At 40.7% G+C, this 72,089-nt stretch overlaps 3 protein-coding genes across 3 annotated transcripts; 1 reads left to right on the top strand and 2 right to left on the bottom strand.

Moving 5' to 3' along the window:
- Nucleotides 1-365: 365 nt before the first annotated feature.
- On the bottom strand, nt 366-1,102 carry LOC133888924 (uncharacterized). The gene has a single exon (XM_062329320.1). The coding sequence runs from the start codon at nt 994-996 to the stop codon at nt 640-642; it is 357 nt and encodes a 118-aa protein (XP_062185304.1). The 5' UTR covers nt 997-1,102; the 3' UTR covers nt 366-639.
- Nucleotides 1,103-37,462: 36,360 nt separating this feature from the next.
- LOC133887759 (uncharacterized) lies at nt 37,463-38,161 on the bottom strand. The gene has a single exon (XM_062327734.1). The coding sequence runs from the start codon at nt 38,091-38,093 to the stop codon at nt 37,737-37,739; it is 357 nt and encodes a 118-aa protein (XP_062183718.1). The 5' UTR covers nt 38,094-38,161; the 3' UTR covers nt 37,463-37,736.
- A 30,966-nt stretch (nt 38,162-69,127) lies between these two features.
- On the top strand, nt 69,128-71,047 carry LOC133887758 (homeobox-leucine zipper protein ROC6-like). Its single transcript, XM_062327732.1, has 5 exons — nt 69,128-69,247; nt 69,780-69,957; nt 70,065-70,239; nt 70,329-70,734; nt 70,908-71,047. Exons 2-5 carry the CDS (start codon nt 69,931-69,933, stop codon nt 70,936-70,938), a joined length of 639 nt encoding a protein of 212 aa, XP_062183716.1. The 5' UTR covers nt 69,128-69,247; nt 69,780-69,930; the 3' UTR covers nt 70,939-71,047.
- Nucleotides 71,048-72,089: the final 1,042 nt, after the last annotated feature.

Here is a 72,089-nt window from a genome sequence, read left to right as displayed (position 1 = left end):
CCCTAACCCAACTAAAGAGGCTTTCATGCATTGGTTGGTTGTTGCTGATCACGACCTGCTACCTGAGGTTCGAAAGTTGTGTGGATGCCGGGCCGACAAGAAGAGCACCACAGGAGCATGTATTCAGAGTCTGGTCAGATGGCACTAAGTCGCACCCTGATTTTGCAGTGCGTTCATACATCGGTAGGACCCCGAGAAGGGTCTGCAATTTGAACAAAATTGAAGAACTTCTCATTATCTGGAGGATTAAACGAGCTTTTCTTTTTTGAGATCGAGGATTATATGAGTTAATTGTACCATGAACTAATTGAAGTATTAAGTGCTGTTAAACATACAAAGCACAACTCGAGATGATAACCTGTAACTCGTAACAACAATTCAGAAGTGAGACAACATCGATTTGCAAGGTCACAACATGCCATATATCTTTCTCAAGAACAATCATCAGTTTGCTGATACAGTCACGTGACAATTCTTTGTTGTTTGTACGTACCAGGAGAGCGACTACATTATTTCAAGCAACTGGGAGCAATAGTAAGTAGCGACGACAACCTTAGCGAGACGCAAAGAAAGACACATCAATCGATCATGAAGCGCGTGCGCATGCACGGACCGACGGACGACCGTCGGAGCGGTCGTTCAGTCGCCGCGGCACCGGTATTTCTTCTGGCAGCCCCGGTCGGTGTAGGGCTCCCCGGGCGCCGCGCACGACCCGAGGCATACCTGCCTGCTGCTCTCCAGCGCCCCGGTGCCGATGCTGTTGCCGGCGAGGACGCGGCGGTGCAGGTCCAGGTCCACCGTGAGCTCCGGCGCCACGCCGTCCTCCAGCCTCGTCGACATCAGCCGCCGCAGAGCGGCCGCGTCCCCGGACCAGGACCCCGGGCCGCTGGCTGCGAACGTGGCCTTAAACCCATAGCCGGCGACGGGGCCCGCGAGGGCGAGCACGACGCCGACGAGCGCAAGAAGATAGGCACAGGCATACACCTTTGTGCCCATGCTTACACTCTCGCTTGCAACTTTTGCAGCTGGTTTTGTTAGCGTTGCCTGTTGCGAATCCCACTATAGGCGCCGGCTTTTAAAATGGAGGTTTGCCATCGGGCGATTTGCGTGCATCGGCCCAGTTGGATACATTTGCCTTTCTTTTATTTGAACTTGTAGCTCCAATTTCCTTTAGTTTTCGCCTTTTCGGTCCGAAAGAATCGTCGTGCGCAGCACAAATGCGCCCACACCCACTACTGATTTGGCGCCAATCATGGAACCGACATGCAAAGTTTTTTCATCTCCCCCGGCTAATTAAGGCCGCAATGCACACTGACCAAGAGTTCACACAGATTATTCAGATTTTTTTTTTAGAACTGCAGAGAGTCATATCGATTAAAAAGGGAAAAAAAAGTGGACTACAATAGAGTCAAATGGTTAAGGCGTTGTTGATCTATTTATTGCTAAAAGGAGATGATCCTCCCACTACAGTGCGTAGAAAAAAAAGTCTAGAAATTCCAAAAAAGGAAAAATTGAAACATCTGGTCATTAATCCCCTCTTCATGTGATGTTATAGTAGCTCCAGTAGTACCGTAAAACCCTGTACTGCTTGTTTTACCCGCCGCTGGGAGCAGCATGGTTCTCTAAAGGATCCCGTTTTCAGTGTTACAGTGTTGCGGGCGTGATACTGTAGCAGTTGGAGAACGGCAAATTTGTAGACTATTTTGAGCATCTGCAACACTGTTTATAGTGTATGATTGTGGGTTCGAAGAGGGGAGGTGAGTAATAGAAGTCAGGAAATAAGGTAGCTGCTGTACATAAAAAAATAAGAGATATTGTAATAGTATTAAGGAACGATGTAATAGTATTATAGGGGATAAATTTTTAAGTATCGGTTGAAGATGACTTTAGAATGGCATCTATCCCTTAAACTCGGGTATCTCTCTCCTCACGTAATAGATACAGATCTCAATTCTCCATTTTTATACGGCTGTGTATATCCTTGATGTTTTAACGTCCGAGGTTGGAAAAAATTCTCCGTTTTTACGCAACCTCGTGAAACCAAGCCATAGAAATTCGTCCAAGCCCTGCCCTCCCAACGGGCATCAGCTGCAGAGGCTTATTGCGAGGAGCGGTGGTGCGGAAGAGCAGCGATGCAGCGAGAAATACGTGACCAGCGGGGAGCACTCGGCATTGCGTACCAAGCAAAGATCGAGCAGCGGTGGGGAAGAGCAGCGATCTGTAGTTGGGAATTCGTGACCAGCGGGGATCAATCGGCCCTGCGGACTCGGCCGGTGCCTACTCATCGAGAACACGAGGCTCAGGGTCGAGCAGCTACGCGCCGTCTCCATCCTCCGCATGGTCTCCCGCGAGGCGGCGCCGGGCGTTCGACGTCCGCTTCCACTTCCACAGACCTGTGCCGTTTCTCTACGGTGGCGGCTCCGCACTTGTCCAGCACGCGGAACGAGCGATGAAGGAGTTTGAGGCGCTTGCAACGATGGGCAAGCCATTGTGGCTGCCGACCATCGACGGCGAGGTGCTCAACTGCCGAGAGTACAGCCGTGGCACCTTCCTCCCGAGGCTGCTTGTTGGGCTCTGCCTGTAACATCACAAAATTTGGGTTGTTAATAAAAATGAATTAAAACAGATGAATAATTACCTCTAGGTTCTTCTCTGAATTTTGGAGGTTCAAACTGAATCTTTCGTGGAGAAAAAATAATAAAGCTATGTTTCATAATTTTCTGTAAAACCTGAAACAATTATTGTGGTGCTGAAACTTGAAAAATAGGGGCAAAATTGAACTAGTTATTCTGAGAAGTTTTCCATAATGTTTCTAACAAGGTTTGAACAGCAAGATAATTCAAATATTTGTGAAAAATTAAACAGAGATAAATTGGAAGTCAAACCTTTGTGCTTGAGCTGAAATCCGCATCATCAAAATCATTGGACTGAAAGTTAATGTGTGATAGAGTCCCTGATTGTTAATTTTGGTTGGGTTCTGAATTGTTTGATACTTATTTGGTTTTTCTTAATTTCAAACTTACATAGCATGTTTTCTGAAACTTGCATGAATTTCTGACAACACACCTGAAGTGATAATCTCACTAAATTTTAATAATATGTTCCTGAAATGTCCTAGTATATTTGGTAATTTTTTTAGAATTTTGGAACTACATTAGGACCTGCAAGAAAATTCGAAGTTAAAATCAGAAAAACGCACGCGCTTGCACATACAAAGAACAGCATACCGGCCAGTCCTCTTCTTCCACCTCGCAGCAGCGGGGATGGACACCGTGGCGCTCGGCAGAAGGGAGCTTTGACCGCGCCTGTTGCTCTTCCGCCTCCCTGCCTGTGGACCCACGACCCAGACAGAGCTCACCTCCCACACCCCTGGCCGCATGAGCCAGACGAGCCGTTGGACGGAGCCCGAGCTAATATCGAGAAGCCGCGACATCTCCTTGCAGCACGATTAAGGACCTGTTTTCAATTTCTGTTGATTTTTGCTAGAAGCAGAATTCTGAATCAAATAATCCTTTTTTAAAAATGATTTTTGATAAGAAAAAGTTAGTAAAACTTGTCATTATTTCTAGAAGCTAGAAACTGATCTAAAGGAGTTTTTCAGCTTCTAAGAAATAATATTTTGAGGAGTATGATATATATTATAAATTTTATCTGTATTAAAAGTCAATTTAAAAACAAATTTTCTATAAGTAGCTTTTCAACCTTAACTTTTAAAAACAGCTTTTGAAAAAATATCAGCCCAACCAAACAAATTCTAAGAGACCAAATCAAGGAACTAGATATGGAACTTGTATGTAGCTTCTGTGTATATGTGGTAGTAGTTCAACATCAATCAAGAAGATTAAAAGGATGCTTAGGGCTTAATCTATGATTAATTAGTGCTAATGTTTAAGGAAAAGTCAAATAGAAATGGTAATTGAGCTATTACCATCTTACCTTCATCAATTACAATTCCGAGAGAATTATCAGCAAAATAAAAATTTGAGACAAATACGAAATCCGAATCTAGTGAACCTTTTCACTTTAATTTGCCGGCAAACTTCACATGCATGTTTCTCCCTCATACTCCCTCATACAAACTCTGTTTGATGTGATTCATTTTGCATAATTCATCTAAACTCGTCTTCTTTCACATTCTGCCAAAAATATTTGTTGTTTATTACTTTTGGATTTATTGTATTCCTTTTATTTCCATATCTAGGTGTTTATCGACTAGATGATGCGTATGTGAGGGAAATCAATTTGGATCATCACCATGAAGCTCAAGACCACAAAGGGCAATGCAAGCACCCCTAGAACATATCAACCCTGTTGTTTCATTGTGTGCATTGTTTGCAAAAAATGTATTATGCATGCGTGAACATTTGATTAAAATGGCAATATTTTGGGAATTGGTGGTAGTTACCTCCCATTTGAACGCATTGATCCTCCTTGCAATACTGTTGTCACCCTTAGGAAATGGTTTAGACAGTATATGTAATGGCACTTCGGCTATTATTCGGTCTAATATATCACTAGAATGCTTAGCGATGGTTGTGTCACGATAAATTTAGATGTTTGGCTCTCTCACTTGGATATGGGACTTTATAAGACTTGGATTCACATTTGTTACACTTTCTAATTTGCTAAAACTGAAAAGATATGGTAGACGTGAGCAAGTTTATGATATGTGGAGCCTTGGTGGTGAGCTTCATCTCACAGGGGGGGATAGGTTTGGAGACTAGCTTGTGTTCTTTAAGGACTGGTACTTTGTGCTTTGAAATCTAAGTAAATAGTACAACCACAAGTGCTAAATGTTGGAATGTGGCTCATATAAAGCCTATTCATGAGAATGTAAAGCAAAAAGGTTTAGTCCCATATTGCAAAGGCAAGAGGATGTAGACTAACTTAAATAATAGAGTTCTCTCCCCTCTTTGAAATAGAGAAAAGGAGAAAGAGAGAGTATACTTTGCTATATTCACACGCGCGCCTATTCGCATATTTTTCGCATGAATATCCGCGTGACTTGTGACCGCGGCGTGGCAGCACAAAATAGCAAGTCTTTTTTGCAGCTCTCCCTTTTAATTCTGATCAATGTCATAATCAGCCCTTTTAATCACGATCAATGCCTTAATCCTGAGAGTAATTGGTCAGTTATGGAGGCAGCCAATTAGTGGGCAATTTATGAGTGGAAACGGTTCCAAGAGGGCAGCTAATTCCATATAAATCCTGGAGACGTCTAGGCTTTCAGGAAGACAACTCTCTGCTCCACATTTTCTTCTCCATCCATCCAGATCGCTGTTTTGTGTGCTATGCTGCCGGATCTCGCCGGCCCTTCTCCTTGGCATGCACAAGGGTGGAGGGCGAGCGGTATCTCTGAGCCTCTGTCGTCGTGAAGCCCGCATGAGCGATGGCAATAAGGTTTCTGGGCAGCGCACTTGCGCGACCGCTCTGCACTGCTTCATCTACGATCTGCACGACAGCGAATCGACACATCGTCAATTTCATCCCTTCATCAACCCGACTGTGGGTTCTTGATGAACCTGATGGATTTTTGGTACTATTGCTTGCTGCTAGGGTTAGAACTTTATTCATCTGTTATAGTTTGTGAAATATGCCATTGTATAGAATGTGGAATTAGAATTTTGCGCATATTACCAACACTAAAGGGGGTAAGGCCCTAGCTTATTAACCCAACTAGGACTAATCTTGCTACCTCGGCGAATGAAGTAATGTGCAGGTATCCATGTGTTCTGTTGTAAAATTTGATTTTGTAAGTGGATACTCAATGGAGCTCCCTTCACTATACGTGTTGGGGCCAAAGCTTGCCAACACAACGGTAAGTGCTTTGTAGTTATCTTTGACGATGCAGTGACAAGTTCATGCATAGCTATCAATTAATGGGGTGGACGTAAAACATTCGTTGGGAGGTGTAAGGTTAGGACGAGGTGGTGTATGTATCGGCTTTGTCATGACACCACATACACATACTACGTGTTGTACCGATGGGTGTCATAAAAGGAGCATTCATGTCTTTTGAGTAAAGTATACAATCTCTACAGAGTATAAATCTATTCGAATAGCTATGTTTTCGGTCATGAATGACTTAGAGATGATTAATTGTTTAGATTTTTGTTTTGGAGCGTTGGGCAAATGGTGCAAAATCACTTGTTAATAGGCTATCTTGATAGCTTGGAGATGAACATTGTTTATGGTCTATGGAGGCCGTATCTTGTACTATATGCATTTATTTACTTGCTGAAATTTAAATGTCAATGCCCTTTTAATTTTGTTGCATAGTTCTTACTTATTGTCATTGCAAACAAAATTTTCTTTATGCTGAAATAACATAATCTAAAGCCTTCCTTTCATTAGCCTTGCATATGTGTATATTTTAGTGATACACGAAAGTCATGTGGAGTACTAAAGTACTCACTCTTGCTTAGTATTTTGGTTTTCAGAGCATGGTAAAGGTATAAATTGCAGCGATTCTGGTGGGGACGACACCGGGGATTTCTTGGCCTAACTCTAGTTGGTTGCTTGTGGGCGGGTCAAGCACACCCGCTGGACATTATTGTTTATTTTGTTATGTTTCTGCAGCCATTTATGTGTTCCTTGTGATTTTATTTGGCCAGTCGGCTACCTTACTGTAAAGCTCATTCATGCATGTCTAAATTTTAAGGCAAATGCAAAATTTCAAACGTCTGTTTTTGAAAAATTTCAGACAACAGCTGTGAGCCGTCAGATGGGCATCCAATGACTCACAACTGTCTTCAACCTCTTGCCCCGCCCTGCCCCACCCCACCCTGCTTTGCCAAGCTCCCCTGCCCCACCCGCCTACGGCCACCTCCGGCGGCGAGGACACCACCTGAAATGACACTGATGTCGTCTAGAAGGGGGTGAATAGGAGATCCTACAAAATTAGAACTTCGTAGCAGATTATACGAACTTCGCAGCAGATTATACAGAATCCAGAACTTTCGGGTTTAATCTAAAACTTCTGGATTAATCTCCGAAACTAAACACGTTGATTTCAACTAGTTCTCTAACACCCTAAACGAAGTGTGATGGATTGAAATCCTAGGGTGATGGACATGCATAACAATTCTAAGCAAGATATTCAAGAGTGTTCAAGAATTGATATCACAAATATAGATACAAGCATGCAATTTAATTATATACAAGATATACAAAAGGAGATACAACGAATTGCAAGCAAGCATATAACAATTAAGCACAAAAGTAAATGAGACATGAAGACACTTGATTTGTTACCGAAGTTAATACAGCTCCATTTGAGGTTCCTACATCTACGTTGAGGGGCTCGATCATACTTGAGACGGGTCTCTTTCAACCCTTTTCCTCACTAAGATCGATCACACTTGAGTTTGGGCTATCATTCTTGATTTCTTCCCTTGCAGAGGCGAAACCAAGCATTCACAAAGTTCCTGTAGCACACCACAACCTTGGGTGCTCACCGATGATGCCTAGCTGCCTAGGAGCATTAAGATCCAAGAGTAACAAATTCCTGAACTCGCGCATGATCAATGCCAAGTACTCCAACATATGCAACTTATGCGGCAATCCATGGGCTACCAAAGCACCACACCCTCTCACACCTCTCTCTCTACTCACTAAGCCACCAAGGCTTGATTCTCACCAAATCTTGTTAAAAACACCAAGTTCAAAGTACCTCACACCACCAATACAAAGCCAGCTAAGTAACCTTCTCCACGCTAGGAGGACAAGAGGTATTTATACCCACTCTAAAAAACTAGCCGTTGGACAGATTCTACATAATTCGGAACTTTCGGGTATAACCCGGAACTTTCGAGTCCCACGAATTCCAACGGTCAGAAACTAGCCATTACAAGGCATTCTATCCTAACCCAGAACTTTTGTGTTACAATAATCTCAGCAATCGAGAACCCCAACCCGGACTCCATCCGGAGGTTTCGTTGCAGGACACCAGAATCCAGAGGTTCCGAATCAATCCGGAACTTCTGGGTAAAACTAAAAAGCCCAAACCGAGCACCCCTGCTCGCAGCTTATCTGGAGATTCCGGCTACCCGGAACTTCCAGATCCCACCTGGAACTTTCGAGTTCAGCTCAACTGACCCTCTGAAAAATGGTGATAACTTTTGATCCGGAAATCTGATTTCGGCGCTTTTAGACTCTATAGAAAGCTTATTCAAAGGGCTACCTGTTCCAGCATAAATAATGATCTCAAACACATAGGATCAAACTAGGAACACTCTGAAACCTAATTTGTATACTTCCACACTTTTGACACCAGACTCCTAAAGTGAACTCTCAATATAAACCCATCCCGCACTAAGCACATGGTTTGAACACTCAATACAACAATCGAGCAACACCTTCGACGGTCCCTCTCGATAGTGCGGCATACCTAAAACCTATTCTAGTTATACCTTTGCTTTGAGCAATCCCATCGGACTTGAAAAATACATCATTCAAGTCATGATGCTTTTCGTAGCTCTTCAAGACTTGTCATCAACTCTTCACTTAAGGATGATAATAATGTTCATCCTTCTTTCCCTTCTTGATCTTCATATGATTGACGTGAATTATCCATAGCATCCCATGACATCGCACGGTCTATTGGCGCAAAACCTTCAATCACTCTTCACCACCGTATTGGTCCTTCGATACCAAGCTATTTGCTTGCCTTTCATCACCGGATGGTCCATCGCACCTAAGTATTGCTTGCCCTTTACTGTGTTATAATAGAAAGCCACTTTGTATCCGGGATCTTCATGCTCTTCACTTTGTTCACCATCGAGGTATGAACCGCAAGCATTCAATTCAAGTATATAAGTTGTCCACTAAGCTTGTCTTAATCTTGCTCTTCTAACTTGGCATATTGAATATCTCAATTCAACTCATACCTTCTAGTGAAACCTAACCCAAACTCACTCTCAAGCACAAAGCATATGGATTAATCCGTAAAAACCAATTGAAAATTTCATAACCTAAGTTACTCTATCTTTACAAGCAACTTAGTCTTCACTTTTATTGTCAATCTTCATGAGATTCTCCTTCTTCTCATGAGCGTCACTAAGAGCTCAATGACAACGATGCATTTCTTTTGATCTCATGTGATTCTTCAATGAATCCAAGCTTTATTTCTTATGCATCTCTTATAGAATAACCTAATAATAATTCTTAACATAATTGTTAGTCCATATGAATTGCTACCACTTACCCGAGCATCACCTAGAACTTATTCATCTTGATGCATATCTCTTCTCCATGCATCACATATGGAACAACATACTAACAATTTTTAACAACAATATTAGTGCATAGGTTATTTCATTAATTACCAAAATCACATTGAAGGGCTAGATACACTTTTAATCTTCCCTATTTTGGTAATTGATGCCAATCTCACACAATTGACGTCAATCTGGTAAGAATTTTGGAGGACTTGCTAAAACGATACAAATTCTTCCCAAAAAAAATTCTTTTGATTTGTCAAAAGGAAATTCTCTCCAAAGCATATTAGCCCTATTCCAGAAAATGAATCATCAAAAGCTATGCATGATCATATATAATATGAGCTCCCCATGATTTGTGCATTTCTCATAATTGAGTGAACAAAAGTGCACTTATCTAAATATGAATTATGTGAGAAGATCATGCTATACAATGGGACAAAAGGGGTTTAAAGATATGCCAAATGAGATTTCAAAAGATACTGATTTAAAAAATATATATCAAACGAAATCGCAAATGTAACCAATTAAAATTCCAAAGGGTATCAATTGAATGAGATACCAATTGAAATAGATGTCAATTGAAACAAATTCAAATTGAAGGCAAGTCAAGCCAGAGTCCGAAATCAATATCCAAAACACAAGTGAAATAGATTAGGCTCAAAGTTGAATATAGCAAAATTGTTGACATTATAAGGAATATCTTATTTATCACAAAGTGTCAACATCTATAAGTTTACATGTTCAAAAGATCCATTTAGAGCGGACTAAAACCTCAAGCAAAAGATTTTCTAATTTTCATCAATATTGCATATAAGACCAACTCAAGCATTTGATATGAATTCTTTCGCATATTTGGGATTGGATGAATCATAGACATGATTATAAAGTTTCCACAAAAATATGCTACTTTAAAATGCTCATATTTGCAATAAAGACTTTTTTTTAAGGCACTTGCATGTAAAAAAATTACTTTTTTAAAGGCACATGCTATGATGCAAAGTTGAAACTTGTGTAGGTTGCATGAATTAAGAATAAGTTACCGAGAAGGCATTGGATTGATGTAGTAGATCAATGTTTATCCTTGCTTAGTTTTACTTTGATATGATCTTTATTTATGATTCCAATTGAAGTTGAAGGACATGATCTTCTTTATAAATATCAATTTAAAAGATAAAGACATTCTTCATAAATTCAATTGAAATGATCTACATTTTGGAGCGACCTTCATAATGATTAACCAAGCATCCAATGCATCTCCATTGTACCTAAAACTCATTTAAGTATAATTTAGTCTCCAAACTCATTGGGTCCAATGAGGTTAGTAAAACCCACCATACAAGCAAACTCTCCAATAAATGGTGTATATCAAATAGATACAATTGAAGAGATATACCAATTAAAGGATTGAAAGCATATATCCAAATTTAAAGTCAAATGAAAACTCTATGTACCTTTTAGCCAATAAAAGCTTTTGAGAGAGGCTTACTCCATATGTTACATCAAAGAAAGCAAATATATTATAGATCTTACCATTTAAGTCAAACAAGCATGCTCGTCACTTTCAAGATCTAAGGAAGATATAATTTTGACAAAATAGAATATAAACCATGAAGATACCAATAGGAAGACAAATATCAAAAATGTTGTCCAAGTTACATTTAAGAAAAAAAATCAACAAAATGATTACTCACAAAGTTCAACAAGTGAACTAAGCAATGATTTGAGCATATAAAGAATTGAGTATGTTACAAACATGCTCAAAAACTTATCTTAAGGAAGTATATTGAAAAAAGATACAAACATTGAGATAGCAAACTTCCATAAACTCTAAAAGGAAAGTTTACTTGAAGAAACCAATATTCCTAATATAGGAGTTAAATGAAGTCTTTCACAAAGAAAGAAATCACTTGAAAGCAAAACAATTAAACAAGATGATCAACAAATATTATCACTTGTATTACTACCAACTGTAAGGAAATAATGGTATATGGAGTTTTCACAAGTCGGTAATTGCAATAAGGTATAGATCAACTTTCTTTCAAAGAAGCATGTGAAGAAGGTTTAGAACTTAAGCACCATGCTTCAAATGCATTCTTCACAAAATCAACTACATAAGCAAGCACATAAAACACATAGTTGATTTGATCCGAATGAGAAAATGAATCAAATTAAAAATCTTGAGATTAAATAGTTCACTAAAGAAGCACCAAGAATCTTAAGTTTCAATACAAAACCAAATTGGGATCAATTAATGGATTCTTGCAAAATTAAGCTTTATATAAGCTTGACATACTACATAGATGCTAGATAAGCAATTATATCAATTTTAAGTGGTATTTCTCAAATATTCATAATTTATGAGTAAGTAGGATGCACCAAGTATAATACCTCCCCCCTAAATGTTATAATCCATTAATTTTTCCAAAGAGCTGAATAGAATTCAATAAGAAGATTAAAGCACCCAGATACTAGAATATTCAGTTTCAATCCGAAACATCTGGGTTGGTGTAGAAATCCAACTCGAGGACTTCCTTCTGAGTTCCATCCAGAATATCCGCGTAACTCAGAACTTCAGGGATCAGCCCAAAACTTTCGGGTTATCCAGAACAAACAAAAAGGATGGACATTAAAAAGATTTGGAGAACTGATTTTGATGAAATGTCTCTCCACTTGTGATCAGCGGACAATTAAGCATTATATAGCTATGATCACAAGTAGTTCAACATGATCATAAGATCAAATAAGGCTCTAAAATCACGCAATCAACAAATAAATGTGCAATGTATCTTACATATACTAGTTATATGACTTACACATACTAGTCAGCAAGAAAACTAGATGTGCTAGAAACAAATTCATAGCACACTTAACAAGCAATCACGACATGTTTGAAATAGGAAATAAGATCATGTCAAGAATGCAATAAAGTCTACACATGCTAGGATAAGAATAAACTCCAAAACAAGCATAGATACAAGACCTACACATGTAAAGAGCTAGGAACTTTAAGAATCCGGAACTTCCAAATTGAGTTCGGAACCTCCGGGTTCTGGAGGATGATAGAAATTGTGCAAATCAATAAATATAACACAATTATGAAGAATATGAATTTAAAATATTGTGATAGGAAATTACGTTTATAGAGTGACATTAGATAGATAATAATTATATTTCCACGTAACTTAGCTCTTTAATCAATTAAATAAATCTTCAAACAATTAGTCAAGTCTCCAATGCCATCCATTTCACCTATTGATCAATTTTGAGATTTTTGGTCCCCAACATAAGACATTAGTAACAATAGGCATGGTAACCCAAATGACCTTTTTCTTCTTCAAGCCACTTTAAGTACCAATCAATTTGGCAAACACATTGCTCATTTTATCATTTCTAAGCAAATAATTGTTATTGACAATTTTATGCTTAGAATTGATACCTTGGGGACATGATGAAGATAAATGTACATTATTGCGGCATATGTAGCATATTTTTTCGTCTAGCCTCTTCACTTGAGGCTTATCACCTTGATGACCATTTGTTCACTTGTATGATCTTGAAATGGTTTGGGGCCACTTCTTTTGATGTTGGTCATCATGATTAGAATTTCCTTAATCTCTTGATGATGAAGGAACTTCTTCCTTCATCGACCTCTTGTCTTGTTGTTTCTTGATTAAGGATCTCTTCTTCTTCTTCAAAGTGCAATACCGAACATGATGACTCTCTTTCTTACACTTGAAGCAACTCATGAGTCTGGTGGTTTTCTTTTGACCTTGTCAATTCTTCTTAGCATTGTTGGACTTATTCTTATTGGAATTGAATCCAAGTCCAATTTTATCTTTTGGATACCTACGGTCAACTAGCATCTCATCCAGAGTGGTCTTCCCTTTGAAGCACCAAGTCAAATCTTTCTTCAAAGAATTGACTTGATTCTTGAGCTCCTTAAATTCCTCTACCATTTTAGTTTCACAAGTAGAAATAGAGGTGACAATTTTGTTAGAGCAATAAGGAATAGATAGTTCATTATTGGATATAGAATTTTTATTAGATGAATTTCTAGAACTAGCACATGTTAAATCTACATTATGCAAAGAATGCGTGCTATTATCTACATGAGATTCATATGATTTTACCTTTGTGAGAATTACCTCATGAGCTATTTCTAACTTAGTATGAGAAGCTACAAGATTTTTACGAGTCCATAAAAGCTCATCATGGTTTTCTTATAGTTCCACATACTTGCTAGTTAACTCCGCAAGTTGAGCCCTTAGCTCAATATTTTCTTTCTCTATAGATACTACATAAGAAATAGAGTTAGAAGCACAAGCATCATCAATAAGAGAGATATTGGATTTTTTCTTAGATAAAGCATTACAATTAGTACATGACATTTTTAAATCCACTATAGGCATAGCATTTAATTTATCAATCAAAGAAATATGCTTAACTTTAAGATCACCATAAAGATTAGATAAAGAACTATGATATTTTTGAAGTTTTTCATATTTCACATTTAAGGCCTTTAAGTTCTTCAATTTTCTCTATAAGGTATTCCTCTTGCCTCTCGAGGTTTTCCTCTTGCCTTCTATTATGCGCATGGGTTTGATCATTTTAGGTATATCCTTTTTGCTCAAAAGATCAAACCTGAGCTCATTACTATCGCTATCATTATCAAAATTAACCTCACTTTCTGCTTTCTTTTTACCTTTTGCCATAAGGCACAATGGAGCATCGGAGCAAAGGGATGAGCATCTTGAGGAAGTGGATGCTTCACTTCCAAGTTGAGGATAATCCATGCTATAATGTCCATATAGATGACATATATAGCACATCCTCCTTGATCTTCTCTTAGGTGGATCTTTCTTCTTGATTTTTCTTGAGGCCTTCCACCTAAGCTTTGTCTTAAGCTTCTATTTCCTTCAAAATATTAGTCTCACAAATACTAATAGAAATAGATGTATTGCAATGAGGACAATTAAACATATCATAATGATAAATAGGCAATTTTGCACTAGATGATATGCAAGGGTCAATAACACAAGCAGATATGAAATTTTCATTACTAGTGTTGTAGCTGGAGTCCAAAGAGAGGATTGGACACTCACTTATCACACTCACCATTTCATTACTTTGCTCGTTGTTAAATGTTGGTGAAGTAGATGACAGAGTGACATCCTCTTGGACAAAGAAAAAAGTCATTTGATGCTCTTCATGATGTGATGATGAAGCAGAGCACTCTCCAAATAATGTCTCTAGAAGAAGAACATCCTTATTCCATTTGGGCTTGTCGTATCTTTCTTTAAACGTTGTCCAAATGAGATGAGCATCCTCAAGAGGCATGATTGTGTCAAATACATCTTCGCTCAAAGCATTAGTAGCTTGAATATTGAGATGTATATATTTCTCTTCCTCATCAAATGATATGAGTTTATCACTAGGAGGAGAAATGCTCACATCTACAACTTGCTCTATTTGAGAACCTATAGTCCTAAAATTGTAAAGCATGTGAGTACTCTACTCAAAATAATTAGACCCATCTAATAAGAGTGGTTCTATATGCACTAATCCACTACTCAACATCTTTACTCTCTAGGCGGTAAGGTCCTAAAAGAGAGACTTCGCTCTGATATCAATTGAAAGGACAATAATGTCGCATAGAGGGGAGGTGAATAGGCGTTCTTACAAAATTAGAACTTCACAATGGATTATACAGAATCCGGAACTTCCGAGTTCAGAGCTTTGCAGTGGATTATACAAAATTCCAAACTTTCAGGTTTGATTAGGAACTTCTAGGTTCAGCTCAAAACCTAAACACGGTGGGTTCAACTAGTTCTCTAACATCCTAAACAATGTGTGATGGATTGAAATCCTAGGGTGATAGACATGCATAACAATTCTAAGCAAGATATGCAAGAGGGTTCAAGAATTGATATCACAAAGATAGATACAAGCATGGAATTCAATTCTATACAAGATATACAAAAGGAGATAAAACGAATTGCAAGCAAGCATATTGCAATTAAGCACAAAAGTAAAGGAGACAAAGAGGCACTTGATTTGTTACCGAAGTTCGAACACCTACATTTCCAGTTCCTATGTTTCCGTTGAGGAGCTCGGTCACACTTGAGCCAGACCTCTTTCAACCCTTTTCCTCACCAAGCTCGATCACACTTGAGCTTCAGCTTTCACTCTTGATTTCTTCCCTTGCGGAGGCGAAATCCAAGCCTTCACAAACTTCCCACAACATACCATAACCTTGGGTGCTCGCCGACGATGTCTAGCTGCCTAGGACCTCTAAGCTCCATGAGTAACAAACTTTCAAACTTGCGCACGATCAACACCAATGCTCAAACACACTCAACCTATGCGGCATCATGTGGAATACCAAGGCACCACACCCTCTCACACCTCTCTCTCTACGCACAAAGCCACCAAGGCTTGATTCTCACCAAATCTTGTTAGAGAGGGAGAGGGAGCATTCAAAGGTGGAACGCAAAGTTCAAAACACCTCACACTGCCAGCACAAAGCTAGCAAAGTAACCTTCTCCACGCTAGGAGGACAAGGGGGCATTTATACTCATTCTCAAAAACCCCTTTGGCAGCATGGGTGGTGGCATGGGTGGCGGCATGGAGGGAGGGCATGACATGCAGACTGGTGACATGGGGTTTTCATCGTTGATATTCGGGGATGAAATATTCAGCTCGGCGTTCGGCGGTGACCCATCAAACCCAGGTTCGTCTCGTGTAGTGATTGTGGACTCGCACAAGGATATGGAGACGACGGTTGTCGGGCACCGCATGCACACTATCGGTCGGGCGGTGAAGGCTCCAACAATTAAGAGGAAGCTATTGTGCAACCTGGGGGAATTGTGAAGTGTCTCCTTGCCTTTGCTTCACATCTTGGTATTAGCATTGTCGATTTGTTGTTGTTGCATAAGAGAGGGGTATTTTGGTAAAAGGAAACTTGGCATCTCAGGAAGCTTCCAAGGCCTATAAATAGCGGGGGTAGAGCTGTTGGGAGAGGGTGAGCTAGCCATTTGTGTTTGAGTGCTAGAGTTTTAGAGGAGAGGGAGAGGGTAGCTTAGCCTATGTATTATGTGAGAGCTTTTGTGAGTAAAATACTTTGTAATCTGCTAAAAATAGGGTTAACCTATGCAAGTAATGAAGATTAAGTTTGCTCTCATGCTTGTGCTCATCTCTTCTACTCTCTTTCTACTGGCTCCGTTGCTTCGTTGCGAGTTTTTTATGTTTTCATTGCAATTTTCGTTTTTGCTTAAGGGCTGAAATTTTGTCGTTTGTTGAAGTTGTTCTTCTTGTTGCTAGAGATATAAAATTCAGATAAAAATGTATACAAGAGAGTCTTGAATTCTCTTGCCTGTAAATCATAAACTTGAAGAGTTTTTTCACCAGAAGTCTATCTATTTGGATCTAAGTGTTCGTTTTTCAAGTTGCAAGATTTTGTGTGCGATGACGCATGGATTGGATTTCAATGGAACCTAGTGTTCAATTCTAACCATGAGATCCATGCTTTCTTTGTAATTTCTATAGCAACTTGTTTCTCTCCAGTTTTGATTTCGCTTTAGTTTTGAGGTGCATTGGGTGACCATATTAGGAGAAGACCATCAATTTTGAAAGAAATTTGTAAGGCACCTTTTCACCCCCTTCTAGTCGTCATTCTCGGTCCTACAATTAGTATTTGAGCAGGTTTGATTACTAGTTGACCTTAACCAGCTTTATAATCCATAGGTAACAATTGAGAGACATGGGAAGATCCCTCTCTTTGAAGGTCGAGACTTTTTGTATTGGAAGGTGTGCATAGAGGCTTACCTCTTGAGCCAAGGAAGTGCAATATAGGAGATTGTGGACTCCAATTATGATATCCCTGCTGCTCGTACTTCTCAGGCCGAAATTGAATAATATGAAGCCAACAACAAACCTAGAAATATATCGTTCACTAGCCTAAGTTGTAATGAGTTTAACAGAGTCTAGCACCTCCATACTGCTAGAGATATTTGGATCACACTTAGTGTCTTTCATGAGGGCACTAACCAAATCAAGGCTCGACACTAGAGCACGTACAACCAAGAATATCAGATGTTAGTGTAGGGTCATAGAGAGTCTATGGATGTTATATTTGCTAGATTTCATGGAATTGTTAGCAACCATATATCTACTAGGATTTTGCCTTACTTTGACCATGAGAGGGCGATCAAGCTTCTCTATGCTATTGACCGTAGCATATAGGAGGTGAAGATCTCGAGCATTGAGGAGTCATCTGGTTATGACATATTGACTTGTGATGAACCCATCATCAAACTCAAATCCACCGAGATAGCCAAGGTGGCTAGGATAGGCCTAGGAAACTCCTTGTCTCAGAACATAGCGTTGGTTTCAGCACCTAGTGGTGATGGTTATGTTGGAGCTAGATTTTCTTGTGCTAACCCTTCACCTAGTGGATTTACTTTGTCTTCCTTGATTTCTATCACAAAGGAGAAGGTACACGCACTTGATAATGAGAACTTAGGCATTGATCGTAAAGAAGTTCACTCGCTTCTACAACAACTGACGAGATTAGAGGAGAGGGGCTCTCGCGCTTGTTATGAGTGTGGTGACACTACTCACTTCAAGGCAGAATGCCCCAAGCTCAAGAAGAGGGAAGACCGAAACCACGACCACGACAAGCACAAGAAGAACAAGAAGGCTTTCTTCAAGAACCGTGACAAGATGGCTAAGAAGGTAGCCAAGATGGCTTCATGAGCATTTATGGTGACGCTCAGTGACATCGACACGTCCTCTAGCGAGGATGAGAGCTCAGAGGAGGAGGAGCCACCCATGAAGAAGAAGAAGAAGAAGGACTTCACCAGCCTTTTCTTCATGGCGGACGACAACGACATTGACCCCGAGCTTGATTCTTCTGAGGTATCACCTTCGTATGACTAGCTTTCTATTCAGGTCGATACCTTGAATGATGCCCTAGTTAGCTAGGATAGATTGCTTAAGAAAGCGGTTTGTGAAATAAAAAAACTCAAGTCTACGCTAAAATATTCATCTTCTGAGCTTGAGTTTCTTAAATCTGGGGCCAAGGATGAGGAGTGTGATACTTGTCTTGTGGTCATGAGTGAGCTTGCTGAGCTTCAGACTTTGCATGTTCAAGTCGTCAGTTGCCTTGAAACTGCTGAGAAGAAGCTCCTTGAGGAGGAGTCTAGATTGTAACATCCTGAGTTTGAACATGTTTATTTAGTTGCAAGTTTAACTCCAAATTAAAACTTTTTAGGGTTTATTAATCTAACTAAGGTTAAGGAGATAAGTATGTGGATGTATATATATACCTTCATGTACATTAGATGTGCTAAGTTGAATAAGTGTTCCAAATAGCACTAGAGTTAATTCCAGAGTAATCCCTACATTAGGATGGTTCATATGCTTTGGTTGAGATTCTTATGGTTCTTTTTGTGGTGGTTTTGAAATGGAATGTCTCTCAATTTCAAAACCTACTCTTAGATTCTGTTCAGCTCAAATCCAATTCAAATTCAAATTCTTGGATTCAAATCATCTTCCAAAAAGTCTCGAGATCCAAAGATCAGATTTTCTAAATGAAGTTGATCTAAATTCAAAATCAATTTCAAATTCAAATACCCCAAATTGAATTTAAACTTTATTCTTATCCCAATTATTCTTTTTCCTCTTCTCGGGCCGAATTCCATTTCTTCTCACTTTCCCGGTCCACCGAGCTGGCCCATTCCTTCTCCCCTCTCTCGCTCTTCTCCCGCGCTGCCGGCCCAGCCGCACGCTTACACGCACGCCAGCGCTCGCCCATGCCCCACCCTCGCTGCGCCATCCACGTGTCACCCATCCGCCGCGCGCCTTCCTCCATCTCCTTCCCTCTCCCCTTCCAGCGTGACGATGCCTCCAGGAAATATCCCGCACACGCGCCCGATCAGCCTCCGCTTCCTCGCTCTCTCTCTTCTCTCTCCTACACGCTCTCTCTCCTCCCATGCCCTGCACGCACGACTTTCGCAACCCCACCCATGCTTAGCCGGCGCAGTCGGCCCGTGCCCTAGAGAAAAAGGTGGGTGCCGACCGCGACCTCGCCGCCGACATCCCCATGACGCCAGCTCGCGCGCGCCGCCTCTCTCCACCTCTCCCTTCCCTCTATAAATAGCATGCCCGGTCTCTCGCTCATCCCCTTTCCAGTTTCGCCATCCACACCACTGCCGCCATCGCCATTACCGCCACTGCGACCTCGTCGTCATCAATTCATCGACCACGTGTTGCCGCGGAGCTTCAAGACCTTGCTGTCATCCAATCGCAGGAACCACTACAGGAGCCCACCCAAGCTAGAAGCCGAGTGGCTCTGCCACCGCCCCTTCGACAAATCACCGGCCGTCGCCCCGCCTGTCGCCGTTCCTATGGTCGATGAGCCTCCCAGTTCCCTCCTGCGTCTGTGTAGGTAGCGTGTAGGTGTCCCTAGGGCTCTCTCGTAGCTTATTGCCATGCGCCATCATGTTTTGGATCTCTGCCACTGTCTCCATTATCGCCGCTGGCATGTTTCTTCTCCAAAAGTGCGTCTAGTCGTCACGCCGTGTTGCCTGGAGGCGCTCGGCCTCCTTCCCTTGCAGGTTGGCACCTCCAGTGAAGGGGAGGTGCTTCCCAATTATTCCACGCCTCTGCGCTCTTCTCTGGTCGTCGTTTGGCAGTACCTCCATCGCCGGCTGCTGTCGACTAGCTTCCCCCTGAGTCCGCCGTACCCCGTAGAATCTCGGTGTTCAGTCGTCGTCGCGAGTCTCTGGCCGGAACGCGCCGCCGGCGAGCACTCTGGTGCGGCTCCACCGCTAAATCCTCCCGGCCGGGGCGTTCTTCCCCCTTCGCTGGACGCGTGACCAGGCCTCTTCCCGTGCACTAGCGGCCCAGCCAAGCCGGCGTAGCTCGCCTGGTTGAATGGGCCATGATTCAACCCAACGGTTGGCTGGCCAGCCAGGCAAGCCTGGTTGCCAATGGCCGCTAGTCCGTGGGCTGTTCCAGCTCCCGTAGCGCACTAAAACACCCAGCCCAAACCCGAGCGATCCGACACTGTACAGTCCAAGCCTGGCCCGGCCCATCCATGCCTATTTAGGGCCGGATCTAGCCCATTCAACCCAAACCTGCACTATTCATGTGGGTCCCATCGGTCACTGTTCATGTGGGCTAGGTTATTATTCAGTGGGTCCCACCCGTGGGCCCCACCCATGAAGAGTGTCATTTCTTAATTTCTCGATTTAAATTCTGATTAAATCTTCCGGGAGCCATAACTTCTCCATTCTGGCCCTGATTTTGGAGATTCTTTCACCGAAATTCATATAAAATTGAGATCTACTAGCCTGTCATGTTTTGGTATCCATTAGGGCTCATTTGGCTTTCCATTTTATGTTAATTGGTTCTTCTTTAGTATCGCCGTTATTGATCGTAGTCGTGATTTCAAGGCAACCTGAGTTCTGTGAGTGCTGCACAGGAAGCATCAGGAGCGAGGAGGATCCCGATTACAATCAAGACTTCAAAGAAAGTTTCGGAGAAGGCAAGTCCTTTCTCCTTGATCATATTGAACCTATATTTTCAAATAATATACATGATCAACTAAAACCGAACTTATTATCGCATGTGCTATGTATTACGCTTTTACAAAACTACTTATATTAGTTAATACTATCAAACACATGCCATGTGTTGAATATTATCATCCAAAATACATATCACCCTAGGATTACCTGTCATTATCTATATTAACATGGACGACGCCATGATATCTAGCATGCTTAGGATTGAATACGTCTCCTCGAAGATGTCGCTTTTAAAACACCTCTCCTCAGAGACAAGATTTACTATTATCAATAACAACTCATATACCATGAATCATTGATGGTTGTGAAATCCTTGATGTCATGTGGGATATGGAGGGTGATGTGTAAAAATGGGTGAAAACTGTTTTGTCGCGGGCAGGTAGAGTGGTCCTCCAGGGAGGATGCTCTTGGGGGCTTAAGTTACATAATGGTATTCATTGCCCACGAAGATGCCTGGCCTGTCCATTTAAGGACCGAGTCATTTCGCAGCCATGCCTTAGCAACTCCGTGCAACCATGCGTCCTGTATGGGTAGGACTTGACTTTTCTTCATCGGATTGAGTTGGGCATCATACCATGAGGCTGAGAGTAACGAGCAGCCAAGGGTCCATCTGTCCCGTTGTTTGGAGGTTTCAGGGACTGGCTTAGGCTTAAAAAGGGATGCTGGCCTTCGAAGCATGAAGCTCTGGGACTTGGCGTGTCTCGTGGAAAAGCAAAGCAGGAAAGGTGTTGGGACAGTTTCGGTATGATTCGCTCCTCCGCTTGCAACGGTTGATGCAATTGATATCTGCATAAACTGCTTTATGCTTAAATCTAAACTGTAAAGCTTTATCCTTGAATAAACCCTAATATGCATCTACCAACACCTTCTGTACTCACTCTTGCTGTCATTCAGATGAAGAAGCCAATGCCGACTTCGCCGGAGGTGAAGCTGGGGATGAAGAGTAGTCTCTGAAGTCGCGTTCGCTCCCACGCTTCTTGTGTCTTGGGCTTTTGCTTCCGTTGTATGTTTTGATGGCCGCTAGGCCAGTCTTGTAATATTCGGTATGGATTGTAAGCCTTTTGTACCCAGAACCTTACTATTTGCATACGAAGTTTGACTGTGATACTACAACTTTTATACTGTGCGTATCAGCTATGTAATCCAGGGACTGATACAGGAGGCACATGAGATCCCGGTAGGGGAGGGGGTCTTACATAGACCTACTCTCTTAGGCGCTTGCAAGAATTGCACTTTGCTCTTAAAGGATGTTGATGTCAAAGATAGGCGCATAAAGGAGCTAGAGTCTAGATTGGAGAGTGTTGAGTGTTTTAAGGATGTGCAGTCAAACTGTTCCACCTGCATCGTTCATAAGGACAAGCTCAGCTGGGTTAGAGGGCAAGTTGAGAAGCTCATGGTTGATAATGAGTATTTCCTTTCTCTTGTGGAGAAGTGCTCAGAATGCAAGGGCAAAATGGATTTGATCTTGGCCAAGACCAAGATGTGTGTAGACAAAGCAGGGTTAGCTTGGGTTTAGGGTTCGAGAGAATTGCTTACACTAGTCCTGGTAAGACTGTTTTCACCTCACTCACTACCCTAGTCTGAGAAAGCCAAGATCAATGTTGCACAACCCACGCTAGAAAAGAACAAGCCCACACCACAAACCAAGAAGAGAGAGCTTCCGAAGACACAACCCAAGAAAGCTCCTTAACCTAAGATCAAAGCTCATATGACAGAACCAAGAGTGACCAATAGACCAATCCCTAAGAGGCACTTTGTGTGCATCTATTGCCAGAGGGAGGGTCATTTGGGAGAGTTTTGTTTTTACCATAGGAGAGATGAGTGGTGTGAGTGGGAGTGGAGCACTCGGTTATGTACCACCCCTCTTTTGGTGTATATACACCTTTTTCTCGCTCTCGCTCACAAGTTTCTGATGATCTTCAGTTCTCTTCTAGAGGTGTTGTTCGACATGGATCATACCATGGCTCATATGGTTTTGATCTATGTGATAGAGGCTTTGTGTCGTAGTGCTTTGGCAGACCATATTTCTCTCATCGTGGTACTCACCCTAGCGTACTAGAGTTATTTTACCTACACCTGTTTTCACTCCTCCTCGAGCTACTCGGTGCTAGATTCCCAAGAAGTTTTTGACTTACCCTAGCACTGAGTACTCGAGTTCTTCTTACTTTGTGTAGGTGGCAGGTGGAGGCCTGGAGAACAAGTGGCTCATTGACTCCGATTGGTCATGCCATATGATCGGGGAAATTCATTATGGTTCTCCATCCTCACCCCCAACAAAGTGGTACGGGTACATCACTTTCGGGATAATAAGAAAGAAAGAGTGAAACTCAAAGGTATGGTAAAGGTAAATGAAAGTTTCACTCTTAAAGATGTGGCTTTGGTAGAGCATATGTGATACAATTTATTGTTTGTATTTCAGTTGTTAGATGAGGACTCGAAAGTGCGCTTCAAGCATTATACTTCTCGAGTTCTTGATTCTTCAAGCGCTTTGATTTGTTAGATTTCTAGAGTTAGGACAGCTTTTGGAGCTGATTTTTCTAAGTCATTTTGTTCTTCTTGTTGTTTGATTGTTCAACCTTATTCTGAGCTTTGGATGTGGCATAGGAGACTAGGGCATATGAGTTTTGGTTTGCTCACTCGTTTAAGTGCCCTAGGCTTGATCCGAGGATTGCTCAAGCTTAAGTTTGAGATAAACCTTGTTTGTGCTCCTTATCAGCATAGCAAGATGGTTGCCGCCTCTCACCCACCAGTTAATCTGGTGATGATTGAACGACTGAGAGAACATTTCTATATGGATACTATTGGTTCTTCTCGGGTTCGTAAGATGGGTGGAAAGTGGCACGTACTTGTCATTGTTGATTACTACTCTGGCTACTCTTGGGTGTTCTTTCTTGTGAGCAAGGATGAAGTATTCTCACACTTTCAGAGCTTAGCTTTAAGATTATTCAAATAACTCCCTCGTGCATTGATAGGTCATTTTCCAGCCCAATACAAAAGGATCTGCAGGGAATTTAGTCATGTGATTGGGCCGGAGTTTGGCACATCCAAACGAGGCCTAATGAGACTTTCACCCGAAAGGAACATGGCTTGCCAACACAAGAGGCCTGGCAAGCAGGCTGCTCACTTATCATTTTTCCATCTTGCCAGGTGCGCTACAGTACATTAAGCCACTGTCCTCACTGTCATCCTGTGGGCTAAGTGTAGCAACCTTAAAATTCTTATGCTACTCTTCTCTTTAGTTGATTGAGTAGCTGTTCTTTAAGAAAATGAGCTTTTAAACGAACTGTCAAAATCTTTTCAACACATGTCAAATTATTTATAAAGGTGTTGGGGCTTTTTAGTTCTTATCCTCCCTTTTACTTTATTGACGACATGGAAAAAAGTAACCACTTAAAAAATTCAAAAGCTATTTTCTGTAAAAAGCACAACATTACATCAAGCTGAAATAACAGAGATGGGTCAAGGAATGTGATTATCCCACTTTCTAAGAAAGGAAAAAATGGAGATGCTAGTAGTCTAAACTTTTTATCTAAACACGTATACTGGAAAGATTACGACGTGACAAACAAATTATAGCTCAAAATTCTCAACATTTTGCTTCTGTGCATTTCTGCCTGTTACTATCTCTGTTCTTCCTCTGTTCCTGTACTCTGTTTCCAATAATGTGTTGTTCCCTAGATGTCAGATGCATCCAGCTCCTGCATCCTGCAAGCATGCATATATCTGTGTTCTTTCCTCGATCCTCTTGGCTCCAAATCGTTTCTTGAAAAAGTAGTATGCCACCCCTATCTTCAAATATATCTATCAATGATGAACCTAACTAAAGAGGCATTCATGCATTGGTTTGTTGTTGCTGATCACGACCTGCTACCTGCTCCGGTCTGCTCGTTGATCATGCTGATTGAGCTTCAAAAGTTGTGTGGATGCCGGGTCGACAAGAAGAGCACGACAAGAGCATGTATGCAGAGTCTGGTCAGATGGCACTAAGCCACACCCTGATTTTGCTGTAGGTACTGAAAACGGCGATTAGAAGAGGGTGAATAGATATCGTATAAATTTCTTACGAAATAGATAGTGTACTACTTGTTCATCCAACACCTCTTAAAAACATACAAACGGAAGCATAAACTTTAAAGAGATGAAGAAAGAAAAAAGTTTCAAAGCAACATGACTCCAGATGGAATATGAACCATAAGCTCTATTTAAAACCATTCCATATGGCTCTGTTCATAAAAACTTGAAACTTGAATAAATAACCGAGCAAAAAGACAGTCGCCGAAAAAAGCAACTCTTCAAGTTGATAATCTAGAGACAAGGAATTCAAGATCCTCTTAAATACATGAGTATGTGAACATTTATGCCTCTAGCAACAAGAAGAATGACTTTCTAAGGTAAAAAATCGCAGCTTAAAGGTAAAAACAAAAATCAACAAGAAAAATAAAACCAGAAAAGAAAAACTTACAAACTTGCAAGGTAACCAATAAAGAGAGACTAAATGGAGGGGAATTCAAGCATATGCAAAAATATAAAATTCACTACTCAAACAGATCAACCCTATTTTAAGCGGATTACGAGGATTTTTCTCTAAAAAACTCTCACCTATTACATAGACTAAGCACTAATCTTCCTCTACTCTAAACTCTAGTACTAGGCTCTCAAATAGGTGGCATAAAGGGCTCGAGTAGCTAGTTCAAGTCCTCTCATAGCCCTACCCCTCTATTTATAGACCTAGGAAATTTGAATACTAAGTTTTCTAGCTTTTTCCCAAAATACCCCTCTCTTGTAGTATACTCCTACCTACCATCGAGGGTATTTTAGTCCATTTCCTTCTCCATTCATCGGACGGCCATGACGCTTTCACGACTTAGTTTCACCTCAACGCAAGCTTCGTGATGGTGCCATATAATCCTCCAGTCCTGCTATGGTTTTGAGGCCAAACCGCGAAACCCTAGCACGCTTCTCAAAGCGTGACTAGTCGCCACTTGCTTCCACCTAAAGCAAGCACTCTGATGATGACATGTGCCATCTGTCTTGTGATCTTAACTGCTGGCAAGTCTCTCCCGCTCCCAATCCCTCCAGCCACATTGTCACTTGCACCGGCATCCCCTTCGCTAGACTTTGTCAACACGATATCTCCATCCTTTGTTTCATGCTTTGTTTAACCTCCATATATACAGATAGGATCACCCTTGACTCCGTCCAGCCTCCTTGATCGTTCGGCACCAATCCTCCCACTTGACTCTGATCATCCTGCCGTCGATCGCCAAGTTATATCCATCATCTGTACACCATGAGATAAGCAAACATGTTTCTCCAACTCCACACCAAGTTAGTTCAAAACTAAAATTACAAATCCTCAGTTCAAAATACATTATACTAAAAACGTGAACACCGGATGATATGACGTGTTTTGCCTTTGAACACCGGACCATCTGGTGAGAGTAGAATTTTCTATTCTAGAAAAATTTTGCTCTCTGTAAGAAAAGGTCCGGTGGAAGCTTTCGGTGATCTCATGCCCATCACCGGATAATCCAGCGTATGCAAATCCACTGAACTACCCTTCTGCAACCTCTCTGCAACAAAAGATCCGGCGATATCCTCTGATGCTCACACTGAAATGCCGAACTATCCGATGTTTGCTCCCATTTCTTCTTTAGCACTGAAAATACTCCAGTGCTCACTTCACCGTACCACCGGACTATCTGGTGTGGTCAAGAACCCACACACCGGATGTTCTGGTGAGGCATTTTTTCTGGACTCTGAAATAGTCTGCTCCAATTCAAACTTTGATTAGCCATAAACAAGAACATGCATAAATAATCTCATGCTAACCAAAATCATCTCAAATCCAACATTGCCAATGACATCATACGCAAATCAAGAAACATTTTAACATGGAATCTCAATCTCCCCCTTGATGAGTGCATTGACAACCCTCGAAACACAAAATTTTTTGTTTGAAGACGTGAAGCACATCCAAGTGACCAAAAACTCAAGAAAGAGCAAAACATATCATTTGGCATAAGAAGGATTGCAAAAGGTTGAAGAGAGGCAAAGACAAGCCAGAACCTCAAAAGAGCAAGAAAAGCTCAAAAAACACAAAAACAAAAGCTCCCCTTGATGAATGCATATTTTTCATTTTTCTTTGAGGTTGTTGCAAATTTTCTCATTTCTCCCCCCTTTGAAGCATATTTATCCATATTCTCATCTTTATGCATATGTTCTCCCCATTTGGCAATACAAATATCAAGGATAAAATATTATACAATGCATGAACATGTAAACTTAATGAGCTTTCACAAGTATACCACAAAGTATTTGCAAAATCTAGAAATATCAAAGGGCTATGGGAAGTAGAATGTGGAGCTCACAAGCGCACAAAGGCTCAAAAATATACAATATCACAAGAACATGAAGCTATAAAAGCTAAACTGAAGAATTATTGGTACATTAAATTTATATAGCCGAATCATGTTAAAAGTGACCATCACATAAGCATCTACTCGTACCGAGACAATACAAATATTAAGAACAAGCATACTTTAATCTCAAACTAGGCAAACAAGTATTCAGGATATAAGGCTTTGCAAACTCTCACATATGAAATCAAGACTTAGATTGATCAAATGGTTAAAAAGAATTAACATTTAGGCATATTTATGTCATTTTCATCTTATCCTCAAGTTGCCTCTTATCCAAGCAAAGTGTCGCGCGACTGGGTACGGCAAACATCTTAAGGCTTCAAGATAGCCGTATTGGATTTTATTTTGGTAATAAAGACTTGATTTTTTAAAAGAATTGAATTTACACAAGTTATCAAGTTTTTCACAAGATTAAGTTAAGTAGTGACTTTGTGGTACAAGGAACGTATGTTCCCTCAAGGTTTATGAGCCCATGGCTCCTTCAGATAGGATCAATACTACTAATATTCCTCAAATAATATAAGGTCCAATTATAAGAGCACGTGCATAACAATTAGACCGCTAGGTGAACTCGTTTCTCGCTGTTTATGCTTCCTTGGATGGATTACTACTAAATACTTGTGATGTTTTATTGCTTACGAATGTGGGAGAAGCATCACAACCATACCTGTGTTCTTGCTTGTGTTCTTGATTCACTTGCAGGAAAAGCCTTCTTGGCGAGGTCAACTGCATCTTGGCACGATTGATAACCACGGAGTAGTGGTGTAGTGGTTGCGAGAGTTCTCGATCTGTTCTGTTCAGATCCTTTGGATCATCAACGTCGAAGCTCCACCAATCGACTTATCATATTACCTTTCAGAAGATCGGGCAAACGCGCATCAAGATAAGACGGGAATCGAACTCAGGTCTATACCGTGGCAGGGTACTATTCTACCACTAGACATTTGACCGTATTTGAAGGAGCCATGGGCTCATCATCCTCCCCCTCTTGAATTGGAGTCATCCACAACTCAAGCTCTTCTTCTTCTCCCAAGTAGAGCATCAAATCTAAAATATTAAACGTGAGACTAACCCCAAAATCTACAGGTAGATCCAATTTATATGCATTGTCATTGATTTTCTCAATTATCTTAAATGGTCAATCAGCTCTAGACATCAATTTTGACTTTCTTAGTTCTGGAAACCTATTCTTCCTCAAATGCAACCAAACTAAATCACCCGGTTCAAATTTTATTTCCTTCCTACCTTTACTTCCAGCAATCTCATACTTTTCAGTCATGCTCTCTATATTCTTTTTAGTGGTTTCATGCAACTTAAGAATAAATTCAGCATGTTTCTTAGTATCTAAATTAAGTCTTTCAAAAGTAGGCAAATGTAGTAAATCAATAGGAGCATAGGGATTAAATCTATACACTACCTGGAACGGACTTACCTTGATGGTGGAATGTACCGAACTATTCTAAGCAAATTTAATATGCGGTAAACACTCTTCCCATATCCTCAAATTTTTATTTAGAACAACCCGTAACATGGTCATTAATGTACGGTTGACAACCTCTATTTGACCATCGGTTTAGGGATGACATATAGTAGAAAATAGCAGTTTCGTCCCCAATTTATTCCAAAGTGATCTCTAAAAGTGACTCAAAAACTTTGTGTCACGATCCGAGATGATAGTATTAGACACTCCATGTAGGCGAACGATTTCCCTGAAAAACAAATCAGCTATGTTTGTAGCATCATCGCTCTTGTGACAAGGTATAAAATGCGCCATTTTAGAAAATCTATCCACAACTACAAATATGCTATTGCCCCCCCCCCCCCTCATTGTCCTAGGCGGTCCTAAAACAAAATCCATAGAAATATCCTCTCACGGTGCACTAGGAACAGGAAGAGGCATATAAAGACCATGTGGATTTAAGCGAGACTTAGCTTTGTTGCAAGTGGTACAATGTAAAACGTAGCGCTCGATGTCACGTCTCATCTTTAGCCAAAAAAAGTGGGCGGCCAGCACATCTTTTGCCTTCTTTGCTCCAAATGTGCCATTATTCCTCCTCCATGCGCCTCCTGTAACAACAAAAGGCGAACGGAGCTAGCTGAATGCATAGTTTGTTAGCACGATAGAGCAATCCTTCATTCAACACATGTTTATTCCATGGCTTCCCTTCTTTACAATGTTCAAGTACTTCTTTAAAGTCTAAATTAACAGCATATAAGTCCTTAATGGTCTCTAAACCAAAAATCTTATGATCAAGTTGAGATACACATGGTATAACACCTAGAAAATGCATCAGCAATCACATTGTCGTTTCCTTTCTTATGTTTTATGACATATGGAAACAACTCAATAAATTCTACTCATTTAGCATATCGTTTATTCAGTTTAGCTTGATTTCTAATATGTTTTAGCGATTCATGATCAGAATGTATAACAAATTCTTTGAGCCATAAATAATGTTACCAAGTTTCAAGCACATGAACTAAAGCATACAATTCTTTATCATAAGTGGAAAAATTCAGATTTGACCCACTTAATTTGTCACTGAAATAAGCAACAGGTTTACCTTCTTAAATTAGCACACCTTCAATTCTAATCCCACCAGCATCACATTCTAGTTCAAAGGTCTTTCCAAAATCAGGGAGTCGGAGCAATGGAGCATGAGTAAGTTTCTCTTTTTATTACCATTATACTCTTGCTCTCCAGAAAAAGTTTGTGACCTACATACCTCATTGGTCTTAGAAAATGCAGCAGAAGAATTTTTAAGTTTGTGTAAGATTCGCAAAAAAAAAAAGAAAAAAAGGAAAAGAAAAGCTAGCAAGAAGCAAACAGTGCCAAAAAAGAAGAAGCAAAGAGTGCAAAAAAAAAAAAACAAAGAGTGCTAAAAAAAGGAGAGAGAATTAAAAAAAGAGGGAATCACTTTGCATTGCGAATTTTGTTCTATTGTGCTTGTGTCTGTTATAGTCTTCGCCTTGCTTGACCTAGTTCTAGAACATATTCGAGCCAGCAATTGTGACGAGTACCCTGGACTTTTATTCAGCTTCGCTAATCTGATTTTAATTATTGTCATTCCTTGCTACTAGATATTACCTATCCAAGCTACACATTCTCTTGATCAAAATGGTTTCTCCCCTTGCAACTACCTCACTCGCACCCGATAAGGTATCACGAACTAGCCACCGGTTGTACCAACTGCGGTGATTGGTAAGAACACTTACAAGAGCATGGTAAGATGCTTGAGAGTGTGTGACTCCACCTCACCACCTAGTAATCGATAGTGATAATTTATCTTTCGTTGTTTTCTATCTTCGACTATCCATGGCAGGAGAAGCATCGGATGCGAAAGAGTGTATTTTGAGGAAAGAACTCACAATGTTGTTGGATGATTATCGACAAACTATTAATGATGACATTGACAAGAAGCTTACGGGAACCAACACCGCATTGCAATGACTCAATGAAAGCATTGCAATGCTCAATACACACTTTGATCGATTGATTAATCCATTACCGAATAATAGTCAAGTGGATCCTCATGGTGCAGCCTATGAACAAGAGGAGTTCGTCGCGGATGATGAAATTTTGAGACAAGAACATGACGCATTTCATGAATGACAAAGAAACTGATTGAACTTCAACCGTCAAGGTATGTGAGAATAATTTTTAGCAACATAACCCACGTATTAATGATGATCTATTTGCTACGGTTAAGTTTACTATACCATCTTTTTAGGGTGCTTATGATGCTGAAAGGTATTTAGATTGGGAGATGACGATAGAACAGAAGTTTAATGCTCATTTAGTTCCTAAAATGCATAGAGTTAGGCAAGCCACTAGTGAATTTAAAAATTTTGCAATCATCTGGTGGAATAGGGTATGTATTGATGGATTAGCGCCTACAAATGGAATGCTTTAAAGGTTGTTATGTGTGACGTCATGGGGCTCAAAAGAAGCAACAAATGCAAAATTAATAAAATGAGCATGAGAAGTAGATTTGGACCTCGTTACCCTCTCATCGATATCTCCGATCATCATGTGTGGGGGATGTCACCGCTGAATGTGTTGAGGGGCCTCACGCCGTGAGAGAACCTCCCCCTCAAACACAGCTGGTGTAGGCTCGAGGGCAGGTGAAGTGGATATAGAGGATGCAGGACCCTCTGCTGGAGTAGAAGCAGGAGCTAGCTCTAGAGCAGGTGTGGTCGAGGGAAGTAGTGGATCATACTCGTCATCACCAAGAGCTGGAAGGTCACCATCTATAAAGATGTTCTCACTCATCTCCTGATCTCCTGCACACTCAAAGGCAGAACTAGCACATGGGGTTGTTTCATCAAAAATCACATAACATGATTCTATGATGGTGTTAGTGTCAAGATTATAAATCCTGTAAGATGACTATGAAGAGAATATCCTAAGAAAATGCCATCAGAAAAATGTGACTCGAACTTGTCGAGATTGCCACGCTTTATGATAAAACACCGACAATCAAAAACTCTTAAATGCGAAACATTTAGTTTCCTCCCAAAGCGCAAGTCATAAGAAGTCAAATTCAAGATCAAGCATAAGAAAATCTAATTAGAGGTATAGCATGTTGTACTTATGGCCTTTGCCCAAAACTTACTAGGAGTCCTATGCTCATCGAGCATCGTCTTAGCCATCTCTACCTAAGTTTGATTCTTTCTCTCAACCACATCATTCTATTGAGGAACTCGTGAGATAGAAAATTGATGCTTAATGCCATGTTTAAGGCAGAAAGCATTAAAAAGATGGTTCTTAAATTCAGTGCTATTATCACTATGAATTGCTTTCAATACACCTGGGAGTTCTTTGAACAATCTCAAAATTAAGTTCCGAAAGTGTGAGAATACTTCATCCTTGCTTACAAGAAAGAAGACTCAAAAGTAGCTAGAGTAATAATCAACAATAACAAGTACATCCCACTTTCTACCCACCGAACGAACCCGGGAAGGACCAACAATGTCTATATGGAGAAGTTCTTTCTGTTATTCAGTCATCACCAGATTGACTAGTGGGTGATGAGTGACAACCATCTTGCCATGCCAACAAGGAGCACAAATAAGGTTCTTCTCAAACTTGAGCTTGAGCAATCTTCATATCAAGCCTAGGGCACTTAAACGAGTGAGAAAATCAAGCCTAGGGCACTTAAACGAGTGATAGGGTGAAGGTAATGCAAACAGCTAGGGTGTATTTTTCTAATGGTTCATACCATGATTGTGTTGATTTCGATGTAATACCCATGCAAGCATGTTCACTTTTGTTAGGATGACCATGGGAGTTTGATACTGATGCAACACATCATGGTAGAAGTAATAAGTACACCCTTATGCATAAAGGAAAGAAAATAACTTTTCTATCTTTAACCCCTGTTAAAATTGTAAAATGTGAACAAGAGATAGGAAAATAAGAGAAAAGAGTTTGAGAATGAATCTGAAAATCAGCAAGTAGTGGAAAAAGTTTTTCCACCCAAAAAGGAGAAAGCAACAACAACTTCTAAGTCTGATGGAATTAAACTGAAAGGGTGTGTTATGTTTGCCACTAAATCTGACCTTGTTGAAATTTGCGATAATGAGCTTCTATGCTATGCTTTGATATGCAAAGATGCTTTAGTTTCACTTGAGGATATATCTAGCTCTTTGCCTCCTGCTGTTGCTAACCTTTTGCAGGAGTTTGTGGCTATATTTTCAGCTGAGATACCCCGGGATTACCACCTATTCGAGGGATTGAACATCAAATTGATTTGATTTCGGGAGCAACTTTGCCAAACTGTGCTGCATATAGGACCAACCCGGAAGAGACTAAGGAAATTCAGCGACAAGTCCAGAACCTTTTGGACCATGGGTATGTACGAGAAAGTCTTAACCTTTTCTGATGTTCCTGTTCTTTTAGTTCATAAGGAAAACGGTAGTTGGCATATGTGTATTGATTTGTAGAGCCATCAATAATATTACTATAAGATATCATCACCTATCCCTAGGTTAGATGATATGTTTGATGAGTTGAGTGGTTCTATAATTTTAACTAAAATTGACTTGCGAAGTGGATACCACCAAATTAGGATGAAACTTGGAGATGAATGGAAACTGCTTCTAAAACTAAGTTTGGCTTGTATGAGCAGTTAGTAATACCTTTTGAGTTAACTAATGCACCTAGTACTTTCATGCAATTGATGAATAAAGTTTTATGTGCTTTCATTGGTAGATTTATGGTGGTATACTTTGATAATATTTTGATTTATAGCAAGACACAAGAATAATACTTTGATCATTTACGTGCTGTTTTTAATACTTTGAGAGATACACGTTTGTTCGGTAACCTCGAAAAGTGAACCTTTTGCACGGATCGAGTTTCTTTTCTTGGATATGTTGTTACTCCATAGGGAATAGAAGTGGATGAAGCAACAATGAAGCCATAAAGAGCTGGCTAACCCTTGAGACTATTACTCAAGTGAGAAGCTTTCACGGTCTTGTGGGTTTCTACTGACGTTTTGTGCGGGATTTCAGCTTCATTGATGCCCTATGAATGAATTGACGAAAAAAGGAGTGGTTTTCAAATGGGGACCTGCATAAGAAAAAGCATTCATGTTGTTGAAAGAGAAACTTACTCATGCTCCATTGCTCCAACTCTCTGATTTTGGTAAGACCTTTGAACTAGAATATGATGTAAGTGGGATTGGAATTGGAGGTGTGCTAATTCAAGAATGTAAACCTGTTGCTTATTTCAGTGAGAAAATAAGTGGATCAAGTCTGAATTATTCCACTTATGATAAAGAATTGTATTCTTTAGTTCGTGTGCTTGAAACTAGGCAACATAATCTATGGCCCAAAGAATTTGTTATAGATTTTGATCATGGGTCATTGAAACATATTAGAAGTCAAGCCAAACTGGAAAAACAACATGCTAAATGGGTAAAATTTATTGAGTCGTTTCCATATGTTATAAAACATAAGAAAGGAAAGGACAATGTGATTGCTGATGCGCTTTCTAGGCATTATACCATGTTATCTCAACTTGATCATAAGATTTTTAGTTTAGAGACCATTAAGGACTTATATGCTGCTGATTTAGACTTTAAAAAAGTACTTGAAAATTGTAAAGAAGGGAAGATATGGAATAAATATGTGTTGAATGAAGAATTGCTCTATCGTGCTAACAAACTATGCATTCCAGCTAGCTCCGTTTGTCTTTTGTTGTTACAGGAGGCGCATGGAGGAGGATTAATGGCACATTTTGGAGCAAAAAAGATTGAAGATGTGCTGGCTGCCCACTTCTTTTGGCCAAATATGAGACGTGACGTCGAGCGCTACGTTTTACGTTGTACCACTTGTAACAAAGCTAAGTCTCACTTAAATCCACATAGTCTTTATATGCCTCTTCCTGTTCCTAGTGCACCATAGGAGGATATTGCTATGGATTTTGTTTTAGGACTGCCTACGGATAATGGGGGGGAGGGATATCATATTTATAGTTGTGAATAGATTTTCTAAAATGGCGTATTTTATACCTTGTCACAAGAGCGATGATGCTACAAACATAGCTTATTTATTTTTCACGAAAATCGTTCGCCTACATGGAGTGCCTAATACTATCGTCTCGGATCATAACACAAAGTTTTTGAGTCACTTTGGAATAAATTGGGGACAAACCTGCTGTTTTCTACTATGTGTCATCCCCAAACTGACGGTCAAACAGAGGTTGTCAGCCGTACATTATCGACCATGTTACGAGTTGTTCTAAAGAAAAATTTGAGGATTTAGAAAGAGTGTTTATCGTATATTGAATTTGCTTACAATAGGTCGGTACACTCCACAATGGGGGGTGGCTCTATAAGGATCCAAACTTGGGTTCTCTCAAAATATTCAAGCTCTTCATGCATGGAATTGACCCAATTTAAATCAGATAAAGTATGTCCGACGTCATGGGGCTCAAAAGAAGCAATAAATGCAGAATCAATAAAATGAGCATGAGAAGCAGATTTGGACCTCGTTACCCTCTCATCGATATCTCCGATCATCATGTGTGGGGGATGTCACCGCTGAATGTGTTGAGGGGCCTCACGCCGTGAGAGAACCTCCCCCTCAAACACAGCTGGTGTAGGCTCGAGGGCAGGTGAAGTGGATATAGAGGCTGCAGGACCCTCTGCTGGAGTAGAAGCAGGAGCTAGCTCTAGAGCAGGTGTGGTCGAGGGAAGTAGTGGATCATACTCGTCGTCACTAAGAGCTGCAAGGTCACCATCTATAAAGATGTTCTCACTCATCTCCTGATCTTTTGCACACTCAAAGGCAGAACTAGCACATGGGGTTGTTTCATCAAAAGTCACATAACATGATTCTATGATGGTGTTAGTGTCAAGATTATAAATCCTGTAAGATGACTATGAAGATAATATCCTAAGAAAATGCCATCAGAAAATATATGACTCAAACTTGTCGAGATTGCAACGCTTTATGATAAAACACCGACAATCAAAAACTCTTAAATGCGAAACATTTAGTTTCCTCCCAAAACGCAAGTCATAAGAAGTCAAATTCAAGATCGAGCGTAAGAAAATCTAATTAGAGGTATAGCACGTTGTACTTATGGCCTTTGCCCAAAACTTCCTAGGAGTCCTATGCTCATCGAGCATCGTCTTAGCCATCTCCACCAAAGTTTGATTCTTTCTCTCAACCACATCATTCTATTAAGGAACTCGTGAGATAGAAAATTGATGCTTAATGCCATGTTTAAGGCAGAAAGCATTAAAGAGATGGTTCTTAAATTCAGTGCCATTATCACTATGAATTGCTTTCAATACACCTGGGAGTTCTTTGAACAATCTCAAAATTAAGTTCTGAAAGTGTGAGAACACTTCATCCTTACTTACAAGAAAGAAGACTCAAAAGTAGCTAGAGTAATAATCAACAATAACAAGTACATACCACTTTCTACCCACCGAACGAACCCGGTAAGGCCAACAATGTCTATATGGAGAAGTTTTTTCTTTTATTCAGTCATCACCAGATTGACTAGTGGGTGAGGAGTGACAACCATCTTGCCATGCCAACAAGGAGCACAAACAAGGTTCTTCTCAAACTTGAGCTTGATCAATCCTCAGATCAAGCCTAGGGCACTTAAACGAGTGAGAAAATCAAAACTCATGTGCCCTAGTCTCATATACCACATTCAAAGCTCAAAAGAAGGTTGAGCAATCAACCAACGAGAAGAAGTTCTCTTGGTCATTCAATCATCAAGAGATTGACTGGTGGGTGAGAGGCGATAACCATCTTGCTATGCCGATAAGGAGCACAAACAAGTTTCTTCTGAAACTTGAGCTTGGGCAATCCTTGGCTCAAGCCTAGGACACTCAAACGAGTAAGCAAATCAAAGCTCATATGCCCTAATCTCCTATGCCACATCCAAAGTTTAGAAGGAGGTTAAGCAAGGAAACACCGAGAAGAACCAGAAACCTCAGAAAAATTGGCTCCAAAAACTCTCCCAACTCGAGAGATCATGCAAATCAATATACCAGAAAAATCAAGAACTTGAGAAGTATTGCGCTTGAAGCGTACTTTTAAGTTCTCATCTAGCAACTAAGATAGAGAAAGCAGGTTGTATCCTAGATGCTCAACTAAAGCCACATCTTTGAGAGTAAAACTCTCATTTACCTTTACCGTTCCTTTGGCCTTCACTCTACTTTTCTGATCATCCCCGAAAGTGATGTACTCGTGATGCTTAGTCTGGGTGAGGTTGGAGAACCATGATGAATCTTCGGTCACGTGGCGTGAACAACTAGAGTCAATAAGCTACTTGTTCTCTAGGTCTCCTCCTGCCACCTACATAAAAGAAGAATAGAAGGTGGATGTTCCGGTGATGTGTTTTTTTACTCTAAAACAGTCCGCTTTAATTCAAACTTTAGTTAGTCATAAATGAGAACATACACAAACAAACTCATACCAACCAAAATCATCTCAAATCCAATGTTCTTAATAACTCATCATATGTAAATCAAGATACATTTCAACTTAGTATCTCATTTAAAGTGCGTTCATACATCGGTAGGACCCATAAAGTATCTGCAATTTGACCGAAATTGAAGAACTTCTCATTCTCTGGAGGATTAAATGAGCTTTTGTTTTTTGAGATCGAGGATTATATGAGTTAATTGTACCATGAACTAATTGAAGTATTAAGTGCTGTTAAACATACAAAGCACAACTCGAGATGATAACCTGTAACTCGTAACAACAATTCAGAAGTAAGATAACATCGATTTGCAAGGTCACAACATACCATATATCTTTCTCAAGAACAATCATCAGTTTGCTGATACAGTCACGTGACAATTCTTTGTTGTTTGTACGTACCAGGAGAGCGACTACATTGTTTCAAGCAACTGGGAGCAATAGTAAGTAGCGACGACAACCTTAGCGAGACGCAAAGAAAGACACATCAATCGATCATGAAGCGCGTGCGCATGCACGGACCGACGGACGACCGTCGGAGCGGTCGTTCAGCGGCTGCGGCAGTGGTATATCTTCTGGCAGCCCGGGCCGATGTAGGGCTCCCCGCGCGCCGGGCACGACCCGATGCATGCCGGCTTGTTGCGGTCCAGCACCGGCGGGCGGATGCTGTCGCCGGCGAGGACGCGGCGGTGCAGGTCCAGGTCCACCGTGAGCTCCGGCGCCACGCTGTCCTCCAGCCTCGTCGACATCAGCCGCCGCAGAGCGGCCGCGTCCCCGGACCAGGACCCCGGGCCGCTGGCTGCGAACGTGGCCTTAAACCCATAGCCGGCGACGGGGCCCGCGTGGGCGAGCACGACGCCGACGAGCGCAAGAAGATAGGCACAGGCATACACCTTTGTGCCCATGCTTACACTCTCGCTTGCAACTTTTGCAGCTGGTTTTGTTAGCGTTGCCTGTTGCGAATCCCACTATAGGCGCCGGCTTTTAAAATGGAGGTTTGCCATCGGGCGATTTGCGTGCATGGGCCCAGTTGGATACATTTGCCTTTCTTTTATGAGATATTACTAAATATTGGCTGTGCATGCTATAAACGGATAGCATGCTATAAGCGGATAACATGCACATCCTTAATTAGAAAAATATTTAATTAATTATTTTTCCTAATCAGGGTAAATTGGCATCCGCATGCAGAGCGCGCCTACGATAACACCTGAGAAAAAGCGAATTTCTATGTCCATATGCAAAAATCCTATGCATTGAAAAAAGCATTTTATATACTATGGAAAAACATTTCATATACTGTGAAAAAGTATTTTATCTGACCATCTCTATTTTTAGTAATCCTAACAAAAACTAACAGGACAATGCAGCAAAGAAGAGAGGCGCACCCAAGCAGTCCAGAAAATCCAAAAAGCAAATTATTTCAATTTGCAAAACTCAAACCCGTGTAAACTCATAAAAAACATATTGGTTCCAAATTACAAGCAATTCATATGAACCTAGAAAAGCATATTATGTGAATTTGAAAAGCAAAATTAGCATAATTGGGTATAGATTTGAGAAACACATTTCGACGAATAAGCAATTTTTTAAAAGTCATGAGCAAGTTTTCAAAAAATTGTAAGCAAATTATAATACACACAGAAGCACATTTTTATATGAAGTTGATGTTAAAAAAAATATCATCAAAATATACTGAACTGGGGTCTAGTTTTGAAACTCTTATCGCACGAAACACAATGGTGCAATCGGATTTTAATTTAGATGCTCGGTTTGAAAAATATGGTTTTTTTAATGTTTTGAAATGGAGTTGCATGTGAATAACATCACAAATTTTATCATCTTTCTTTTCTTCATACATATAACAGCACACGAGCCAATAACGTTTGGAGCTCAATGAACGGTTGATGCGAACGTGCATACCACACGATGCATACCACACGATAAGAGCATGAACGTTCGAAATTTAATCTTTAAATTCTTTTATTTGAACTTGTAGCTCCAATTTCCTTTAGTTTTTGCCTTTTCGGTCCGAAAGAATCGTCGTGCGCAGCACAAATGCGCCCACACCCACTACTGATTTGGCGCCAATCATGGAACCGACATGCAAAGTTTTTTCATCTCCCCCGGCTAATTAAGGCCGCAATGCACACTGACCAAGAGTTCACACAGATTATTCAGATTTTTTTTTTTTTAGAACTGCAGAGAGTCATATCGATTAAAAAGGGAAAAAAAAGTGGACTACAATAGAGTCAAATGGTTAAGGCGTTGTTGATCTATTTATTGCTAAAAGGAGATGATCCTCCCACTACAGTGCGTAGAAAAAAAAAGTCTAGAAATTCCAAAAAAGGAAAAATTGAAACATCTGGTCATTAATCCCCTCTTCATGTGATGTTATAGTAGCTCCAGTAGTACCGTAAAACCCTGTACTGCTTGTTTTACCCGCCGCTGGGAGCAGCATGGTTCTCTAAAGGATCCCGTTTTCAGTGTTACAGTGTTGCGGGCGTGATACTGTAGCAGTTGGAGAACGGCAAATTTGTAGACTATTTTGAGCATCTGCAACACTGTTTATAGTGTATGATTGTGGGTTCGAAGAGGGGAGGTGAGTAATAGAAGTCAGGAAATAAGGTAGCTGCTGTACATAAAAAAATAAGAGATATTGTAATAGTATTAAGGAACGATGTAATAGTATTATAGGGGATAAATTTTTAAGTATCGGTTGAAGATGACTTTAGAATGGCATCTATCCCTTAAACTCGGGTATCTCTCTCCTCACGTAATAGATACAGATCTCAATTCTCCATTTTTATACGGCTGTGTATATCCTTGATGTTTTAACGTCCGAGGTTGGAAAAAATTCTCCGTTTTTACGCAACCTCGTGAAACCAAGCCATAGAAATTCGTCCAAGCCCTGCCCTCCCAACGGGCATCAGCTGCAGAGGCTTATTGCGAGGAGCGGTGGTGCGGAAGAGCAGCGATGCAGCGAGAAATACGTGACCAGCGGGGAGCACTCGGCATTGCGTACCAAGCAAAGATCGAGCAGCGGTGGGGAAGAGCAGCGATCTGTAGTTGGGAATTCGTGACCAGCGGGGATCAATCGGCCCTGCGGACTCGGCCGGTGCCTACTCATCGAGAACACGAGGCTCAGGGTCGAGCAGCTACGCGCCGTCTCCATCCTCCGCATGGTCTCCCGCGAGGCGGCGCCGGGCGTTCGACGTCCGCTTCCACTTCCACAGACCTGTGCCGTTTCTCTACGGTGGCGGCTCCGCACTTGTCCAGCACGCGGAACGAGCGATGAAGGAGTTTGAGGCGCTTGCAACGATTAAGGACCTGTTTTCAATTTCTGTTGATTTTTGCTAGAAGCAGAATTCTGAATCAAATCATCCGTTTCTAAAAATGATTTTTGATAAGAAAAAAGTTAGTAAAACTTGTCATTATTTCTAGAAGCTAGAAACTGATCTAAAGGAGTTTTTTAGCTTCTGAGAAATAATATTTTGAGAGTATGATATATATTATAAATTTTATCTGCATTAAAAGTCAATTTAAAAGCAAATTTTCTATAAGTAGATTTTCAACCTTAGCTTTTAAAAATAGCTTTTGAAAAAATATCAGCCCAACCAAACAAATTCTAAGAGACCAAATCAAGGAACTAGATATGGAACTTGTATGTAGCTTCTGTGTATATGTGGTAGTAGTTCAACATCAATCAAGAAGATTAAAAGGATGCTTAGGGCTTAATCTCTGATTAATTAGTGCTAATGTTTAAGGAAAAGTCAAATAGAAATGGTAATTGAGCTATTACCATCTTACCTTCATAAATTACAATTCCGAGAGAATTCTCAGCAAAATAAAAATTTGAGACAAATACGAAATCCGAATCTAGTGAACCTTTTCACTTTAATTTGCCGGCAAACTTCACATGCATGTTTCTCCCTCATACAAACTCCGTTTGATGTGATTCATTTTGCATAATTCATCTAAACTCGTCTTCTTTCACATTCTGCCAAAAATATTTGTTGTTTATTACTTTTGGATTTATTGTATTCCTTTTATTTCCATATCTAGGTGTTTATCGACTAGATGATGCGTATGTGAGGGAAATCAATTTGGATCATCACCATGAAGCTCAAGACCACAAAGGGCAATGCAAGCACCCCTAGAACATATCAGCCCTGTTGTTTCATTGTGTGCATTGTTTGCAAAAATGTATTATGCATGCGCGAACATTTGATTAAAATGGCTATATTTTGGGAATTGGTGGTAGTTACCTCCCATTTGAATGCATTGATCCTCCTTGCAATACTGTTGTCACCCTTAGGAAATGGTTTAGACAGTATATGTAATGGCACTTCGGCTATTATTCGGTCTAATATATCACTAGAATGCTTAGCGATGGTTGTGTCACGATAAATTTAGATGTTTGGCTCCCTCACTTGGATATGGGACTTTATAAGACTTGGATTCAGATTTGTTACACTTTCTAATTTGCTAAAACTGAAAAGATATGGTAGACGTGAGCAAGTTTATGATATGTGGAGCCTTGGTGGTGAGCTTCATCTCACATGGGGGATAGGTTTGGAGACTAGCTTGTGTTCTTGAAGGACTGGTACTTTATGCTTTGAAATCTAAGTAAATAGTACAACCACAAGTGCTAAATGTTGGAACGTGGCCTATATAAAGTCCATTCATGAGAATGCAAAGCAAGAAGGTTTAGTCCCATATTGCCAAGGCAAGGGGATGTAGATCAACTTAAATAATAGAGTTCTCTCCCCTCTTTGAAATAGAGAAAATGAGAAAGAGAGAGTATACTTGGCTATATTCACATGCGCGCGCGTATTCGTGTATTTTTCGCATGAATATCCGTGTGACTTGTGACTGTGGCGTGGCAGCACAAAATAGCAAGTCTTTTTTGCTGCTCTCCCTTTTAATTGTGATCAATGTTATAATCAGCCCTTTTAATCGCGATCAATGCCTTAATCCTGAGAGTAATTGGTCAGTTATGGAGGCAGCCAATTAGTTGGCAATTTATGAGTGAAAACGGCTCCAAGAGGGCAGCTAATTCCATATAAATCCTGGAGACGTCCAGGCTTTCAGGAAGACAACTCTCTGCTCCACATTTTCTTCTCCATCCATCCAGATCACTATTTGTGTGCTGTGCTGCCAGATCTCGCCGGCCCTTCTCCTTGGCGTGCATAAGGGTGGAGGGTGAGCGGTATCTCCGAGCCTCTGCCGTCGTGAAGCCTGCACGAGGGACGGCAATAAGGTTTCTGGGCAGCGCACCTGCGCGACCGCTCTGCACTGCTTCATCTACGATCTGCACGGCAGCGAATCGACACATCGTCAATTTCATCCCTTCATCAACCCGACTGTGAGTTCTTGATGAACCTGATGGATTTTTGGTACTGTTGCTTGCTGCTAGGGTTAGAAGTTTGTTCATCTGTTATAGTTTGTGAAATATGCTATTGTATAGAATCTGAAATTAGAATTTTGCGCATATTACCAACACTAAAGGGGGTAAGGCCCTAGCTTATTAACCCAACTAGGACTAATCTTGCTACCTCGGCAAATGAAGTAATGTGCATGTATCCATGTTGTTCTGTTGTAAAATTTGATTTTGTAAGTGGATACTCAATGGAGCTCCCTTCACTATACGTGTTGGGGCCAAAGCTTGCCAACATAACGGTAAGTGCTTTGTAGTTATCTTTGACGATGCAGTGACAAGTTCATGCATAGCTATCAATTAATGGGGTGGAGGTAAAACATTCATTGGGAGGTGCAAGGTTAGGATGAGGTGGTGTATGTATCGGCTTTGTCATGACACCACATACACATACTACGTGTTGCACCGATGGGTGTCATAAAAGGAGCATTCATGTCTTTTGAGTAAAGTATACAATCTCTACAGAGTATAAATCTATTCGAATAGCTATGTTTTCGGTCATGAACGACTTAGAGATGATTGATTGTTTAGAGTTTTGTTTTGGAGCGTTGGGCAAATGGTGCAAAATCACTTGTTAATAGGCTATCTTGATAGCTTGGAGATGAACATTGTTTATGGTCTTTGGAGGCCGTATCTTGTACTATATGTATTTATTTACTTGCTGAAATTTAAATGTCAATGCCCTTTTAATTTTGTTGCATAGGTCTTACTTATTGTCATTGCAAACAAAATTTCCTTTATGCTGAAATAACATAATCTAAATCCTTCCTTTCATTAGCCTTGCATACGTGTATATTTTAGTGATACACTAAAGTCATGTGGAGTACGAAAGAACTCACCCTTGCTTAGTATTTTGGTTTTCAGAGCATGGTATAGGTATAAATTGCAGTGATTCTGGTGGGAACGACACCGGGGATTTCTAGGCCTAACTCTAGTTGGTTGCTTGTGGGCGGGTCAAGCACACCCGCTGGACATTATTGTTTATTTTGTTATGTTTCCGCAGCCATTTATGTGTTCCTTGTGATTTTATTTGGCCAGTCGGCTACCTTACTATAAAGCTTATTCATGCATGTCTAAATTTTAAGGAAAATGCTAAATTTCAAACGTCTATTTTTGAAAAATTTCAGACAACGGCTATGAGCCGTTAGATGGGCATCCAATGACTCACAACTGTCTTCAACCTCTTGCCCCGCCTTGCCCCACCCCACACCGCTTTGCCACACTCCCTTGCCCCACCCGCTTACGGCCACTTTCGGCGGCGAGGACGCCACCTGAAAGGACACTGATGTCTTCTAGAAGAGGGTGAATAGGAGATCCTACAAAATTAGAACTTCGCAGCAGATTATACGAACTTCGCAGCAGATTATACAGAATCCGGAACTTTCGGGTTTAATCTAAAACTTCAGGATTCAGCTCAGAAACTAAACATGTTGATTTAACCTAGTTCTCTAACACCCTAAACGAAGTGTGATGGATTGAAATCCTAGGGTGATAGACATGCATAACAATTCTAAGCAAGATATTCAAGAGTGTTCAAGAATTGATATCACAAATATATATACAAGCATGCATTTTAATTATATACAAGATATACAAAAGGAGATACAACGAATTGCAAGCAAGCATATAACAATTAAGCACAAAAGTAAATGAGACATGAAGACACTTGATTTGTTACCGAAGTTTATACACCTCCATTTGAGGTTCCTACATCTATGTTGAGGGGCTCGATCATACTTGAGACGGGTCTCTTTCAACTCTTTTCCTCACTAAGATCGATCACACTTGATTTTGGGCTATCATTCTTGATTTCTTCCCTTGCAGAGGCGAATCCAAGCCTTCACAAAGTTCCTGCAGCACACCACAACCTTGGGTGCTCACCGATAATGCCTAGCTGCCTAGGAGCATTAAGATCCAAGAGTAACAAACTCCTGAACTCGCGCATGATCAACGCCAAGTACTCAAACACATGCAACTTATGCAGCAATCCATGGGCTACCAAAGCACCATACCCTCTCACACCTCTCTCTCTACTCACTAAGCCACCAAGGCTTGATTCTCACCAAATCTTGTTAAAAACACCAAGTTCAAAACACCTCACACCACCAATACAAAGCCAGCTAAGTAACCTTCTCCCCGCTAGGAGGACAAGAGGTATTTGTACCCACTCTAAAAAACTAGCCGTTTGGCAGATTCTGTATAATTTGGAACTTTCGGGTATAACCCGGAACTTTCGAGTCCCACGAATCCCAACGGTCAGAAACTAGCTATTACAGGGCATTCTATCCTAACCCAGAACTTTTGGGTTACAATAATCTTAGCAATCGAGAACCCCAACCTGCACTCCACCCGGAGGTTCCGTTGCAGGACACCATCCAGAGGTTCCGGATCAATCCGGAACTTCTGGGTAAAACTAAAAAGCCCAAACTGAGCACTCCTGCTCGCAGCTTATCCAGAGGTTCCGGCTACCTGGAACTTCCAGATCCCACCCGGAACTTTCGAGTTCAGCTCAACTGACCCTCTGAAAAATGGTGATAACTTTTGATCCCGAAATCTGATTTCAGCGCTTTTAGACTCTACAGAAAGCTTATTCAAAGGGCTACCTGTTCTAGCAGAAATAATGATCTCAAACACATAGGATCAAACTAGGAACACTCCGAAATCTAATTTGTACATTTCCACACTTTCGGCACCAGACTCCTAAAGTGAACTCTCAACATAAACCCATCCCGCACTAAACACATAGTTTGAACACTCAATACAACAATCGAGCAACACCTTCGACGGTCCCTCTTGATAGTGCGTCATACCTATAACCCGGTCTCCTACCAAACTTATTGAGACCGGCAAAACTAAAAAATCTATTCTAGTTATACCTTTGCCTTGAGCAATCCCATCAGACTTGCCAAATACATCATTCAAGTTATGATGCTTCTTGTAGCTCTTCAAGGCTTGTCATCAACTCTTCACTTAAGGATGATAATGATGTTCATCCTTGTTTCCCTTCTTGATCTTCACATGATTGACATGAATTATCCATAGCTTCCCATGACATCGCACGGTCTATTGGCGCAAAACCTTCAATCACCCTTCACCACCGCATTGGTCCTTCGATACCAAGCTATTTGCTTGCCTTTCACCAGCAGATGGTCCATCGCACCTAAGTATTGCTTGCCCATTACCGTGTTATAATAGAAAGCCACTTTGTATCCGGGATCTTCATGCTCTTCACTTTGTTCACCATCGAGGTATGAACCGCAAGCATTCAATTCAAGTATATAAGTTGTCTACTAAGCTTGTCTTAATCTTACTCTTCTAATTTGGTATATTGAATATCTCAATTCAACTCATGCTTTCTAATGAAACCTAACCCAAACTCACTCTCAAACACAAAGCATATGGATTAGTCCATAAAACCTAATTGAAAATTTCATAACCTATGTTACTCTATCTTTACAAGCAACTTAGTCTTCACTTTTATTGTCAATCTTCATGAGATTCTCCTTCTTCTCATGAGTGTCACTAAGAGCTCAATGACAACGATGCATTTTTTTTGATCTCATGTTATTATTCAATGAATCCATATTTTATTTCTTATGCATCTCCTATAGAATAACCTAATAACAATTCTTAACATAATTATTGGTCCATAGGTATTGCCACCACTTACCCGAGCATCACCTAGAGCTTATTCATCTTGATGCATATCTCTTCTCCATGCATCACATATGGAACAACATACTAACAATTTTTAACAACATTATTAGTGCATAGGTTATTTCATTAATTACCAAAATCACATTGAAGGGCTAGATGCACTTTCAATCTTCCCCATTTTGGTAATTGATGTCAATCTCACTAGATGGTTGTATTTGAAAATTTAAAAGTATACTTCCAATCTAAAGATGAATGTATACAAAAATAAGTTTTGGAAACATCAAACATTACAAAGATATTTGAGGTTACAAAAACTAGCTTCACTAGCATCAAACACCACTAATGTTTTGATGTTAGTAGAACTAAACATATGTATATAGCAAACTCCCCAACAATCTATGCATATGTGAATGAATCTTGAATATCATTGCATATATTGTCTATCTCAAATTTTGGATTGAGTTTTCTTATACATATGAAGCAGGCATGACAATGTATATATTAAAATGAATATGCTCATGCAGAGCAAAAACATGCAACTGATGCACGCAAAACCTTCACCTCAATTCTATCATTCAAATTCTCCCCCAATTACAAATATAACATCTAGAAACAAATTCTCCCCCAATTAACATCGATGCCAAAATGGAATCATCGAAACAAATTCTCCCACAATTGACGTCAATCTGGTAAGAATTTTGGAGAGCTTGCTAAAAGGATACAAATTCTTCCCCAAAAAAAAATTCTTTTGATTTCTCAAAAGGAAATTCTCTCCGAAGCATATTAGCCCTATCCCAGAAAATGAATCATCGAAAGCTAATGCATGATCATATATAATATGAGCTCCCCATGATTTGTGCATTTCTCATAATTGAGTGAACAAAAGTGCACTTTATCTAAATATGAATTATGTGAGGAGATCATGCTATACAATGGGATAAAAGGGGTTTAAAGATATGCCAAATGAGATTTCAAAAGACACCGATTTAAAAAATATATATCAAACGAAATCGCAAAGGTAACCAATTAAAATTCCAAAGGGTATCAATTGAATGAGATACCAATTGAAATAGATGTCAAGTGAAACAAATTCAAATTGAAGGCAAGTCAAGCAAGAGTCCGAAATCAATATCCAAAACACAAGTGAAATAGATTAGGCTCAAAGTTGAATATAGCAAAATTATTGACATTATAACGAATATCTTATTTATCATAAAGTGTCAACATCTGTAAGTTTACATGTTCAAAAGATCTATTTAAAGCGGACTAAAACCTCAAGCAAAAGATTTTCTCATTTTCATCAATATTGCATATAAGAGACACTCAAGCATTTGATATGAATTCTTTCGCATATTTGGGATTGGATGAATCATAGACATAATTATAAAGTTTCCACAAAAATATGCTACTTCAAATTGCTCATATTTGCAATAAAGACTTTTTTAAGGCACTTGCATGAAAAAAAAAATCACTTTTTTAAGGCACTTGCTATGATGCAAAGTTGAAACTTGTGTAGGTTGCATGAATTAAGAATAAGTTACCGAGAAGGCATTGGATTGATGTAGTAGATCAATGTTTATCCTTGCTTAGTTTTACTTTGATATGATCCTTATTTATGATTCCAATTGAAGTTGAAGGACATGATCTTCTTTACAAATACCAATTTAAAAGATAAAGACATTCTTCATAAATTCAATTGAAATGATCTTCATTTTGGAGCGACCTTCATAATGATTAACCAAGCATCCAATGTATATCCATTGTACCTAGAACTTATTTAAGTATAATTAGTCTCCAAACTCATTGGGTCCAATGAGGTTAGTAAAACCCACCATACAAGCAAACTCTCCAATAAATGGTGTATATCAAATAGATACAATTGAAGATGTATACCAATTAAAGGATAGAAAGCATATATCCAAATTTAAAGTCAAATGAAAACTTTATGCACCTTTTAGCCAATAAAAGCTTTTGAGAGAGACTTACTCCATATGTTGGATCAAAGAAAACAAATATATTATAGATCTTACCATTTAAGTCAAAGCATGCTCGTCACTTTCAAGATCAAGGAAGATATAATTTCGACAAAATAGAATATAAACCATGAAGATACCAATAGGAAGACAAATATAAAAAATGTTGTCCAAGTTACATTTAAGGAAAAAAAATCAACAAAATGATTACTCACAAAGTTCAACAAGTGAACTAAGCAATGATTTGAGCATATAAAGAATTAAGTATGTTACAAATATGCTCAAAAACTTATCTTAAGGAGTATATTGAAAAAGATACAAGCATTGAGATAGCAAACTTCCATAAACTCTAAAAGGAAAGTTTTCTTGAAGAAACCAATATTCCTAATATAGGAGTTAAATGAATTCTTTCACAAAGAAAGAAATCACTTGGAAGCAAAAAAATTAAACAAAGATGATCAACAAATATTATCACTTGTATTACTACCAATTGTAAGAAAATAATGTTATATGGAGTTTTCACAAGTCGGTAATTGCAATAAGGTATATATCAACTTTCTTTCAAAGAAGCGTGTGAAGAAGGTTTAGAACTTAAGCACCATTCTTCAAATGCATTCTTCACAAAATCAACTACATAAGCAAACACATAAAAAACATAGTTGATTTGATTCGAATGAGAAAATGAATCAAATTAAAAATCTTGAGATTAAATAGATCACTAAAGAAGCACCAAGAATCTTATGTTTCAATACAAAACCAAATAGGGATCAATTAATGGATTCTTGCAAAATTAAGCTTTATATGAGCTTGACATACCACATAGATGCTAGATAAGCAATTACATCAATTTTAAGTGGTATTTCTCAAATATTCATAATTTATGAGTAAGTAGGATGCACCAAGTATAATACCTCCCCCCTAAATGTTATAATCCATTAATTTTTCCAAAGAACTGAATAGAATTCAATAAGATGATTAAAGCACCCAGATACTAGAATATTCGGTTTCAATCCGAAAAATCTAGGTTGGTGTAGAAATCCAACCTGAGGACCTCCTTCTGAGTTCCATCCAGAATATCCGGGTAACTCGGAACTTCAGGGATCAGCACAAAACTTTCGGGTTATCCAGAACAAACAAAAAGGATGGACATTAAAAAGATTTGGAGAATTGATTTTGATGAAATGTCTCTCCACTTGTGATCAGCGAACAATTAAGCATTATATAGCTATGATCACAAGTAGTTCAACATGATCATAAGGTCAAATAAGGCTCTAAAATCACACAATCAACAAATAAATGTGCAATGTATCTTACACATACTAGTTATATGACTTACACATACTAGTCGGCAAGAAAACTAGATGTGCTAAAAACAAATTCATAGCACACTTAGCAAGCAATCAAGACATGTTTGAAATAGGAAATAAGATCATGTCAAGAATGCAATAAAGTCTACACATACCAGGATAAGAATAAACTCCAAAACAAGCATAGATACAAGACCTACACATGTAAAGAGCTAGGAACTTTAAGAATCCGGAACTTCTAGATTGAGTCCGGAATCTCCGGGTTCTGGAGGATGACAGAAATTGTGCAAATCAATAAATATAACACAATTATGAAGAATATGAATTTAAAATATTGTGATAGGAAATTACGTTTATAGAGTGACAATAGATAGATAATAATTATATTTTCACGTAACTTAGCTCTTTAATCAATTAAATAAATCTTCAAATAATTAGCCAAGTCTCCAATGCCATCCATTTCACCTATTGATCAATTTTGAGATTTTTGGTCCCCAACATAAGACAATAGTAACAATAGGCATGGTAACCCAAATGACCTTTTTCTTCTTCAAGCCACTTTAAGTACCAATCAATTTGGCAAACACATTGCTAATTTTATCATTTCTAAGCAAATAATTGTTATTGATAATTTTAGGCTTAGAATTGATACCTTGGGGATATGATGAAGATAAATGTCCCTTATTGCGGCATATGTAGCATATTTTTTTCGTCTAGCCTCTTCACTTGAGGCTTATCGCCTTAATGACCATTTGTTCACTTGTATGATCTTGAAATGGTTTGGGGCCACTTCTTTTGATGTTGGTCATCATGATTAGAATTTCCTTAATCTCTTGATGATGAAGGAACTTCTTCCTTCATCGACCTCTTGTCTTGTTGTTTTTTTATTAAGGATCTCTTCTTCTTCTTCTTCAAAGTGCAATGCCGAACATGATGACTCTCTTTCTTGCACTTGACGCAAGTCTTGAGTCTGGTGGTTTTCTTTTGACCTTGTCAATTCTTCTTAGCATTGTTGGACTTATTCTTATTGGAATTGAATCCAAGTCCAGTTTTATCTTTTGGATACCTTCGGTCAACTAGCATCTCATCCAGAGTGGTCTTCCCTTTGAAGCACCAAGTCAAATCTTTCTTCAAAGAATTGACTTGATTCTTGAGCTCCTTAAATTCCTCTACCATTCTAGTTTCACAAGTAGAACTAGAGGTGACAATTTTGTTAGAGCAACAAGGAATAGATAGTTCATTATTGGATATAGAATTTTCATTAGATGAATTTCTAGAACTAGCACATGTTAAATCTATATTATGCAAAGAATGCGTGCTATTATCTACATGAGGTTCATATGATTTTACCTTTGTGAGAATTACCTCATGAGCTATTTATAACTTGGTATGAGAAGCTACAAGATTTTTACGAGTGCATAAAAGCTCATAATGGTTTTCTTATAGTTCCACATACTTGCTAGTTAACTCCACAAGTTGAGCCCTTAGCTCAATATTTTCTTTCTCTATAGATGCTACATAAGAAATAGAGTTAGAAGCACAAGCATCATCAATAGGAGAGATATTGGATTTGTTCTTAGATAAAGCATTACAATTAGTACATGACATTTTTAAATCCACTATAGGCATAGCATTTAATTTATCAATCAAAGAAATATGCTTAACTTTAAGATCATCATAAAGATTAGATAAAGAACTATGATATTTTTGAAGTTTTTCATATTTCACATTTAAGACCTTAAGTTCTTCAATTTTCTCTATACGGTATTCCTCTTGCCTCTCAAGGTTTTCCTCTTGCCTTCTATTATACGCATGAGTTTGATCATTTTAGGCATATCCTTTTTGCTCAAAAGATCAAACCCGAGCTCATTACTATCACTATTATTATCAAAATTAACCTCACTTACTGCTTTCTTTTTACCTTTTGCCATAAGGCACAATGGAGCATCTTAAGGAAGTGGATGCTTCACTTCCAAGTTGAGGATAATTCATGCTATAATATCCATATAGATGACATATATAGCACATCCTCCTTGATCTTCTCTTAGGTGGATCTTTCTTCTTGATTTTTCTTGAGGCCTTCCACCTAAGCTTTGTCTTAAGCTTCTATTTTCTTCAAAATATTAGTCTCACAAATACTAATAGAAATAGATCTATTGCAATGAGGACAATTAAACATATCATAATGATAAATAGGCAATTTTGCACTAGATGATATGCAAGGGTCAACAACACAAGCAGATATGGAATTTTCATTACTAGTGTTGTAGCTGGAGTCCGAAGAGAGGATTGGACACTCACTTATCACACTCACCATTTTATTACCTTGCTCGTTGTTAAATGTTGGTGAAATAGATGATTGAGTGACATCCTCTTGGACAAAGAAAAAAGTCATTTGATGCTCTTCATGATGTGATGATGAAGCAGAGCACTCTCCAAATAATGTCTCTAGAAGAAGAACATCCTTTTCCATTTGGGCTTGTCGTATCTTTCTTAAAACGTTGTCCAAATGAGATGAGCATCCTCAAGAGGCATGATTGTGTCAAATACATCTTCGCTCAAAGCATTAAATAAAGCATTAGTAGCTTGAGCATTGAGATGTATGTATTTCTCTTCCTCATCAAATGATATGAGTTTATCACTAGGAGGAGAAATGCTCACATCTACAACTTGCTCTATTTGAGAACCTATAGTCCTAAAATTGTAAAGCATGCGAGTACTCTACTCAAAATATTTAGACCCATCTAATATGAGCGGTTCTATATGCACTAATCCACTAGTCAACATATTTACTCTCTAGGCGGTAAGGCCCTAAAAGAGAGACTTCGCTCTGATATCAATTGAAAGGACAATAATATCGCATAGAGGGGAGGTGAATAGGCATTCTTACAAAATTAGAACTTCACAATGGATTATACAGAATCCAGAACTTCCAAGTTTAGATCTTTGCAGTAGATTATACAAAATTCCAAACTTTCGGGTTTGATAAGGAATTTCTAGGTTCAGCTCAGAACCTAAACACGGTGGGTTCAACTAGTGCTCTAACATCCTAAACGAAGTGTGATGGATTGAAATCCTAGGGTGATAGACATGCATAACAATTCTAAGCAAGATATGCAAGAGGGTTCAAGAATTGATATCACAAAGATAGATACAAGCATGGAATTCAATTCTATACAAGATATACAAAAGGAGATAAAACGAATTGCAAGCAAGCATATTGCAATTAAGCACAAAAGTAAAGGAGACACAAAGGCACTTGATTTGTTACCGAAGTTCGAACACCTCCATTTCCAGTTCCTACATTTTCGTTGAGTAGCTCGGCCACACTTGAGCCAGGTCTCTTTCAACCCTTTTCCTCACCAAGCTCGGTCACACTTGAGCTTCGGCTTTCACTCTTGATTTCTTCCCTTGCGGAGGCGAAATCCAAGCCTTCACAAACTTCCTATGACATACCATAACCTTGGGTGCTCGCTGACGACGCCTAGCCGCCTAGGAGCTCTAAGCTCCAAGAGTAACAAACTTTCAAACTTGCGCACAATCAACACCAATGCTCAAACACACGTAACCTATGCGGCATAATGTGGAATACCAAAGCACCACACCCTCTCACACCTCTCTCTCTATGCACAAAGCCACTAAGGCTTGATTCTCACCTAATCTTGTTAGAGAGGGAGAGGGAGCACTCAAAGGTGGAACACCAAGTTCAAAATACCTCACACCGCCAGCACAAAGCTAGCAAAGTAACCTTCTCCACGCTAGAAGGACAAGGGGGTATTTATACTCACTCTCAAAAACTAGCCGTTAGGCAGATTCTGCACAACCCGGAACTTTCGGGGTCCTAAGAATCCCAACGGTCAGAAACTAGTCATTACAGGACATTCTGACATAACTCGGAACTACCGGGTATAACCCAAAACTTCTGGTTTAACACAACCTCAGCAACCGAGAACCCCAACCTAGACTCCATCTAGAGGTTCCGGTGCAGGACATCAGAATTCAGAGGTTCCGAATCAATCTAGAACTTCTGGGTAAAACTATAAAGTCCAAACTAAGCACCCCTACCCGCAGCTTATCCAGAGGTTCTGGCTACCCGAAACTTCCGGATCTCACCCAGATCTTCCGAGTTCAGCAGAACAGACCCTCTGAAAACTGGCAATAACTTTTGATCCCGAAGTTCGATTTCGACGATTTTGGACTCTACGAAAAGCTTATTGAGAGGGCTACGTGTATCAAGAGAAATCATGATCTCACACACATAAGATAAAACTAGGAACACTTCAAAACACAATTTGGACACTTCCACGCTTTCGGCATCGGACACCTAAAGCGAACTCTCAACATAAACCCATCCCACACTAGGAACATGGTTTGAACACTCGACACAACAATCGAGCAATGCTTTCGACAGGCCCTCTTGATAGTGTGGCATACCTATAACCCGGTCTCCCACCAAACTCCTTGAGACCAATAAAACTAGAACCTATTTTAGTTATCACTTTTCCTTGAGCAATCCGATCGGACTTAACGAATACACGAATACATCATCCAAGTCACGATACTTCCCGTGGATCTTCAAGGCTTGTTATCAACTCTTCACTTAAGGATGATGATGATGATATTCATCCTTGCTTCCCTTTTTGATCTTCATGTGATTGATGTGAATCACCTATAGCTTCCCATGACATTGCACGATCCATTGGCGCAAAGCCTACACTCATCCTTCTCCACCACAATGGTCTTTTGGCACCAAGCCATTTGCTTACCCTTAATCACTGGATGGTCCATCGCACCTAAGCATTGCTTTTCCTTCATCATCTTTTCATAGAAAGCCACTTTGTATTCGGGATCTTCATGCTCTTCATTTTGTTCACCACCAAGGCATGAACCGCAAGCATTCAATCATATAAGTTTTCCACTAAGCTTGTCTTAATCTTGGTTGTCCAACTTGGCGTATTGAATATCTTAATTCAACTCATGCCTTCTTATGGAACATAACCCTAACTCACTTTTAAGCACCAAGCATATGGGTTAGTCTATAAAACCTAATTGACAATTTAATACCCTAAGTTATTCGATCTTCACAAGCGACTTAGCTGTCACTTTTATTGTCAATATTTATTAGCTTCTTCTTCTTCTCATGAGCATTACTAAGAGCTCAATGAAAACGATGCATTTCTTTTAATCTCATGTCATTCTTCAATGAATCCATGCTTCATTTCTTATGCATCTCCTATGGAATAACCTAATAAAAACTCTCTATATAATTGTTAGTTCATAAGTATTGTCACCCCTTACCTGAGCATCACTATAGCTCATTCATCTTGATGCATATCTCTTCTCCATACATCACCTATGAAGCAACCTACTGACAATTCTTAATAACATTGTTAGTTCAGAGGTATTATCATTAATTACCAAAACTACACTTAAGGGATAGATGCACTTTCACAACTAGATCTGCCCCTGTAGTCCACCTCCTCTGTCGAACCAACCTTCCTTCCCCGGACCTCTTCTAAGTCCGATAGCTATGAAGGACACCCCAGATCCTGAAACCCAAACCCTAACGACCATCATCGGTTGCCGGCCTTTGTCGCCTGATCACACTCTCTAAATTTCAAGCGTTTGAAAGTTAGAAAGTGTGTAATTTTAATCCTAATGATGTATACTTGATGTATGAATTTGATACAAACACTGTCATGTGGGTGATAGCTGACTGATCATGGGACTAGCAATCGTGCACACATGAGGTACTCCGGGTATTCCAAGCCCGGGGGTCGACACTGCCCAGACGAATTCATCGTGCAGATCACCAGGGAGGCTTCCATGGTCAGGGGCATCTCTGTGCACCTTGTAGGCATGTTCACTAACACGCGTGGTATACACACCTATCTCTGCTCCATTCCAGTAGCACTCAGCGATGTCATGTGCATAATGTTTAGGGCACATGTTGATGTTGTTTCGTAGGGCCGCTGGTCCGGGATGTTGCTTGGCGTCATTTTTGCTTCACCCGATGGGCTAACTTGTGAGTTCATGCATGTAGTCGTCTGTGATCGATTGGCTTAACTGACTCTGTAGAGCGCATACAGATTGCATGTGAGTGCTGAGTTGTTGGTGCAGTCACCATGCTTGTTGAACCGTAGCTTGAATTTCCTAAGGTTTAGCAAGCTAATGGCGAACAGGCAGTGGGCTGTGATTGAAGTGTTCGCCGATGACGTCCTTCGAGTTGAAGGAAGGCAGCTGAGAAACCAAGTGGATATGTACCTTGGTTTATATGTGATGAGTTGTTGACATAGTTTAAGTTGAGTAAAATTTAGTTTGCATGAGCATGCCTATGTATTACAATGTATGATTATGATTATGACTAACCAGAGATGAAGAAAAATAGAGTTAGAGAAACTTATGTGCTTGTCTTATGATGTGTAGGTTATGGATGCAACTTCACGGTCGGCGGTAGGATGCTCAAGGCTAAGAGGAGTGCTTTATGTCGGGCGATCAAGGAGGCCGAGTGGAGTCAAGGGTGATACTAGTTGTACATGTTGAGAGAAAGCAAAACTTGAAAAGGTGGATGAAGACAGCGTGTTGACAAATTCAAGCGAAAGGGATATCAGTGCAAGTGACAAGGTGGCCCGAGGTATTGGGAGCAAGAGAGACTTGCCGGTGGCCGAGATTTTGAGAAACCAAGTTGAAATATGCCTTTGGTTTATATGTAATGAGTGATTGAAAAGATTGTTGTTTTGGTTTGATAATTTGTTGGATTGCATGAACATATTTATGTATTGCAATTATGATCATGACTAACAAAAGTTGCAGAGAGAAATGGAGTTGGAGTGTTTTGCCTTTGTGCCTGGAAAATTGTGCATGCGAGATGATTCGGCACTCGGGAAATTGAACATGTCAGATGGTCTGGCGTTCAGAAGATTTTACATTGAAGCATTTCAACTCAGAAGAAAACGTTGATGTACACGCCGGATGGTCCGATGTTAGGAAGCAATTCACACCAAAGCATTTGTTCTAGAGAGGTTGTAGATTGTTCTGGTGGACTTGCACTCGTTGGATGGTCTATCGATGGGGTGAAATGGACGTCAGACTAATATTTGCAGAGAGGATGCAAAATGGGTGGTCTGGTGGACTTGCACTTGCAGGATGGTCCGGCGATGGGATGAAATGGATGCTGGACAAATATTTGTAGAGAGGTTGCAAAATGGGCGGTCTAGTGAGTTGAACACGTCGGATAGTCTAACACTCAGGAGGAGTGAACATCGGAACATCCGGCGTTGATGTTGTCTATAAGATATGCTTTCAACTGAGGATTTCGATTGAGACTAATTTATAATAGAGTTAGAGGTATGTGTTTTCTTGTCTCATGTTGTGCAGGTGGTGGATGCAACTTGGCGGTCGACGACGGGATGATCGGGGCCAAGAGAGGTGCTTGGTGCCGGATGATCAAGGAGGCTAGATGGAGTCAAGGGTGATCCTAGCTGTGCATATGGAGGTCAAGAAAAGTATGAGAAGATGGATGAAGACGATGTGTTGTGAAAGTCAAGCAAAGTGGATACCGGTGCAAGTGACAAGGTGACCAGAGGGATCGGAAGTGGCAGAGACTTACGGATGGTAGAGATCGCAAGACATAGTATATGTGTCAACATCGGGATGCTTGCTTGAGGTCAAAGCAAGTGGCAGTGAGTTACGCTTTAAGAGGAGTGTGAGGTCTTTGTAACAAGTGAGATCTTTTTGAGAGGAAAATTCTTTGTCATCTGGCTAAAATAGGGTTGACCTCTTGAAAAATGAAGTTTATTTTCTCTCCCTTTTCTGTGCTCATCTCCTTCTAGTTTTCCTCAATTGGCTCCATTGCGTGTTTTTCCTTTTTGGATGAGATTTTCGTTTTGGTTTTTGGGCCCAAAATTTTCCACCTTAGGAAGTTATTCTTATTGTTGCTAGAGACATAAAATTCACATACATATGTAAACAAATGGGTTTTGAATTCCCTTGCCTTTAGATCATTAACTTGGAGAATTTCTTCTATCGGTGATATTTTCTTTGCTTTGAAGGTTTCTTTACTCAAGTTCCTACCTTTTGTGGCAATGGCTTGTGAGATGAGTTTCAATGTAACCTAGGGTTTATATACATCCACGAGAGCCATGTGTTTTTCTAGATATTTCCTTAGCAACATGATTCTCTCTGATTTTGCTTCTGCTATTGGTTTTTAAGGTGTGTTAGGTGATAAAAGGAGAAGGCCATCCATTTCGAAAGAAATTGGTAAGATGCCTATTCACCACCCCCATCTAGTTGTCATTCTCGGTCCAACAGCATCCAAAGAAGATATATCACAGATTCATCTCATGACCTATTCAGTCAAATTTGGCAATGTCGTAACATGAGCTTGATGTTTCGCGGTTTAGCAGGTGCTGAGCGACCAGCAGAAGCACACGGTGTACAATTGATACGGCAGGGAGGGGCTAAAGTGGGCCCCTGGGGTGCGACGTTCTTCTCCACCGGCGGTGACAGGTCAACGATGTTTTGGTTCAACGGGCACAACACGGAGGCCATCTTCGCGGAGTTCTTTGGCTCGTCCAACCCCTTTGGCAGCATGGGTGGTGGCATGGGAGGCGGCATGGAGGGAGGGCCTGACATGCAGACTGGTGGCATGGGGTTTTCATTGTTGATATTCGGGGATGAAATATTCAGCTTGGCGTTCGGCGGTGACCCGGACGGACACCGCATGCACACTATCGGTCGGGTGGTGAAGGCTCCAACGATTAAGAGGAAGCTGTTGTGCAACCTGGGGCAATTGTGAAGTGTCTCCTTGCCTTTGCTTCACATCTTGGTATTAGCATTGTCGATTTGTTGTTGTTGCATAAGAGAAGGGTATTTTGGGAAAAAGGAAACTTGGCATCTAATGAAGCTTCCAAGGCGTGTAAATAGCGGGGGTAGAGCTGTTGGGAGAGGGTGAGCTAGCTATTTGTGTTTGAGTGCTTGGGTTTTAGAGGAGAGGGAGAGGGTAGCTTAGCCTATGTATTATGTGAGAGCTTTTGTAAGTAAAATACTTTGTAATCTGCTAAAAATAGGGCTAACCTATGCAAGTAATGAAGATTAAGTTTGCTCTCATGCTTGTGTTCATCTCTTCTAGTTCTACTAGCTCCGTTGCTTCATTGCGAGTTTTTTTGGTTTTCATTGCAATTTTCGTTTTTTCTTAAGGGCTGAAATTTTGTCATTTGTTGAAGTTGTTCTTCTTGTTACTAGAGACATAAAATTCAAATAAAAATGTATACAAGAGAGTCTTAAATTCTCTTGCCTCTAAATCATAAACTTGAAGAGTTTTTTCACCAGAAGTCTATCTATTTGGATCTAAGTGTTCGTTTTTCAAGTCGCAAGCTTTTGTGTGCGATGACGCATGGATTGGGTTTCAATGGAACCTAGTGTTCAATTCTAACCATGAGATCCATGCTTTCTTTGTGATTTCCATAGCAACTTGTCTCTCTCCAATTTTGCTTTCACTTTAGTTTTGAGGTGCGTTGGGTGACCATATTAGGAGAAGACCATCAATTTCGAAAGAAATTTGTAAGACACCTTTTCACCCCCTTCTAGTCGTCATTCTCGGTCCTACAATTAGTATCTGAGCAGGTTTGATTACTAGTTGATCTTAACCAGCTTTATAATCCATCGGTAACAATTGAGAGACATGGGAAGATCCCTCTCTTTGAAAGTCGAGACTTTTTGTATTGGAAGGTGTGCATAGAGGCTTATCTCTTGAGCCAAGGAAGTGCAATATAGGAGATTGTGGACTCCAATTATGATATCCCTGCTGCTCGTACTTCTCAGGCCCAAATTGAATAATATGAAGCCAACAACAAACCTAGAAATATATCGTTCACTAGCTTGAGTCGTAATGAGTTTAACAGAGTCTAGCACCTCCATACTGCTAGAGATATTTGGACCACACTTAGTGTCTTTCATGAGGGCACTAACCAAATCAAGGCTTGACAGTAGAGCACGTACAACCAAGAATATCAGATGTTAGTGCAGGGTCATAGAGAGTCTATGGATGTTATATTTGCTAGATTTGATAGAATTGTTAGCAACCATATATCTACTAGGATTTTGCCTTACTTTGACCATGAGAGGGCAATCAAGCTTCTCTATGCTCTTGACCGTAGCATATGGGAAGTGAAGATCTCGAGCATTGAGGAGTCATCTGGTTATGACATATTGAATTGTGATGAACCCATCATCAAACTCAAATCCACCGAGATAGCCAAGGTGGCTAGGATAGGCCTAGGAAACTCCTTGTCTCAGAACATAGCGTTGGTTTCAGCACCTAGTGGTGATAGTTATGTTGGAGCTAGATTTTCTGTGCTAACCCTTCACCTGGTGGATTTACTTTGTCTTCCTTGATTTCTATCACAGAGGAGAAGGTACACGCACTTGATGATGAGAACTTAGGCATTGATCGTAAAGAAGTTCACTCGCTTCTACAACAACTGACGAGATCAAAGGAAAGGGGCTCTCGCGCTTGTTATGAGTGTGGTGACACTACTCACTTCAAGGTAGAATGCCCCAAGCTCAAGAAGAGGGAAGACCGAAACCACAACCACAGCAAGCACAAGAAGAACAAGAAGGCTTTCTTCAAGAACCGTGACAAGATGGCTAAGAAGGCAGCCAAGATGGCTTCATGGGCATTTATGGTGGCACTTAGTGACATCGACATGTCCTCAAGCGAGGATGAGAGCTCAGAGGAGGAGGAGCCACCCATGAAGAAGAAGAAGAAGGACTTCACCAGCCTTTTCTTCATGGTGGATGACAACGACAGCGACCCCGAGCTTGATTCTTCCGAGGTATCACCTTCGTACAACTAGCTTTCTATTCAGGTCGATACCTTGAATGATGCCCTAGTTATCTAGGATAGATTGCTTAAGAAAGCGGTTTGTGAAGTAAAAAAACTCAAGTCTAGGCTAAAATGTTCATCTTTTGAGATTGAGTTGCTTAGATCTAGGGCCAAGGATGAGGAGTGTGATAGTTATCTTGTGGTCACGAGTGAGCTTGCTGAGCTTCAGACTTTGCATGTTCAAGTCGTCAGTTGCCTTGAAACTACTGAGAAGAAGCTCCTTGAGGAGGAGTCTAGACTGTAACATCCTGAGTTTGAATATGTTTATTTAGTTGCAAGTTTAGCTCCAAATTAAAACTTTTTAGGGTTTATTAATCTAACAAAGGTTAAGGAGATAAGTATGTGGATGTATATATATACCTTCATGTACATTAGATGTGCTAAGTTGAATAAGTGTTCCAAATAGCACTAGAGTCAATTCCAGAGTAATCCCTACATTAGAATGGTTCTTATGCTTTGGTTGAGATTCTTATGGTTCTTTTTGTGCTGGTTTTGAAATGGAATGTCTCTCAATTTCAAAACCTACTCTTAGATTCTGTTCAGCTCAAATCCAATTCGAATTCAAATTCTTGGATTCAAATCATCTTCCAAAAAGTCTCGAGATCCAACGATCAGATATCCTAAATGAAGTTGATCTAAATTCAAAATCAAATTCAAATTCAAATACCCCAAATTGAATTTAAACTTTATTCTTATCCCAATTATTCTTTTTCCTCTTCTCGGGCTGAATTCCATTTCTTCTCACTTTCCTGGCCCACCGAGCGGCCCGTTCCTTCTCCCCCCTCTCCCTCTTCTCCCGCCCGCGCGCCAGCGCTTGGCCCACGCCACCACGCTGCCGGCCCAGCCGTGTGCTCACACACATGCCAGCGCTCACCCACGCCCCGCCCTCGCTGCGCCATCCACATGTCACCCATCCGCCACGCGCCTTCCTCCCTCTCCTTCCTTCTCCCCTTCTAGCGTGACGACGCCTCCAAGAAATATCCTGCGCGCGCGCCCGATCAGCCTCCGCTTCCTTGCTCTCTCTCTCTTCTCTCTCCTACGCGCTCTCTCTCCTCCCATGCCCTGCACGCATGACTTTCGCAACCCCGCCCATGCTTGGCTGGCGCAGTCGGCCCATGCCCTAGAGAAAAAGGTGAGTGCCGGCTATGACCTCGCCGCCGACATCCCCGTGATGCCAGCCCGCGCGCATTGCCTCTCTCTACCTCTCCCTTCCCTCTATAAATAGCATGCCCGGTCTCTCTCTCATCCCCTTTCCCATTTCGGCATCCACACCACTGCCGCCATCGCCATTACCGCCGCTGCGACCTTGCCGTCATCAATTCGCCGACCACGTGCTGCCGCGGAGCTTCAGGACCATGCCGCCATCCAATCGCTGGAAGCACAACGGGAGCCCATCCGAGCTAGAAGCCAAGTGGCTCTGCCACTGCCCCTTCGACAAATCACCGGTCACCGCCCCGCCCGTCACCGTTCCTACACTCGATGAGCCTCCCAGTTCCCTCCTGCGTCTGCGTAGGTAGCGTGTAGGTGTCCCTAGGGCTCTCTTGTAGCTTATCGCTGTGCGCCACCGTGTTTCGGATCTCCACCGCTATCTCCATTATCGCCGCCGGTGTGTTTCTTCTCCATAAGTGCGGTCGGTCATCGCGCCGTGTTGCCTGGAGGCGCTCGGCCTCCTTCCCTTGCAGGTTGGCACCTCCTAGTGAAGGGAGGTGCTTCCTAATTATTCCGCTCCTCTGCGCTCTCCTCCGGCCATCATTTGGCAGTACCTCCATCGCCGGTTGCCGACGACGAGCTTCCCCATGAGTCCACCGTACCCCGTAGAATCTCGGCGTCCACTCGTCGTCGCGAGTCTCTAGCCGGAATGCGCCGCAGGAGAGCACTCCGGTGCAGCTCCACTGCTAAATCCTCCCCGCCGGGGCGTTCTTCCCCCTTCATCGCCCCGTGCCCGCGCGCGCAGGTCTCTTCCCGTGCGTCGGCGGCCCAGCCAAGCCAGCGTGGCTTGCCTGGTTGAATGGGCCATGATTCGGCCCAACGGTTGGCTGGCCAGCCAGGCAGGCCTGGCTACCAATGGCCGAGAGTCCGTGGGCCGTCCCAGCTCCCGTAGCCCACTAAAACACCCAGTCCAAACCCGAGCGAGCCGACACTGTACAGTCCAAGCCTAGCTCGGCCAATCCAAGCCCATTCAAGACTCCCTTCTTCTCACCCATGAAGAGTGTCATTTCTTAATTTCCCGATTTAAATTCTGATTAAATCTTTCGGGAGCCATAACTTCTCCGTTCTGACTCCGATTTTGGAGATTCTTTCACCGAAATTCATATAAAATTGAGATCTACTAGTCTGTCACGTTTTGGTATCCATTAGGGCTGATTTGGCTTTCCATTTGGTGTTAATTGATTCTTCTTTAGTATCACCGTTATTGATCATAGTCGCGATTTCAAGACAACCTGAGTTCTGTGAGTGTTGCGCAGGAAGCATCAGGAGCGAGGAGGATCTTGATTACAATCAAGATGTCCAAGAAAATTCTGGAGAAGGCAAGTCCTTTCTCTTTGATCATATTAAACCTAGATTTTCAAATAATATACATGATCAACTAAAACCGAACTTATTATCGCATGTGCTATGTATTACGCTTTTACAAAACTACTTGTATTAGTTAATCCTTTCAAACACATGCCATGTCTTGAATATTATCATCCAAAATACATATCACCCTAGGATTATCTGTCATTATCTATATTAATGTCGGACGATGCCATGATATCTAGCATGCTTAGGATTGAATACGTCTCCTCGGGGATGTCGCTTTTAAAACACCTCTCCTCGGAGACAAGATTTACTGTTATCAATAACAAATCATATACCATGAATCATTGATGGTTGTGAAATCCTTGATGTCATGTGGGATATGGAGGGTGATGTGTAAAAATGGGTGAAAACTATTTTGGCGTGGGCAGGTAGATTGGTCCTCCAGGGAGGATGCTCTTGGGGGCTTAAGTTACATGATGGTATTCATTACCCACGAAGATGCCTGGACTGTCCATTTAAGGACCGAGTCATTTCGCAGCCATGCCTTAGCAACCCCGTGCAACCATGCGTCCTGTATGGGCAGGACCTGACTTTTCTTCACCGGACTGAGTTGGGCATCATACCAAGAGGCTGAGAGCAACGAGCAGCTAAGGGTTGTTCTGTCCCGCTGTTTGAAGGTTTTAGGGACCGGGTTAGGCTTAAAAAGGGATGCTGGCCTTCGAAGCATGAAGCTCTGGGACTTGGCGTGTCTCGTGGAAAAGCCAAGCAAGAAAGGTGTTGGGAGAGTTTTGGTATGATTCGCTCCTCCGCTTGCAACGGTTGGAGGCTGAGCATATCATGTGGGTAAAGCTGTACAACCTCTGCAGAGTGTAAATCTATTCAAAAAGCTGTGTCCATGGTCATGGACATGCGAAGGCACAACCTTTTTTACTAGAATTTTGGTGCGTGCGTCTTGATGAGTGAATGTGTGGACTAGACGTCCGTGGATGAGGTTCCTGGCTCAATCTGCCAGAAGCTGTGTGGTACTAGAGGTACACCAGATGTGATAATAGGTACTGCGGAGTGAGGTGTAGCCCCTCCCAGAACCGAGAAACCCCAGATACAGCTCGTCGCTGGGTTTTAAACAACTTAAAATGTTTTGAAGTCGATCATAGTTGATACAATTGATATCTGCATAAATTGCTTTACGCTTAAATCTAAACCGTAAAGCTTTATCCTTGAATAAACCCCATTAATCATCTACCAACACCTTCTGTACTCACTCTTGTTGTCATTCAGATGAAGAAGCCAATGCCGACTTCGCCGAAGGTGAAGCCGGGGATGAAGAGTAGTCTCTGAAGTCGCGTTCGCTCCCACGCTTTTTGTGGCTTTGGCTTTTGCTTCCGTTGTATGTTTTGATGGCCGCTAGGCCAGTCTTGTAATATTCGGTATGGATTGTAAGCCTTTTGTATCCAGAACCTTACTATTTGCATACGAAGTTCGACTGTGATACTACAATTGTTATACTGTGCGTATCAGCTATGTAATCCAAAGACAGATATAGGAGGCACAAGAGATCCCGGTAGGGGAGGGGGTCTTACATAGACCTACTCTCTTAGGCGCTTGCAAGAATTGCACTTTGCTCTCAAAGGATGTTGATGTGAAAGACAGGCGCATAAAGGAGCTAGAGTCTAGATTGGAGAGTGTTGAGTATTCTAAGGATGTGCAGTCAAACTGTTTCACCTACATCGTCCATAAGGACAAGCTCAGCTGGGTTAGAGGGCAAGTTGAGAAGCTTATGGTTGAGAATGAGTATTTCCTTTCTCTTGTGGAGAAGTGCTCAGAATGCAAGGGCAAAATAGATTTGATCTTGCCCAAGACTAAGATGTGTGTAGACAAAGCAGGGTTAGCTTGGGTTTAGGGTTCGAGAGAATTGCTTACACGAGTCCTAGCAAGACTATTTTCACCTCACTCACTACCCTAGTCTGAGAAAGCAAGATCAATGTTGCACAACTCATGCTAGAAAAGAACAAGCCCACACCACAAACCAAGAAGAGAGGGCTTCCGAAGACACAACCCAAGAAAGCTCCTTAACCTAAGATCAAAGCTCATATGACAGAACCGAGAGTGACCAATAGACCAATCCCTAAGAGGCACTTTGTGTGCATCTATTGCCAGAGAGAGTGTCATTTGGGTAGAGTTTTTGTTTTCACCATAGGAGAGATGAGTGGCGTGAGTGGGAGTGGAGCACTCGGGCATGTACCACCCCTCTTTTGGTGTATATAAACCTTTTTCTCACTCTCGCTCACAAGTTTTTGATGCTATTCAGTTCTCTTCTAGAGGTGTTGTTCGACATGGATCATACCATGGCTCATATGGTTTTGATCTATGTGATAGAGGCTTTGTGTCATAGTGCTTTGGCAGACCATATTTCTCTCATCGTGGTATGCACCCTAGCGTACTAGAGTTATTTTACCTACACCTGTTTTCACTCCTCCTCGAGCTACTCAGTGCTAGATTCCCAAGAAGTTTTTGACTTACCCTAGCACTGAGTACTCGAGTTCTTCTTACTTTGTGTAGGTGGTAGGTGGAGGCCTGGAGAACAAGTGGCTCATTGACTCCGGTTGTTCGTGCCATATGATCGGAAAAATTCATTATAGTTCTCCATCCTCACCCCAACGAAGTAGTACGAGTACATCACTTTCGGGATAATAAGAAAGAAAGGGTGAAAGTCAAAGGTATGGTAAAGGTAAATGAAAGTTTCACTCTTAAAGATGTGGCTTTGGTAGAGCATATGTGATACAATTTATTGTTTGTATCTCAGTTGTTAGATGACGACTCGAAAGTGCGCTTCAAGCATTATGCTTCTCGAGTTCTTGATTCTTCAAGCGCTTTGATTTGTTAGATTTCTAGAGTTAGGATAGTTTTTGGAGCTGATTTTTCTAAGTCCTTTGGTTCCTCTCATTGTTTGATTGTTCAACTTTATTCTGAGCTTTGGATGTGGTATAGGAGACTAGGGCACATGAGTTTTGGTTTGCTCACTCGTTTAAGTGCCCTAGGCTTGATCCGAGGATTGCTCAAGCTCAAGTTTGAGATAAATCTTGTTTGTGCTCCTTGTCAGCATGGCAAGATGGTTGCCGCCTCTCACCCACCAGTTAATCTGGTGATGACTGAACGACTAAGAGAATATTTCTATATGGATACTATTGGTTCTTCTCGGGTTCGTACGATGGGTGGAAAGTAGCATGTACTTGTCATTGTTGATTACTACTCTAGCTACTTTGGGTGTCCTTTCTTATGAGCAAGGATAAAGTATTCTCATACTTCCAGATTTTAGCTTTAAGATTATTCAAATAACTCCCTCGTGCATTGATAGGTCATTTTCCAGCCCAATACACAAGGGTCTGCAGGGAATTTAGTCATGTGATTGGGCCAGAGTTTGGCACATCCAAACGAGGCCTAATGAGACTTTCACCCAAAAGGAACATGGCTTGCCAACACAAGAGGCCTGGCAAAGCAGGCTGCTCACTTATCATTTTTCCATCTTGCCAGGTGCGCTACAGTACATTAAGCCACTGTCCTCACTATCATCCTGTGGGCTAAGTGTAGCAACCTTAAAATTCTTATGCTACTCTTCTCATTAGTTGATTGAGTAGCTGTTCTTTAAGAAAATGAGCTTTTAAACGAACTGTCAAAATCTTTTCAACACATGTCAAATTATTTATCAAGGTGTTGGGGCTTTTTAGTTCTTATCCTCCCTTTTACTTTTTTGACGACATGGAAAAAAGTAACCACTTAAAAAATTCAAAAGCTATTTTCTGTAAAAAGCACAACATTACATCAAGCTGAAATAACAGAGATGGGTAAAGGAATGTGATTATCCCACTTTCTAAGAAAGGAAAAAATGGAGATGCTAGTAGTCTAAACTTTTTATCTAAACACGTATACTGGAAAGATTACGACGTGACAAACAAATTATAGCTAAAAATTCTCAACATTTTGCTTCTGTGCATTTCTGCCTGTTACTATCTCTGTTCTTCCTCTGTTCCTGTGCTCTGTTTCCAATAATGTGTTGTTCCCTAGATGTCAGATGCATCCAGCTCCTGCATCCTGCAAGCATGCATATATCTGTGTTCTTTCCTCGATCCTCTTGGCTCCAAATCGTTTCTTGAAAAAGTAGTATGCCACCCCTATCTTCAAATATATCTATCAATGATGAACCAACTTTTGAATTTTTGCATAGTCTACAGTTGCAAATGCTTTGATTCCCCCTAACCTAACTATAGAGGCACTCATGCATTGGTTTGTTGTTGCTGATCACGACCTGCTACCTGCTCCGGTCTGCTCGTTGATCACAATGATTGAGCTTCAAAAGTTGTGTGGATGCCGGGTCGACAAGAAGAGCACTACAAGAGCACTACAAGAGCATGTATGCAGAGTCTGGTCAGATGGCACTAAGCCACACCCTGATTTTGCTATAGGCACTGAGAACGGTGGTTAGAGGAGTGTAAATAGGTATTTTATAAATTTTTTGCGAAATAGATAGTTTACTTCTTATTCACCCAACACCTCTCAAAAATACATAAACGGAAGCATAAACTTTAGAGAGATGAAAAGATAAAGAAAGTTTCAAAACAACATGACTCAACGGATGGAATATGAATTATAGACTCTATTCAAGACCATTTTATGTGTCTTTGTGCATAAAAACTTAAAACTTAAATAAATAACTAAGCAAAAAGACAGTCACCGAAAGAAGCAACTTTCCAAATTGATGGTCTAGAGGTAAGGGGATTCAAAATCCTCTTAAATACATGAGGATATGAACGTTTATGCCTCTAGCAACAAGAAGAACAACTTTCTAAGGTTAAAAAATCGCAGCTCAAAAGCAAAAATGAAAATCAACACGAAAAACACAACTAGAAAAAAAACTTACAAACTTACAAAGTAACCAATAGAGAGAGACTAAATGGATGAGAATTCAAGCATATACGAAAATATAAAATTTATTACTTAAACAGGTCAACCCTATTTTAAGTAGATTATAAGGATTTTTCTCTCAAAATCTCTCACATATTACATAGGCTAATCACTAATCTTCCTCTTCTCTAAAACCCTAGCACTAGTCTCTAAAAATAGGTGGGACAAAGGACTCAAGTGGCTAGTTCAAGTCCTCCCATAGCTCTACTCCTCTATTTATAGACCTAGAAAACTTGACCACTAAGTTTTCTAGCTTTTTTTCAAAATATCCCACTCTGTAGTATACTCCTTCCTACCACCAAGGTCATTTTAGTTTATTTTCTTCTCCGTTCACGACTTAGTTTCACCTCAACACAAGCTTCGCGATGGTGCCATGTAATCCTCCAGTCCTCCCACAGTCTTGAGGCCAAACCACAAAACCCTAGCACACTTCTCAAAGCGTGACTAGTTTAAGTGCTCACTCGTTTAAGTGCCCTAGGCTTTATCCGAGGATTGCTTAAGCTCAAGTTTGAGAAAAACCTTGTTTGTGCTCCTTGTCGGCATGGCAAGATGGTTGCCGCCTCTCACCCACTAGTTAATCTGGTGATGATTGAACGACTGAGAGAACTTCTCCATATGGACACTAGTGGTTCTTCTCGGGTTCGTACGGTGGGTGGAAAGTGGTATGTACTCGTCATTGTTGATTACTACTCTCGCTACTCTTGGGTGTTTTTTCTTGTGAGCAAGGATGAAGTGTTCTCACACTTTCAGAGCTTAGTTTTAAGATTGTTCAAATAACTCCCTCGTACATTGAAAGCAATTCGCAGTGATAATAGCACCGAGCTCAAGAACTATCTTTTTGATGCTTTCTGTCTTGAATATGGTATTGGATATTAATTTTCTGCTCCACGTGTTCCTTAATAGAATGGCGTAGTTGAATAGAAGAATCATATTTTGGTGAAGATGGCTAGGACGATACTTGAGGTGCATAGGACTCTAAAAAGTTTTGGATAGAGACTATTAGCACAGTCTATTATATCTCTAATTGAATTTTCTTGCGCTCGATTTTGAACGTGACTTCTTATGAGTTACGCTTTGGGAGTAAGAAATCTAAGAAACTTGGGATGCAAGCAATATAGAAAACTTGGGATGAAAAATGCTCCTAAGGTCTATAAATATGAGAGGAGTGATGTGAGAGCCTTTTTGAGCCATCCATTTAAGATTTGAGTTCTAGGGTTTTAGAAGAGAAAGATACGAATGCTTAGCCTATAATTTATGTACGCTGTGTATTCAAAACTACTTTATAATCAGCCGAAAATAAGACGTTCGTCTACAGGTAATAAATATTATGTTGCATCTTATCCGTGAGTTCATCTTCTTCTAGTTTTCCTCTATAGGCTCTCTTACACGGTTGCAAGTTCTTTTGTTTTTGGTGATTTTTGTTTTTGTTGAAGAGTTGAATTTTTCTATCATGTTGAATTTATTTATTTTTGTTGCTAGATGAATACGAATCATTTATAAGTTGGTCATGAACCATCTCTTATCTCTAGATTCATCAACTTAGAGAGTTTCTTCATCCGGTGTTTATTTCTTTGGATTGGAGTGTTTTTTCATCGAGGTGTAAGTTTTTGTGAGCTATGAAACTTGGAATGATTTTATATGAAATCTAGGATTTAGATCTATTCATTGGCGCTATGATCAAAACAATCTTTTCGGAGATATCTGGTGTGATTTATTCTTATTTCTCTTAGATTTTTTTTTGCTTCCGTTTTTATTTGAGACACATTAATTGAAGAATTAAAATAAGTAATCTAAGAATTTGATGGAACTCTTATTTACTCCTTTAGTCATCTTTGTCCATCCTACAGCAGCATCGTGCCGGCTGGACACACGGGCTTCAGGCTGCTGCCATCCGGCTGCCTCATCGAGGGCATGTGCAGCGGCTACAGCAAGGTGTGACATCATCTAGCCCGTCGGTGACATTTGGATCATAACACAATCATTTGGATCACCTTCGCAATGTGTGACATCATCTTCTATTTCATGGTGCATATCATAGAAATTTGCTGCAAATTAAGGCTGTGTTTTCACAACATTAATTCCAGTATATGTAGCATAATCTTTTAGCCCATCAAATTCTTTGTGCATTCCAGGTCACTTGGATTGTACATGTGGAGTACGACGAGACCACCGTGCCGCAGCTGTTCAGACCGTTGTTCCACTCCGGGCAAGCCCTCGGCGCGCGCCCCTGCCTCTGTTTGTTCCAGAGGCAGTGCGAGCATTTGGCCGTTCTACGCTCCTGCCCTGTTCCAAGTAGCGACATCACAGGTGAGTCAACGGCAACGGAGAAAGAAAAAAAGTTCTAGTGCTTAAATTCATATTTGCATCAAAACTAAATTGATCTAGAAAATTTGCAGCTGCAGCCGATGGAAGAAGGGGCGTCTTGGAGCTGGCTCGGAGGATGATGGCGAGCTTCGTCGCGGCCTTCTATGGGCCGTTCACCCTAGCGTCAAGCTGCAACGACGAGTGGCGTGGCTTTTGTGGTACTGGCGCCGAGAGGATTGAGGCACCCGTGCTCATTGTGACATGGGGTGCTGATCGTGTGCCCGAAGAGGCAGCAGGCCTGGTGCTGAGCGCCACCACGACGGTCTGGCTGCCCAGCACGCCGCCACAGCGTGTGTTCCATTACCTCTGCGATGGGCGGCGCCGTGGTGAGTGGGATACCCTCGCCAATGGTGCCGCAGTGCAGGAGTTGGGCTCTGTTGACACGGGCACCGGGCACCGGCAACCTCCATGGCAATGCCGTCTCTGTCCTCCGCCCCGGTATGTTGTCCCACATTTTTATCCCTACCATATCGATACTCAACAAATTATAACATTGCTTTAGAATATGATGATCAGGGCAATTCACTTGAAGTAATCTTCTCTGAATCACTTCTTGTAGTCATCAGTTCTTCCGTCAAAGATTTAATTGGCTGGTATTCCTTTTCTTGCAGCTTACTCATGGAACCAACAGCAAGATGCTGATCCTGCGAGAGGCGAGAACTGACGCCTCATGCTCTCTGGTGGTCTATAGTCCAGTTGAGAAAAACTTGATGCTTGCCATCATGAACGGCAGCGACCGCACCTCCATCCTCCTCCATCCGTCTGGGTTTGCCGTCCTCCCAGACGGCCATGGCAAGGCTCGCCACACTCCGTGCACCTCCAGCGCTCCCGCAGTCCACAACACCACTGCAGGATCTCTTCTCACCCTCGCGTGTCAGGCAATGTTGCTCGGCCTGCCATCTGACATGCTTGCCTCTGGGGGGCCTTATTTGATGAGGTCGGAAAGCGGCTTTCCAGTGTCATAATGAAGATCAGGCCGCCGTCGAGGCCAACATCGTCGTCCCGATTTGATGCTTCTAGCATTTTCAGAATGTTACAGAGAATTAAATTTCACTCTCTCATCATAAACACACGACGTTTTGGATAAGTTTCATCAAGTTTTTAAAATTTTGACCATCAATAATTTTTAAAATATTTAATTTTAAAATATTAAAATTATATGTATGGATTTATCTTGAAAAATATTTTCATAATTTCATAAACTTATTAAACTTTAAAAATATATTGTAATAAAAAATATTGATCAAATGTACGCGTCGAAGACCATACTATATCCAAAATATCAAGTATTTTTTACTGGTGGGAGTAAGACTCCGATAGTATTTCCTTAGTATAGGCATTGGATGGTCTTATTTCCTTAGTCAAGAATGAACCAATCATGTTCTAGGCTTTGCACCGGTACGTTGATATGCTGGTTCATGATTTGGCTTGGATTCGAATACACCAACCCGTGAACGCTGCTATCCTTTATCAGAACTATACAATCAGTTTTACCTTCAGTCGTGATTGTTGCATTGAAGCTCCAATATCATGGACATGTGTTGGTTTAATCAATTTGCGTAAATTTTTGGATCAATTATTTTTTAGTGAAAATCGGAACAACTATATTATTAACTTAAAGCAGGATTGGAATCTTTGGTGACTACATCCTATAAGAATCCAGGGGTGCAGTACTCCCAGGACTTCACGAAGTTACTTGGTGAAGCTATCCTAGGGCAGCAATGCGTTGCCAAGTTTTGTTCTTGGTTTGTCCTCCTTTACGTGTGTATCCATGTACAGGTGATCAGATTTTT

This window comes from Phragmites australis, chromosome 13 (assembly GCF_958298935.1).
Source record: "Phragmites australis chromosome 13, lpPhrAust1.1, whole genome shotgun sequence".
In the NCBI taxonomy this organism is placed as follows: Eukaryota; Viridiplantae; Streptophyta; class Magnoliopsida; order Poales; family Poaceae; genus Phragmites; species Phragmites australis.
Note: the sequence above shows the minus strand (reverse complement) of the source record. Positions and strands in the feature narration are given on the sequence as shown.

Excerpts from the sequence above, each read along its gene's own strand:
- LOC133888924 (XM_062329320.1), bottom strand. The coding sequence starts at position 996 with ATGGGCACAAAGGTGTATGCCTGTGCCTATCTTCTTGCGCTCGTCGGC.
- LOC133887759 (XM_062327734.1), bottom strand. The coding sequence starts at position 38,093 with ATGGGCACAAAGGTGTATGCCTGTGCCTATCTTCTTGCGCTCGTCGGC.
- LOC133887758 (XM_062327732.1), top strand. The coding sequence starts at position 69,931 with ATGTGTGACATCATCTTCTATTTCATG. Across the intron at positions 69,958-70,064 it reads ACATCATCTTCTATTTCATG|GTCACTTGGATTGTACATGT; the intron begins GTGCATATCATA and ends TGTGCATTCCAG. Across the intron at positions 70,240-70,328 it reads TCCAAGTAGCGACATCACAG|CTGCAGCCGATGGAAGAAGG; the intron begins GTGAGTCAACGG and ends GAAAATTTGCAG.